This window comes from Tamandua tetradactyla, chromosome 5, assembly GCF_023851605.1.
Source record: "Tamandua tetradactyla isolate mTamTet1 chromosome 5, mTamTet1.pri, whole genome shotgun sequence".
Taxonomy (NCBI): Eukaryota; Metazoa; Chordata; class Mammalia; order Pilosa; family Myrmecophagidae; genus Tamandua; species Tamandua tetradactyla.
Genome location: NC_135331.1, coordinates 58,401,150 through 58,473,238, shown reverse-complemented (window position 1 = coordinate 58,473,238; position 72,089 = coordinate 58,401,150). Strand labels below are relative to the sequence as shown.

Genomic DNA, 72,089 nt, shown 5'->3' with positions numbered 1-72,089 from the left:
TGAAGATGTATCTTTAAATCTAGAATATTGAAATGTGCTCTAATAATGCTTCAAAGGAGTATCACTGTTCTTTCTCGACCAGAAACAAAATCAATTAAAAATGATTTTAGTACTTCTCATTGCTTTAGCCATATAAAAGCAGCAAATCTAGCCATAATGGAGTTAATTACTTTTTCATTAATGTATTGGCAGCAGCAATTTGACTTCTACTTATTTTAGAACCCCTAAGTATGAAAGATTCCTTACCTAAACAGGTAGCTTATGCAAAGCAAACCCCAACCCAATTCTTACATCTATTACTACAAAAAGAACTTCAAATTACTTCCCGTGGTTGAATAGAGACGTTGCCTAAAAAATGCTGACCCCATTTCTTTTTTCCTAATGGTAAAGAAATTGAAACAGATCCAGTAGATTCACACCTGGTAATTTTGTCAAGAAGACAGGAAAGTAAATTTTAACAAAGTATAGTGTAGTGTAGTAGTTAAGAGTACAAACCCTAGAGCCATGTTTCCTGCTTATGAATCCTGGCTCTACCACAATAAAGCTGGATGATGGTGGGGAGTTTTCTAACCTCTCTGTTTGGGGCTTCTCATTTGTAAAATGGGAATAATAATAGTACCTCTTTTAGAGTTGTTGCAGGATTTTAATGGTTTATTATATGCAAAGTGCTTCAAACAGTAATCGGCTCACGATGTGATCAATCAATATTGGTTATTATTTAAATTATTATTATTTATCACTTTCTTATATGGTAGAACAATTGACACCAAAACTGTGTCTTAAGGCTATTTTCTAAAGACACCAGATAAAACCACCTCTCTAAATTCTAATGAACATTTATTAGCCCTTTGAAAATGCTACATTCTGCTGACACAAATCCATTATTTTCTTTAAGAAAGATAGCTAACTTGGGGGAGTGGAAAGGGACCTGAAGTCGACATATTTTAAATTTTGATGCAGAAAAATATTTGAATAATCATGTAGAAAATTAATATAAGATCCTTGTTAATGCCCTTTATAGCAAACTTTTTCATTCACTTTTCCACTTGATCATTTAGTAGGATAAGGTAGGCAGAACAAGAGAACATCCCCGTTTAAAAGATAAGAAGATTACATGGGAATTTCCCATGGGTGCAGAGACGAGAGCTAGGATGTGACCTAGAATTGTCTGTCATTTGAAACCAGATTCTAAATCTAAATCAAAGCACTCTCAACTGGAAAGTGCATGTCACCAAGATTCGGTGGTCAACACACAACTTTGCATGGTTTTAAGTCTATTTCTGTATCACTACCTGTGCAAGAGGCATCGCTTTTCTCCCTAGAGACATTATTCATTCCTAGAGAAACATTTATGGAAAGAAAGAAACCAAAAATTACCTTAAAGAATTATTCAGATACTTCCATACTTCTTAGCCAAATACTCCAACAGTTACAGCAAAACCAAATTTTACTCAAAGCAGATGAGTTTCACTCTCTTAAGTGATTTGACTAGTTGTATCAAAGCAAAGTCAAGGTAGTATAATTTTAAAAGTGTGTCATTTATCAGGACTCCCATGACAAATACCACAAAATGTTTGCCTTAAACAATAGCAATTTATTGTCTTACAGTGTTGGAGATTTTTTAAGTCCAGCATCAAGATACTGGCAGGGCTTGGTTTATCCTGGTTTATTCCCCAATCCTCTGGCAATCCCTTCTCCTTGTGTCAACTCCCCTGGTTTCCACTGACTTATAGCTTCTACTGACTTGTGGCTTTCACTGAGCATGTATGAATTTCCTCTGCTTATAAAGACTCCAGTCATATGGATTAAGGCCCACCTTGACTCAATTTAGCCTCATCTGAGCAGAATCTTTGAAGACCTAATTCACAAATGGATCCTCTCCTGAACTAACAAAAGCATCTCAAAAGTCCTGTTTACAAACTGATCCATCCCCCACAGTATCTGGCTGGGGTCAGTGCTTGAACATGTCCTTGTAGGGGAGCATCATTCAATCCCCAACAAAATGTTATATATATTGTTAGACTGATCTGCTTTAAATTACACTGTGTGTATGTAATTAATCTGATGAGCATCTGACTAGTTTAAAAATAAAGCCAGAATGAGGGTGTGTTTTATTGGTTTTCTTTCTCTTGAGAACATTGAAATTATCTAAAATTGAGAGTGTTGATGGCCTGTGGACTTAGGGCACCATACATGATCCTTGATGAATGGAGGTGGCTGAAGGACCAACTGACTGAGAAGTCGATTGGCAAACGATGGTGTATATTTATGAGCGAAGGTTGTGCTGCAATGGAAAGGATGAAGTCATGTGGGACATTTGGTGAGGCAAAATGAACTGGAAACAAAAGAACAACAATGGTATGGTCTCCTTTAGAAAATGCTTATAAGAAAACAGGTCTCTGTTTTAAGACCTGTTTTCTTGTAAGACTATAAGCTTCATAGCAGATACATTAAGTGTGGAGTGGTAATTATTATTACTGGATTTCAAGAGGCTGTTTATATATATATATATACATATATATATATATATATATATATATATATATATATATATATATATATATATATATATAACCTGACATTTAGAGATAAGAACAAAGCTGACCAGGTTGGGGTTAAAGTAATTCAGAACACAGGGGCAAGTCCTGAAACCTAGAGGGCTCAGCCTCTCCAGAACATCAGCTTGTTCCATCTCCCTACCCCATATTAGTGACAGACACTTCCACACTTCCAACATGAAAAAATTAGAATGGTCATGGCACAAACATCCCTAAAGAGAAGGATAGAAAGATCAAAGATGATGGTGGAGTTATACAGAGAAGATAGGATTAACAAGTGAATATGAATGCTGAATCATTAAATTGATATCTCTTTTAGTCTCCAGTATCTTAAAGCAACTAGAACTAAAAACCTAAAATTGTGGAATTGTAACCCATGTCAAACTCTGAAATATGTTCTACAACTAATTGTGATGCTGTGCTTTGAAATTCATTGCTGTTTTGAATATGTTATTTTTCATTGAAAAAAGAAAGAAAAAAGTCTATTGTGATGATAAAAATTTAAGCTTTCTAGCTTCCTATATACTGGAGCAGCTAAAAGGAAAAATGTTGAGAGAATCGTATGGTAGCCCATGATAAACTCTCAGATCTGTCCTGTAACTACTTGTTGAAGAGTGCTTTGAAAATTATTGCTTTTTTATTTCTTTGCTTCATATATATGTTAAACTATACAACAAAAAAATTAAAAAATAATAAATAATAAATAAATAAAGCCAGTAAAAGTGGGCTGTTCCTTTTGTACATAAAGAAAACTGCAATAACCTAAGTTTCCTAGAGGGCATCAACATTGATCCATGATACTGATGGAAACAGCCATTTAAAATTCAATATCAGAAATGCTTTCCCAGAACAACAAAACCTGAATAGGATTTTCAGAGAGAATGAAAATAATGCTTTAATATTCATAGTAACGTGACAAGATTTCCCTGGTAGAAATGTTGCCATTGCTTTTTTTAAAAAAACTAAGAATGATCCTGAAGATAATGAGTCTCTTTTTTATATCAAATTTTTTGAAAAGACAGGGAACCAAGAAATCTTAAAGAAATAGATAAGCATATTTAATTATATAAAAATTAAAATAGTTTTATAAGGGTAGAGCACCAAAAAATACTTTAAAAGAAGAGAAATAAATGGAGAAAAATACTTGCAACACATATAGCAGGTTAAGGGCTTTCTATAACATGTAAAGAGTTCCAACCAACTTAAAAGAAAAAGCCATTTAGGAAAAAAAAAATGGCAAAGTATTTAACAGTCAAGTAGAGGAAATTAAAATGACCAATAGACACAGAAAAAGATACTCAGTTTCACTAGCCATCAGGGAAATGCAAATTAAAGCTAAATTGAAATGCTATTTTTACCTGTCAGATCAGCAAAGATTAAGAAAATAGTAGTATTTGATATGAATTGCTATACTTATTTTGGAAAGTGATTTTTGGAAATATTAATTAAAATTCTAAATACATATCTTCTTTATTCCAGAAATCTCACCCCTATAGAAATAAAAAATTAATACATCCATATATATGTGTATATATATATACACACACCACAAACATGTATTTTTATATATACACACATATATTTTATATATACACACGTATTTTTATTTATACACACACATAAAATATATATGTATATATACACACACATCAAAACTGATGTAGAGGTAATCAGCGCTCCATAAAAAGAAATTAAACTTAGATCCTTATCATATACCACAATCATATGCATATATTGTATATAGTATATATACTATACTATACTTACACTGTTCAGGTCTCCTATTGCTGCTGTAACAAATTACCAAAAACTCAGTGGCTTAGAACAATGTAAATTTACTATCTTACAATTCTATAGGTCAGAAGTCCTAAAATCAAGGTGTCAGCAGAGCTGCTCCTTCTGGAGGCTGTACGGGAGAATCCCTTTCCTTAGCTCTCCCATCTTCCAGTGGTCACCTGCATTCTTTGCTTCATAGCCTCTTTTCTGCATCCCTCTGAACTTTGCTTTTGTTGTCGTGTCTACTTTCCTAACTCTCACCCCACTGCCCCCTCTCATAAGAACCCCGGTGACTACATTGGGCCCACACAGATAATCCAGATAATCTTCCCACTTTATGATCTTCGACTTCATCTCATCTTCCTGGTCTTATTGGCCATGTAAGGTAACATATTCACAGGTTCTGGGGACCACAATTAGTATGTGTAAATATTTGCGACACTATTGTTCTACCTAATTGCACATATGTGTGTGTGTGTGTGTGTGTGTGTGTGTGTACTATTCAAAATTGATGTAGAGGCAGTCAGCTCTATATGAAAAGAAATAAAGTTAGGTGTCTACCGTAAGCCATAACCAAAAATAAATTGTTAAGAGATGAATACTAGAATGCAGAAAATAAAACTCTAAAAGTTTTAGGAAAAAATAAAGAGATACCCTAACGAAATTTTGTTCCGAGAAATATTGCTTAAAATAGACACACAATGACCTAGCATTTGCACTACAAAGAATATATCTTAGAGAAACTCTGGCAAATGTATACAAGCAGACATTTCCCATTATTTTTATTACAGCAAGCTGCATAGTAGACAAAAAATGATAACCTAAAAATCCATTAAGAGAGTGATGGATGAATTAAATGTGGCATATCATATGATGAAATATTCTATAGCAGTTAAATAGGGAAAAACCTGTATAACTAGTCCCCCAAAACAATGCTGAATGGGAAAAATCATTTAACTCTTCTGCTCCAAACCTTAAATAATTCCCCATTTCATTCAAAAACAACTGAAAAGTATGCAAGTGTCTAGAGGCCCTACATGGCTCTAGTACTCATTACTTCAGTGACCTCATTTACTATTCAGTCCACTTCAGCCACACTGGCTTCCTGGCTGCCCCAATACACCAGGCACATTTCCACCTTAGGATATTTGCACTATTTCCTCGGCCTGAAATACTCTTTCCCCCTCATTCCCTCATCTTCTTCAAATCTTTGCTCAAAAGCCTCTTAATCAATGAGGCATCTCATAATCACTAAAATTAAAGCTACCACTCTGCTCGCCCTAAACCTTGATATTGCTTTCCCTAATCGACTTTTGCTTTTTTTCCATAACACTATTACTTTCTAACATATCCTATAATATACCTTTTATTATGTTCACTGCTTATTGTCTGTCTCCCCTGGTTCTAATTTAAGGTCCATGAGAACTGAGAACTTTGTTTCTACATATGTATCCCAAGAGCTAGAACATTGCCTGACTCATAGAAGGTATTCAGCAAATGCCTGCTGGTTGAATGAATGCAGAGGTACTTATGGTAGCATTGTGGTTGTAAGAAAAAGAAAAGAAAAACCCTGCATAGCTACAATAGGGAAGTAGTAGAATAAATTCCTTTTCATGGAATTTCATGCAGTTCTTTTTAAAAACATGAGCTAGTTCTATGTCTGCTGACTGCCAAGAAGTTCATGATGAAGTGATATGTACCAATCAGCTTCCATTCATTACCTCATGAAGAAGAGAAAAATAAACAGAAAAGAAAGATTAATAAAATAGAAAAAAAAAACTTACGGTACAATTTTAACTAAAAATATCCACTACAAAGTTTTATTTCTATTATTACTGTATATGTAAACATTTAAAATGCATGTGACCGATGACTGGAAAGTAAGTTGAACACAAACAAATATCTTAAGGTTTCTATTGCCAATTTTTGCCTCAGATTTCTTGTTGTTTTAATAGTTTTTGTTATGCAGTAATATTTTTAAAAGAAAGAACACAGATAAATCTTGACCTGTTATACTTTTACAAAAGGGTTCTAAAAAGAAGAATTTTCATTGAGTTTTGAAATAAAAAAGACTTCCTGGTTAATGAATCTTTTTCTACATACCAACACATTCAGCCCTAGAACATATCTCATTCAGTCTTTCCTTAGCATTATTAAAGAAATGAATATTTTCCAAAATAAATATCTAGTATGCAGTGCAAATCTGCCAAGTGGATGTGTTACCAATGTGTATTGGTAACAATAAATATGTTTGCCCTGTTTTTCTCTCAACAATATTATTATACTATTTTACACAAGCAGGATGCTTTATAATTACTTTTTTTATATAATTACTTTTTAAATCGCCGTCCTATAATTCTTTCTTATTATCCTTTAAAAAGAAAGTCTTATGATATTGATGAAGCAGACATTCTGTCATTTTATAAATGAAAAGGGGAGCTTAAATTTGAATAACTTCCCAAGGTCACTCAACTAGTTAAGTAGGAATAATGCCCAGTTACCCTGATTTCTACTTCACTGTTTTTCCATTTTTGTCTATGAAAATCTGGCAATTACATTCTTACAGCAGCTTCAGAAAGTCTTAATGAAATATTTTATCAAGGCTTTCCTGTCTTCAGCTGAGGTCACTCGCCAATTGCTTCTCCTTTGGGATAGAAGAAAATTCAATTTTACAACCACCAGATCAGTCATCTCCCAAGAGCTACTGTGAGCAATAAAGATCAGGTGATTTTAAATGGTACCTCCATCACTGTTGCTGATTCATAAACCCTAACAGAAAGAAAGTTGATGGCAAACTAAATTAAGCCTAAAATGATAGGCTGATAATACAATAACTGTTGTCAATAAGTGGGTCACAGTTAGTTCTTGTGATACTAAGTAAAAATATTCACCAATGTATTAAAGATGTCCAACTGCTTTCTCATTTATTTTTTCATTTGAAAGGAACATATAAAGTTGCAAGTTTCTCCTATATTTTTCAGAGGAAACTTACAAAGAGAAGAGGTCATTAAGAAAGGCTAGCATAAAGGAGAGGAAAACAAACAAAAAAGGAATAAATAAGTGTGATTGGAAAAGCTTTACACATAGCATGTCTTTGTGGATTAAAAGCTAATCCACCTACCCCAGTGCTTTTAGTTACTTTTGCCTTTAAACACAATTGACTCATGCTAATTCTTTAATACTGTCTTTCATTATCCACTGGTAAAGAGTATCATGCATTTGTGAGATGGGTGACTTGTCATAGTGTCACTGTCTGAGGCCACATAAAGAATTAAGAAGCCTCCTGTCATATAAAAACTTCATTGTCAATTGACTTCATTGCCACTACACTCTCTACCCTCTTGCACCCACAAAGTAAGAAGAAGGAGAGCTGCAATAGAGAAACTAGGGGTTGATGAGAAGAAAGCCTTGGAACCCAGAAGGATGGGTACCAATGGATGTCCATGTTTCCTTCATGCTTAGATAAAGAAGTTCCACAATCTTCTACTGAGATAAATACTATGGTCGCACATTTCCCTGTACTCATGGCTGATTTATTAAACTTTTGACAGTTCTATCACATTTCCATGAGTTACCTACAGCACCCCACTCACAGCATTTCTAAAAAATAGTTTTCCTTCTGGGAAGTTAGGCTAGGAGAGTTTGTGCTAAATCTATGGAAGAAAAAGGTGTGGGAGCAAGAGGACTGGGGGCTCCAACCAACGAAGAATGATGAAGTGTCAGATTCTAGCCCTAAGAAAATTTCATAAAGGAACTCCAACCAAACTTGGACTTTTCAAAAAGACTGTAAAATTATGCGTTGCTTACTTATCCACTCATCTCCTTGCTACACACACATGTAAAGAGTTGTTTCAGTGGAGTTGGTTTGTTCTGCTTTTGCTTTCATTTTATATCAAGACCTGGAAATTCAGGAAACATTAAAGTCGCCTTTTGCCTTTCTATGGATAAGATATTTAGACAGATGTATTATAAATATAACACAACATATTTAGTGGCCATGAAAAATAAAATCTTTGGATTCTTGTGGTATATTCTGGCAGTGATAAATGTTTTCACATCATATAACTTTTAAATAAATAAAAAAAATTCTCCGAAGAACAATTAACTGAATAAGATAGGACATCCTATAATATCATAATTTGTTTGGCAGTTACTATGAATCATAGTAGTCAATCAATTTATAGTAATCAATCATAGTAATCAATCAATTTATGATAGGAGTTACCTCCTATCATAAATTGTTTGGGCAGTTACTATGAATAAAAAATAGAAATTTAAAAAGATCAAGAAGATAAGGGTAGTTCTCTGGAAAATGGCACAAAAGAAAATGCATTTCTTGAGGCTGGAGAATTCCAGAAAACTCAGCCCAACCCCCAGTGACTTCTGCCTGGTCATCCTCACAACAAGATACTTTTCTCACCCAAATGTTGGTTTCTTCATTTTCACAATGAGGGTATAACCTGATATAACTCTGAGACTGCTGTGAGGTAAAATTAAAATCAAGTTTGACAAAGAGTGTTCACAAATTTATAAATCATTGTGCAATGTTAGTTATTAATAAAATTCTCAAAAACAAAAGCCATTCTTAAGATATGCAGGTTATTATTTGTTGGATAAGAAAATGAAATTAAAGAAGCAGGGACTGTTATTAGAAGCTGTTACCTTCTATAAAAAAAATTAAGACAAAGCATTCTGTTCAGTAAGCTTGAGCATTTCAGAGAACACAGTAACAACAACAATAATAATGTGCCTTGTATCTACATGCGGACCTACATTTAAAAACTCAATCTTCCCAACATGGATATTATTATTCCAGTTTTATAATTTTAAAAAATGAAGTGATCTACACAAACTAGCATAGCTCTAATTTGCAGTCCCAAGACTGAAATCCAATGTCCTGACTCCTGTTCATATGATCTTTTCAAGAAGTGCCATTTAGCAAGCAGATTTGCCAATGAATACAGATGCTTCTATCATTTTATATGAAAAAAAGTGCAGCCACTTGAAGACAATTAACTTAAAATCTTAGAGAAAAAATAAAGTCTTTAAAAATGTTCAACATAATTAGCAGTAGAGAAATATAAATTGTATAAATACAATGAGTATTACTACATGCCTATCCAAATAGCTAAAATGAAAAAATAGTGAAAACATCAAATGCTGGCAAGGATGAGGAGAAATTGGCTCACTTATACATTGCTGGTGGGAAAGTTAAATGTAAAACTCTGAAAAATAGTTTAGCAGTTTTTTTCAAAACTGAAGTATAATTTACTACATGATTTAGCAATTTCATTTTTGGGCATTTATCCCAGAAAAAAATGAATAAATATTTTCACATAGGAGCTTGTACATGAAAGTTCATAGCACCTTTTTCCAAAATAGTCAAAACCTAAAAACTACCCAAATATCCTTCAGAAGGTAAATGATTCAAAAAACTGTGGTATATCCATACCATGGAATCTATTCAGCAATAAAAAGGAGTAGTACATTATTGAAACCCACAACTTGGATAAACCTAAAAAAAAAAAATTAGAGTGAGTGAAGAAAGCCAATCTCAAAGGATACATACTGGAAGATTCCATTTATATAAGAATTAGAAAACAGCATAATTACAGAGATGGAGAACAGAATTAGTGGTTGCCAGGTATAAGGGGTAGGTGTGACTATAAAGGTGGGACACAAGAGATTTGTGTGTTGATAGTACAGTTGAATATCTTGACTGTGGTACTGGTTACACAAAGTTACACGTGACAAAAATTGCATAGAATTACACATATACACACACACACGTAAATCATGTATGTGCAATTGGTGAAATCTGAATAAGCTTTATGAATTGTGGCAAATATCAAATTCTTGGTTTTGACATTTTACTTTGGTACTATGGAGTGTTGGCAATGAGGCTTGGAAAAGGCTTATATGGGTCTGCCCTGTACGTGTCTTTATAACCTCCTGTGAATCTATAATTATTTCAATTTAAAAGTTTTTTGAAAGTATCTTCTTTTTTTAAAATTTGAATACAAATTTATCCCTGTGGGAAAGTAGACCTTAGCTGAATAAATTTTTCATTCTAAAATTTCTTTAATAAATATGAATTTTTCCTGATCTACTTTAAGACCAATATTTTGTCCATTTCATTTGCCAACAAAGTATTTCCCAAATGATAAATGTCTGTGTAATGGAATAAAATTATCAGGAGGAAAACTTACATCTATAAAGACTGTTTACAGGTTTGTGAAATGTAGCTACACAAAAGAAATCAAGACTAATGAACACAATTTTCATTCTACTTATACAGATAATGTGATTATATTATTTTAACAGTTTATGGCCCCCTTTAAGTGAAATAAGCTTTGAGATTAGATATGTCACAGGCCATTCCACAACCAGACATTTTTATCGACTGGGTTGGTGCCCTTTCGATACCAAATTGATGGGCAATCATGGCAGACAATCTTATTAAGCTAGTTTGCATATTTATGAAGACCCTGTAGCTTAATAAACTGTAATAGGGCAATGAAAGTTTATGAAGATAGCTAGAAATGTCAGAATAGTACTCTGAAGACACAATAAAAATTAGTAATTCTCATTTATATCCCAACCAATCTAAAATAAAAATCTGCAGTTGTTTTATTAGCCCTATCTCACTCATAACAAATTCCAATTTTCTTATATAGGGTTCTGTTTACCTAATATCTACTTGAGCATATTGAAGTCATGCCATGGACTCAGCTGTATGTAATAAATTTAAGGGATTTGGGTTTAATTTCATGCAAGTTGACCAATTCTTTTCAGAAAGTCGATGGGTAGTTAGAGAAAGGGGAATGGTAGCTAAGATTATAAGTAATACTCCACACCAATAAAACTGCAGCAAGTCTACAACTAAAGCCAAAAAATTATACTATCCCACTGCAGTTTGAAACTAAAAGATGAATCCAATTCTCTTGTTTTTAAGAGGAGTATTTATCAGCTTAGAGTTTCTATCTATAGTGGTGATTATTACTGCCCTAACTAGAATTGTAGCTAAGATTTTATATGATATTTCAACTAAAAGTAGTTGATAAGTTTACAATGATAATAGTAGCCCTAAAAAAAGGCAGATTCTATAAATTACTTGTTGGGATCCAGTTATAGTCCATTTTCTCTCAGCGTTTGCATTCACCAACATTCCCTTATTGCCAAGTCTGTTAGTCTTCTCTCGAGGAGCACGGAATATGGAACAACTTGGGCCAATTTTCATGTCTAGCTAAGACAAGATTAAAATGAATTCTGTGAAAATCAAAGACAAAATGTTTCTAAAAAGGTATTTGCTGTCCTTTTATGTGACTCACAAACATAGAGGTTGCCTTTGGGAAAATCACAGTGCGTTAAAATTTCCTCTGACTAACCAACAAGTTTAAATGGACACAGTTTAGGATGTCTTTTACTTAGCTACTAAATATTTTCCCTAAGGGAATTCTTTATATACAGCCAGCCAAAACTATTTATTCTTGTAAAAAGACTGCCTCAACCTGTATCTTTTCTACCTATGTATATCTCTAATCAGTGGATGATGTTTGCCATAGCTAAGAGAAGAAAGAAAAATTGAGTCTAAACCAACCTACAAAATAAATAGGCACTATATTTTGTGTGCTTTACTTTAGAACTAAATTAAATATTTTTTAGAAGATTCAGTTTAGAGCTAATACTTAAGTAGAAGCTTTTCCCCTTCATTCAAACTTTCTTCACCAGACCATATGAGCATGCCATATTGGCCTTCCCAATACATCTGCTACAGGTGGATCATAAGTTTTTGACTTTAGTAAATAAATTTTCATGTTCTTCTTTCTCCCTCAATAACCTGGACCAACTTTCATGTTTAGCTAAGACAGGATTAAAACAAAATCTGCAAAAATCAACGACAAAATGTTTCTAAAAATGTATTTGTTGTCCTTTTATGTAGCTCAAAAGCACAGAGGTTGTTCTTCTTTCTTCCTTAAGTATTTTAAATCAATTAAGCAAAATTAACAACTGATAAAATTAAACACGTTCTAAGAATAACAGTTCGCATTTAAATTCTCTTAAACAACTTTGTCCTTTTGACTTCATTAAATCTCTTTAAAATCATTTTTGTAACATCTTATAAGCCACACAAGACCGATAATTATTGTCTCCTCTTTAAAATGAAAAAACTGAGGTTCAAAGAAATTAAGTGATTTCCCCAAATCACACAATTTATTAACAAAAAAATTAAAAATGAATCTTAGTATACAACTTCCTTTCACCTGCATTATCTGTACTCACAGATAGTCAAGGCTTACAAATACATTTTTAAATAAAGTTTGCCCTAATTTGAAAACAAAAATACTTTTTAAATTAAAACACAGAAATCTATAACACACATCATTTATTTCTCTTTTAAACTTCAGTTTGATAATCCTGTACGCTGTTATTACTGCTGGTAACTGCAATATAATCTTAAATTTAACTTCAATTAATTCAAAGTAGGAAATCTTTGAACAGACACCTTTTTAATGACTTTAATTGATTCCTTAGCCAATTATGCCTTATTTTTAGTCTCCCGCAGAGCCTAATTCTTAATAATCTTCCTTTTGTGCAACTTAACCATTTGCATGAATCTTCTCTGGCTTTTTTGAAAGGAGGTTTCTGCATTTGGTAGAGGGAATTTAGATATGTAACTACTGAGGAATCATCACATACAGAAATGTAGAGTTGAATGTTTATCAGGAAATGTTTGAAGAAGAGGGCAGTAAAGTGGCTTACTCCTTCAAAATCATTATGATTTGATCATTTCCTGGCAGATGGAAATAAAATGTCTTGCATAACAAGTGGTTTTTTCAATTTCAAAATAAAAGGTGTCTTATGAGCTAGCAGTGGTACTGCAGAAATCAAATATCAAATATCTTGTACTAATTACAAAAACAAGTAACCATATGAAAAAAGTTTTAAACTTCTCTAAAACGGAAACTTCCAAAACTAAAAGGAAAAGGAGCACAGGCAAGAGATGTGACAGAGTTAGCAACTTTAATCCTTGAACAGCCTTTGAAAATGCATAAGAAAGCCATTCAAAAAAGAAGAATATATAACGATATACCTTTACAATGTGATTATGTGATTGCGAAAATCTTGCATCAATGCTCCTTTTATCCAGGGTATAGACAGATGAGTAACAGGTGTGGCAGATACTGTGGGGTCAATGATTGATTAGCCCAACCCTGACATCTTTCCATCTCCCATCTTCTGGCCAGGCATGGGAACATGCCTTGGGGAGCACAGGTCAAGGAAAGTAAAAGTAGATATTTGGGCTGCACCTTTCATTTTTACTTCTTCCTGCTTTAAATGAGAAGGAGGTCATTGGAGCTGCAGCAGCCATCTTCTGAACATAAGAGAAAGACCAGAAATATTGTAGAGACATCGGCCTTGAAATCATTGAGTCATTGTTGATTTGATACCAACAACCACCACATGACCTTCAAACTTGCTAGACAGGAAAACAGTTTGAGTCATTTAATGATAGAAAAAGGAATAACTCAGTAGGAAAAACGCTCAATATGCTTAAGCCTACTAATACCAGTATTTTTATGTTAGAGTGGAAAAAGGAAACCAACCTATTGCCTACTAATTGGGAGATACTTAAGGAAATTATAATGCAAACAAATCAAATTTGACTGATAAATCTTGAAGGTCATATGCTTGGTGGATTTACTATATTAATGAATCCAATTATCCCTTCCTGCATTCAACAACCTTTGCCATGAGACTTTGCAGTCCTTCTCAACAAAGAAGCAAGCCTATCCCTCTGCCCCTTGACTCCAAGTGCAGTCATGGGGCTTGCCTTGTCCAATGGGATGTGAGCAGACATGACATGAGTCATCTTGACAAATACTTCTAGAGTTGGGACTACCCTTACATTAGCACCTAACCATCACCATGAAAATAATTTCGGTCTACCCTGCTGAAGGCTGAGACATATGAAATGAAGTCAGGTCTTCCCATTTTCCCTGCTGAGGCCATTCTAGATTATCTGACAGCCAGGCAACACCCTCAAACACATAGAGGACCCTAGAGGAGATCACGGCAGATAAGCTGCACTCTATAGACTTATGAGGAAAATAAATGTTTACTGTTGCGTATCAAAAAGATTTCATGGTTGTTTGTTACACAGCGTTATTATGGCAATAAATAATTGATATAATGCTAAACATAAATTTTGTTTAATATTTATCCATCTATTTAATATTTATTGACCACCTACAATATACCAGGTATGGTGGTTTGGAATTGCATGTACTCCAGAATCATGTTCCTAAAGATAATCTATTCTTGTGGGTGTAAACCTATTGTACATAGAACCTTTTGATGTGCTTACTTCAGTTAAGACATGGCCCAGGGTGGGTCTTAATCCTCTTACTGGAGTCCTTTAAGCCACAGAAGCAAGAAGCTGAAAGCAACGAAACCCAGAAGAGAAGTGAGAGCAAGCAGGTGCCCCTGTGTGCCTTGCCTTGTGGCAGAGGAGTCAATTTAATTGTTAATTTATTTAGGAATCAGCAAGGTTCAGTAAGACCTAGAAATTTAAATATCAAGTACAAAAATTAAAATGAAGACCCAAAAAATGCCCAACTGAGAAAAAATGTTCTCCTCATTCACTCAACTCATAATTATAACTTTAATTAGAGCATCTTAACTGCTCCATTGATGTGAGGTTTTTTTCCTATTTCTATCTTTGCTGCCTTAATAGTTTCTGTCCAAAACTACATTAAAAGATTCTATAGTTGCAAATTGTCTAGTAGCACTTTGGGAATAAAATAACTGAAAGAATGTTTCTAAACAGAAATACACATATAAAAGATGATCTTTCTAGCCAAAACCATGATTTTAATCCCCCTTCCCCACTGCCCCGTTGTCTGTGAAACTACAGGAGGAATTTTTTTTTAATTCTTTGACAAAAGCTGATATTAATGATTTAAAAACTGGTTTAAGTTTGATGATCAGGGAATTGAAAATCTTAAGTTTTGAGGAAAGAACGGAATTTCTTTTCCATTAACTGTGTATATTAAATATCCACAGTTTCTTTGACTTGCCAAGGCAAAGCATAACTTGAAGAAAGCAGTGTGGTTACTTTTCTACTCACAAATAGTTGTATTTGTACTTTTAAATGGATAAATCCTGCAACATTTTTTTCCCCAAAGACTCTTAATCTATTTGAGGTTGTTGCCCCCCAAAGTGTCCCTTTGTGCACACACATTGAAAATGTGTACATCATTCCATAAATTTTACAGATTGCATAAAGCCCATCCATGAGCCCTTGTTGAAAACCTCTGCTAGATACTGTTTTTGAAAGTGCAAATGGATTGATGACTTCTGAACCAATCAAAGAGTATTTTGGGTAATTTTTCATGCTGGATAAGCCTTATCTAGAGTGTCAGTTGAGCATTACCACATATTAAAATAGGCATTTCAAATGAGACCCCAAGATACAATAGATTTCAAATCAAAATGCAAACCTTATAGAAGAAATTATGAAAACTGGTCACCTGACTCTTGGGCTGCTCAGCCAGGTTAAGGCATTTTCAAAAGAGATCAAAGAAAGAATTGCTGTGGAGGATATCTTAGAACAAAACCGTAGTCTCAGGCCCAATGCTCCCTGACCACTACTGCATGCACCTCGAGTCTAGTTGCGGGGGGGGGGGGGGGGGGGGGGGGGGGGGGGGGGGTGGGGGGGGGTTGAGAGGCTTCAAGAGAACACTTAGAGAACCTGCTATGTGTAATTTTTTATTAGGAGGCATAGTGCACTGGGAACTAACTCCCAATCTGTGAAATCAAAAGGAACTACTTTTGCAGGTAGTCCAGAAGTCACTGCTTATTGGAACTGACCTGTACACCTGGAGATTTCAGGGGAAAGGATGCAAAAGTTTTTCCCATATACAGGAGTATATGAGTAAGAGCCATTTGAGGATTGGTGTCTCCTCTGTACAGAAGGCAGGGAGAAAAACAGCAACAAAAGGAAGGCTGTGAAAGAATACCAAATAGAGGCAACTCTCAGCACCTGCCCGAGCTAGCTTACAACAGTACCAATTCAAAAAAGAAAGTTGCCATATCCTTTACCCCATCCTGTCTCCTTTTTCTTATCTCTTTTATCCTTGCCAGGAATAGCAAGAATCTATTAGTTGGAGGAGAGATGAATAAGAAAGAAAAGAAGGACCGTGGCATTATTCCCCACTGCAATGGGTCAGCTAAATGAAAAGAGAAGATGGTGGACAAATCAATTTTGAAATTTTGGTTATTATAAAGGACTGAAGATTCTAATTTCTGAACCGAAGCTGTTTGGAATTTAAATTTATTGAAAGGTCATCTTCTACTCAAAAGTGAGCAGAAAAGTCCACTGAATCTGTCCACAATTTCATCCCATGGCAGAGGAAAAAAACTTCCTCTACATTCCACTACAGAATTTTAAATAGGTCAGGGAACACAGAAACAAACTAATTTAATCTCATCTTTCCAATCATTTGTTCAGTCTGTAGGTTTTAATAACATACCTAAGATAGGAGAAGAAATGAAATGGTTGTTTACTAAGGTTTTTATACCCATTAAAAAAATGTCTAATGTCAAGAAAACTTTAAACGAACATGATTCATAGTTATGGTCAGTGTTTACCAGTCCATTATATGACATTTATAAGCCACTGTACTTTAGCCTTACAAGTGCATGAAAGGAACAATAAAAAAAAAATAATTCTGCCTTTGCCAGATGTAATCGATACAGTAACAATTTAAGCTATAATTTATTGTTAAAAGGAGTGCCTCTCAGGAAGTTTCTTTTCCATTTTAACACTTCCCTGTTGAAATGAAATTATCTTAAAGCTATCTGGGGGCCTATTTGATTACTGACAATCGAATGCCCATTTACTTATTAACACTTTGTCTTTTGAAGAAACATTTTTGAGTCTCTTGTTATCTTTCTGACTTTAAAATTTTTTAAATGAATTTTTAGTGTACTCCAAGGGAAAGGAGGAAAATGAGAAGAAATCGGGTTTCTCACCCTTTATCTCATTCCTGTCTTGGTAATGGGATGGATGGGATGTGAAGGAGAATTTATATAAGTAGTTTTGAAATATAATAAAAAGTGAAAGCTGCATTGTTTTCCTCCATTTGAAAAAAATTAATATAATTACCATAAAAAAAAATGTGGCATGACCAATGTGACTATAGAATTTTTTCCTAGTAAGAGATTGCATGTTGCTCATGGGAGCTAAAAGATATTTTGCTATCAGTTTAATTATTTTCCCCTAGAACAGTCTAGCATTTCATGGTATAGATCTAAAAAAAAATTACTTGTATGAACTGTGTAAACTTTTCTGTATTGCTGAAAAATAGAAAGGCAGGAGAAGTTTCTGAGCCATTGCTGGTGCCTTCCTCAAGCCCTCTATGTAAGGCAGGCTGCAACCCCATTGTGTCCCTGGCCCTGCTCTGAGGGAGCAGGGTAGCCCCCATGTGCCTGCTGTGATGCCTGCATATCCATGCAGGTGCCAATCTGTCAGGAGCCTGAAAGACTGAAAGAGGACACTCATCTATGGCTCACCCTCCTAGAACTTGCCCTGCAGGAAAAAGAAACTCTTCAACAGCTAAAGCAGTAAAAGAAAACATTAAACCTCTTAAATCCAGGGCAAATGATTACCTGTTTTAAAACAAACAATAGAGCCCTTGGGAAGGGGAAAATGACTATTTCATAGGGAGTGGAGGGAGCAATCAGATTCCTGTAAACGGGGAAAATAATCAGGCCACAAATGAGCAGAAGCCAAGGACAAGATGCTGGCTCAGAAAATAGGGTAGATACTGCAATTCATTTTCACCTCAGGCTGTTCTTGATTGGAAGGCCAAACTCTGAAGGACACCACCAGCCAACCCAGAGCCAATCTGCAAGGACTGTGAAAAGTGTTTTTGCAATGGCTTTGTTTATTTAGTTCCTGAAACTTTGTTTATTTAGTCCCTGGCTGGATACAAACCTAAGAAACAGAGATCAGGACTCAGTCCCAGAATTAACACATTAAAATATTAATAAATACAGAGAGCAACAAAAGATTACATGATAAACAAAGAAATAGGAAATGATGGCCCATTCAAAGGAATAAAATTAAAAAAAAAAAAAAAACAGAAAACATCAATGAAAAAGACCAGACTTTGGACAAACCACAGAAAGTCTTTATTTTCAAAATGATCCTTAATATGCTCAAGGAGATAAAAGAAAACCTGGGGAAAGAACTAAGGAATATCGGGAAAGCAATGCAATAACAATATGAAAATCACAATAAAGACATGGAAATGTTTTAAAGGAAACCAACAAAAATATTGCAGTTGAAAACCACAACAGAAATAAAAAATTCCTAGAGAGTTCAACAGCAAATTATAGCTAGCAGACGAACAAATCCATAAACTCAAAAACAGCACAACTGAAATGATACAGGCTGAGAAGCAAAAAGAAAAAAGAATGAAAAAAGTGAACACAGCCTAAGAAACCTGTGGGACACTATCAAGCAAACCAATATATAGATTATGGGAGTCCAAAGGGAGAAGAAAGAGTGAAAAGGGCAGAGAGACGATTCAAAGAACCAATAGCAGAAAGCTTCCCAATTTTAATGATAGACACAAATATACATATTCAAGAAGCCAATGAACTTCAGACAGGATAAACTTGAAAAGAACCGTGCCCAGACACATAATAGTCAAACTGTCAAATACCAAGTTCAAGGAGAGAATTCTGAAAGCTGCAAGAGAAAAGAAACATGTTATGTACAAGCGATCTCATCTCCAATTAGATTAGTGCTAAATTCTCATTAGAAACCATGGAGGCAATAACTTGATGTTTTAAAATGCTGAAAGAAAACAATTGCCAACTAAAAATTTTGTAACCAGCCAGACATTCTTTCAAAAATGAGGGAGGGGAGGGGGAGGGAAAAAATGAGGGAGAAATTTAGACATTCACAGGTAAACAAAGGCTGAGGAAGTTCATCATCACTCAGTCAGTCCTGTATGGAATGCTCAAGCAGGTACTTCAGATTGCAAGGAAAGGATGCAAGATTGTGGATCAAGACAGCACAAAGAAATAAAGACATCCAGTAAAAGTAACCATATGGGAATTATAAATGTCAGTACTATTGTATTGCATTCTTTGGTATATCACTTTTTACTTTTGAAAGTTATAAAATACAAATGCATATAAAGCAATGATAAATCAATGGTTTTGGACTTGCAATGCATAAAGATATGATTTATAACAATACAATAAAAAGTGAGGGAATGGAGCATTATCGGCACAGTGTTTGTTTGCACAATTGAAAGTAAACAAATATGATTGCTCTAGATTTAAGATGTTAAACTTAAACCTGATGGTAAGCACAAAGAAAATGTCTAAAAATAGATAGAGAAGGGAATGTGGAGGGACTGAAATGGTACACTACAAAACAGAAGAATTGAGGGGCCAGAAAAATGGTATAGAACATTGTTTTCATTTCTTAGGCTGCTCAAGCAAATATCATGAAATTGCTTGAGCTAAACAATGGGAATTTATTTGCTCGTGGCTTGAGGCTGGGAAAAAAGTCCAAATCGAGGCAACATCAAGGCAAAGCTTTCTCCCCAAAGATCGTGATGTTCAGGGTTTGGCTCCTGGTGATTCTTGGCCCTTTGTTTGTCACATGGCAGCATCTTGATCTCTCCATTCTCTTCTAGATTCCATTGATGTATATTTTCCTGCTTCCTATGGCTTTTTGCCTATATTCTGAATTTCATTATGCTTATAAATGACTCCAGTAATAAGATACAGGCCCATTCTGGTTGAGGTGGGCCACAACTTAACTGAAGTAACGTCATCAAAAGATCCTATTTAAAATGGGTTCACATCCACAGAAATGGGTCAGGTTTAAGATGCAGCTTTCTAAACACCACAGATATACAAAGTGGCAGAAGAGAGTCTTACATTATCAGAAATTACTTTAAATTGTAAAAAGATTAAAGTCTCCAGTCAAAAAGCAGAGATTGGCAGAATGGATTAAAAAAATATATGTTATTTATAAGATACCTTACATTAAAGACATAAGTAGGCTGAAAGAAAAGATTGTAAAAATGTATACCATACAAATAGTAACTAAAAGAGAGCAGGATACCTATATTAATAATAGATAAAATAGGCTTTGTGTCAAAACTGTTAGAAACAAAGAAATTCAAGAAGAAGAAAAAACTATATGCTCCAATATATGAAGCAAATATAGACAAACTTGAAGGGGGAAATAGACAGTTATACATTAATAGTAGGAGACTCCAATATACCATTTCAATAGCAGACAGAACATCTAGACAGAAGATCAAGTAAATAGAGGGCTCAAATGACACAATAACCCAATTAGACCCAAGAAACATATATAGGCCACTTCGCCCAACAGCAGCAGAACACACAATCTTCTCTAATGTACATGGTTCATTCTCCAGGATAGACCAAATATTAGATCACAAAACAAGTCTCAATACATTTGAATTATAGAAATCATTCATGTGATGTCTTTTCTCTGGCCACAATGGAACGAAGCTATTAATCCACAACAGAGGAAGACTGGAAAATCACAAATATATGAAATTAAAGAGCATATTCTTAAACAACCAATGGGTAAATTAAGAAATCACCAGGTAATTTAGGAAATATCTTGAAGCAAATGAAAAAGAAAACACAGTGTGCCAAAACTTAGTGGGTGCAGCAATGCAGAGTTGAGAGGGAAATTTATAGCTCTAAATGCTTACATTAAAAAAGAAGAAAGCTCTCATATCAGAGACCTAACCCCACAGTCAGAGGGTCTAAAAAAAAGAAAAGCAAACTAAGGCCAAAGAGAACAGAAGGAAGGAAATAACAAAGATTAGAGCAGAGATAAATGAAATAAAGAATGAAAAAATAACAGTAGAGGGACTCGACAAAATCAAAAATTGTTTCTTTGAAATGAATAATAAAATTGACACAACTCTAGTTGACTGACAAAGGAAAAAATAGAGAGATGCAAATAACTAAAATTAGGAACAACAGGGGACATTACTAGCAACCCTACAGAAATAAAATATATTACAAGAGATACTGTGAAAAACACTATGCCAACCAGTTAAATCACCTGGATGACATGGACAAATTTCTAGAAGCACGCAAACTACGTACACTGACTCAAGAATATACAGAAGAATCAACAGACCAACAATAAGTAAAAGAATTGAATCAGAAATTAAAACCCTCCTAACAAAGAAAGGCATGGGAACAGATAGCTGCACTGTTTAATTTTACCTAACATTCCAAGAAGAACTAACACTAATCCTGCTCATACTTTTCCAAAAATTTGATGAAGCCAACCTCAGCCTTTCACCAACACCAGGTAAACATACCACAAAGACAGAAAACAAGACCAATATGCATGATGGATATAGATGCAAAAATCCACACCAAAATACTAGAAAATAGAATGCCACAGTGCATTAAAAGAATTATATGCCATGATAGGTGCAATTTATCCTGAGTATTCAAGGGTGATTCAACATAAGAATATCAACTATTATAATGCTCCACATTAATAAAACAAAGGAAAAGAGCACAAATCTTTATCGATGCATAGAATGTATTTGACAAAATATAGTACCCATTCATGATAAAAACACTTAGAAAAATAGGAATAGAAGGAAACATTCCTCAGCTTGATAAAAGCCATATATAATAAATTCACACAAATAACATACTCAGTGGTGGAAAACTGAAAACTTTTCCTCTGAGATCAGCAACAAGGCAGGGATGCCCACTGTCACCACCTCTATTCAACATTGTACTGGAAGTTCTAGCCAGAGCAATAAGGTAAGAAAATGCAATGAAAGACATCCAAAATTGTAAAGGAAGAAGTAAAACTTTCCCTATTTTCCAATGACATGATCCTATACATAGAAATTCCTGAAAAACTCACATAAAGCCACTAGAGCAAGTAAACAAATTCAGCAAATAGTACGGTACAAGCTCAACATACAAAAATCTGTAGTGTTTCCATGCACTCATAATGAACAATCTGAAGATGAAATCAAGGAAAAAATTCCATTTACAATAACAACTAGGAATAAATTTAACCTAGGCTGTAAAGGACTTATACATAGAAAAATACAATGCATTTCTGAAAGAAATAAAAAACCTAAATAAATGGAAGGACATTTCATGTTCATGGATTGAAAGAGTAACTATTATAAAGATGACAATTCTACCCAAAACAACCTAGAAAGTTAACGTGATCCCAATCAAAATTCCCACAACTTTCTTGAAGAAATGGAAGGGTTAACCATCAAATTTATTTGAGAGAGCAAAGGGCCCTAAATAGCCAAAAACATATGGAAAAAGAAGAAGAGAGTGAGACCATTCACACTTCCTGATTTTAAAACTTATTACAAAGCCATGGTAATCAAAGCAAGGACAGACACATAGACAAATGGAAGTGAATTGAGAGCTCAGAAATAAATTCTCGCAACCATGGCCAATTGATTTTTTTTTAATCATTAATAATCCATCCAATGGGTTTATTGAAAGAGAAACTGCTCAAGCAGGGAAATCTCAAACTGAAGTAGGAGTCTCAAAATAGTTAGCAAGTTGCCTTGGCTTAAAAAGGCAATTAAGGGATTTCCAAAGGGAACAGTATAATAATCGGTTGACCTTTAAGTTCCTTGTTATAAAGGAGAGTTTTACAAAGTGGAGATTGATTGTAGATTGGGTATTAGATTATATTTGTCTATTTCTGAGAGGTTATTTCTATTGGACCCAAACCAGGTTATCTCCAATTGTTCTTACAACTTTTATAGAGTACGTTCCATTTTTTTTTTTTGGAAGTTTCCTAATTTTATCTTATTTTATTTATTTTTTCATTTTTTTATTAATTAAATAAAAAAAGAAATTAACACAACATTTAGAAATCATTCCATTCTACATATGCAATCAGTAATTCTTAACATCATCACATAGATGCATGATCATCATTACTTAGTACATTTGCATCGATTTAGGAAAAGAACTAGCAAAACAACAGAAAAAGATATAGAATGTTAATATAGAGAAAAAAATAAAAATAATAATAGTGAAAAAAAAAAAGAAAAGGAAAAAGAAAAAAAAGACAAACAAACAGACAGACAAAAAAGAAACCTATAGCTCAGATGCAGCTTCATTCAGTGTTTTAACATGATTACTTTACAATTAGGTATTATTGTGCTGTCCGTTTTTGAGTTTTTGTATCTAGTCCTGTTGCACAGTCTGTATCCCTTCAGCTCCAATTACCCATTATCTTATCCTGTTTCTAACTCCTGCTGGACTCTGTTACCAATGACATATTCCAAGTTTATTCTTGAATGTCGGTTCACATCAGTGGGACCATACAGTATTTGTCCTTTAGTTTTTGGGTAGACTCACTCAGCATAATGTTCTCTAGGTCCATCCATGTTATTACATGCTTCATAAATTTATCCTGTCTTAAAGCTGCATAATATTCCATCGTATGTATATACCACAGTTTGTTTAGCCACTTGTCTGTTGATGGACATTTTGGCTGTTTCCATCTCTTTGCAATTGTAAATAACGCTGCTATAAACATTGGTGTGCAAATGTCCGTTTGTGTCTTTGCCCTTAAATCCTTTGAGTAGATACCTAGCAATGGTATTGCTGGGTCATATGGTAATTCTATATTCAGCTTTTTGAGGAACCGCCAAACTGCCTTCCACAGTGGTTGCACCATTTGACATTCCCACCAACAGTGGATAAGTGTGCCTCTTTCTCCGCATCCTCTCCAGCACTTGTCATTTTCTGTTTTGTTGATAATGGCCATTCTGGTGGGTGTGAGATGATATCTCATTGTGGTTTTGATTTGCATTTCTCTAATGGCCAGGGACATTGAGCATCTCTTCATGTGCCTTTTGGCCATTTGTATTTCCTCTTCTGAGAGGTGTCTGTTCAAGTCTTTTTCCCATTTTGTAATTGGGTTGGCTGTCTTTTTGTTGTTGAGTTGGACAATCTCTTTATAAATTCTGGATACTAGACCTTTATCTGATATGTCATTTCCAAATATTGTCTCCCATTGTGTAGGCTGTCTTTCTACTTTCTTGATGAAGTTCTTTGATGCACAAAAGTGTTTAATTTTGAGGAGTTCCCATTTATTTATTTCCTTCTTCAGTGCTCTTGCTTTAGGTTTAAGGTCCATAAAACCGCCTCCAATTGTAAGTTTCATAAGATATCTCCCTACATTTTCCTCTAACTGTTTTATGGTCTTAGACCTAATGTTTAGATCTTTGATCCATTTTGAGTTAACTTTTGTATAGGGTGTGAGATACGGGTCTTCTTTCATTCTTTTGCATATGGATATCCAGTTCTCTAGGAACCATTTATTGAAGAGACTGTTCTGTCCCAGGTGAGTTGGCTTGACTGCCTTATCAAAGATCAAATGTCCATAGATGAGAGGGTCTATATCTGAGCACTCTATTCGAATCCATTGGTCGATATATCTATCTTTATGCCAATACCATGCTGTTTTTACCACTGTGGCTTCATAATATGCCTTAAAGTCAGGCAGCGCGAGACCTCCAGCTTCGTTTTTTTTCCTCAAGATGTTTTTAGCAATTCGGGGCACCCTGCCCTTCCATATAAATTTGCTTATTGGTTTTTCTATTTCTGAAAAATAAGTTGTTGGGATTTTGATTGGTATTGCATTGAATCTGTAAATCAATTTAGGTAGGATTGACATCTTAACTATATTTAGTCTTCCAATCCATGAACACGGTATGCCCTTCCATCTATTTAGGTCTTCTGTGATTTCTTTTAACAGTTTTTTATAGTTTTCTTTATATAGGTTTTTTGTCTCTTTAGTTATGGTCAATTGATTTTTGACAATGGTGCCAATTCCATTCAATGGAGAAAGAAATCTCTCTTCAACAAATGGTACTGGGAAAGCTGTACATACATATGCAAAGGAATGAAAGTGGACTGCTACCTCATACCGTATACAAAAATTGACTCAAAACAAATCAAAGACATTGATTTGTTTTGAGTCAATTAAATCAAAGACATAAATATAAGAACCAAAACTATAAAACTCCTAGAAGAAAACACAGGGAAATATCTTCAGTACCTCATGTTAAGCAATGGTTTTTTAACTTTACACCAAAAGTATGAAGAACAAAATAAAAATAGGTAAATGGGACCTCTTCAAACTTTAAAAATTTTGAACATCAAAGGATTTCATCATGAAAGTGAGAAGACAACCTAAAGAATGGGAGAAAATATTTGGAAACCACATATCCAATCAAGGTTGAACAACTCAACCACAAAAACACAAATTAAAAAATGTGGAAAAGACTTGAATAAAAATTTCTTCAAAGAAGATATACCAATGGCTAATAAGTACATGAAAACGTGTTCAACATCATTAGCCATTTGAGAAATGCAGATCCAAATCACAATAAGATACCTTTTCACACTGACTAGAATTGCTACAATTTAAAATTTGGAAAATTGCAAGTGTTGGAGAGGTATGGAGTAATAGGAATACTCATTCATTGCTGTTGGGAATGTAAAATTATGTAGTCACTGTGAAAAACAGTTTAGCAGTTCCTCAGAGAGTTCAGTATAGAATTATTATATGACCTGGAAATCCCACTTCTAGGCATATACCTAAGAGAATTGAAAGCAGGGACTCAAACAGATATTTACTCACCAATGTTCATAGTGGCATGGTTCATAGTTGTCAAAAGATGGAAGCTACCCATGTGTCCATGAAACAAAGAAAAGATAAACAAAATGTGATATTACATGACAACGACATATTATTCACCATAGAAAGGAATGAAATGCTGAAACAAACAACAACATGGTTGAACTTGAAAATATTACACTGAGTAAAATAAGTCTGACACAAATGGAAAATATTGTATGATCTCACTGATATGAAATTTTTGCAATAAGCAAATCCATCGAGTGAAAAACTAGAATACAGGTTGCCATGGACCAGGATGCTTAATGGGTACAAGTTCCTGTTTGGGGTCATGGAGAAGATCCCTTAACGGGTGGTGGTAATGGTAGTCCAACATTGTGAATGAAGTTAACACTGAATTTTACATTTGAATGTGGTTGAAAGGGGAAATTTGGGGTTGTATATATGTTGCTAGAATAAAAACTTTTAAGAGCCATGAGACTGCACAATACAAACAGTGATCCCTAAAATAACTATGGACAATGTTAAGAGCATAATTATAATAACAATGGTCCATCAATTATAACAAAGGTACCACACAAATGCCAAGTGTTAATTATAGGGGAAACTGTCTGTGAGTGGGGTCATATGGGACTCTGTACTTTCTTCATGATTTTTTTTTTGTAAATCTTAAACACCTCTTATAAAACTAAATTTAAAAATGAAATTTTAATACCTCTAGGCAAAATATGCACCCTTCATTTTAGCCACCTCTTGGTTTATATCCCCTCACACCTACCTTCAGTCATTTATTTCATCCCTGCTTAGTTAATGCAGGCATTTCAGTTTTTTAGTTCACCTTGTGAAATAGCAGAGATGGATGCTGCTTGGATTCAAGCACCACTATGCCAGAATCTTGGCTCCAACTACACTGGTTTAGTGACCACTGACAAGATATTTAATGTTGGTAAACCACAGTAAGTTTTTAATCTATAGAATACATAAATGCATAACACACTAGGTTATTTAGAAGTTAAATAAGATACTGTGTGCAAGTCACCTTCACAGAATGATGCCCAAGAATATGGGCTCCCTTCTTCACCTTTATTTTTATTACTCAGTTCATTAGATGAGAAAATAGGTTTGTATAAATAATCATTCGTTGCATATACTGCTAGCTTTTCTTTTAGCTGTTTTGAAGGGTTTAGCAAAATTACATTAAGGGAAATTCCACCTAATTATAAATAATAAGCAAAAATTGAGTTGGCCTCAATTAAAATAATTTCATCCAAGATTCTTCAAATCATTAAAGTTAAAATATGTGGCAACAGTTATAATTAAAAAGCCAGAAGTCTTGTAATTGCCTTGTTTTGCAGTAAGTAAAGGTAAATGCATAAGTTTTTAAATTTCCACGAAGTGTGTTTACCTTTTAGTTTGCCTCATCAGTTTTCTTTCTTTTTTTTTTTTTTTTTTGCCATATTAAAGCCCTTTTCAATGACTACTTCATGTAACTGTATCTTTAGGGTGGTTAGGCTATGTCTTTGAGTGAGTAGTTTTAACTGCTGGTTTTTCCAAGGAATTACACATTCTGACTGCCATTGACAACTCCCCAAGTGGAGAGTTGCAATGGTCTGTCAACAGATCACATTCTAAATGAAGGCCATGTTTATGTTGCAAGACTAGAAATTAAATACGTAGTCAAAGCACCTCGCAATCCAAGCAACTACCTATTCCAACAATGCATTCTGTATGTGAATCTCTCGATCATATCCTGATAAATAATTGTACACCCTCTGCTTGGAAATAAAACTCAGTGCCACTGGGAGGATCTGCTTAAATTTTCAGACAGATATAGTTTTTTAGGAGTATTTCCTTATATTGAACTGAAATCAGTTAGCTCATTAGCAGGTCTCCCTCTATTCTCTGCCAAATAACCCCGGCATTTAGAGCCATTGAACTTTTGTCTGCTCAGAGACCTCAGTTAAAACATCATCTAAGATGAATATTGCTCAGCTACTGGTAGGCTGCAGTTAAACTAGTTGATAATTGTTTCTAATGGCCTCAAAACTGATCCCTTTTAAGTGTGTGTGTGTGTGTGTGTAAATAGAATCTGGGATAAAGAAATCTCCAATTAGGGTTGTTGATGGGCTGATGCCATGGTATCTAGTAAAACTGGGGTCCCAGTTTTATAATAAAAAATATAATCTCTTTTTGTATGTCACCTCAATGTTCTTCAAAGTGAATAAATTGTTGGAAAAGGAGCTGGAGGGGAAGGTCCAACAGGTTTTCCTATGTAACTGGCTCTTTGGCAAATATCTTATTCTCGTCTAAACCCCCACTAACCCACAAAATAGGTACTATCATCATCACCTTTCTATCAGTGAGGAAGCTGAGATTTAGAGAGAGAAAGTAATGGCCCACATTAAAACTAGTCAGTGGAAGAGGCAGAATTCTAACACCATCCTTTGGATCCCAGAGACCAAACTCTTCACTTCTGTGCTATTAGTGGATTTCTCAGCATGCATTTAACCAAACAATTTAATGCACATCCCTTGTCCTATTTTCTGTATTTTCTTCTTGAGAGACCATCAATGCAGTCAATAATCTACTTACATTCTTCAGTCCCATCTTTCACAATTTATACAAATTTTAAGGACTTGGTTAGGGGGCATATCCCAGCAGAGTAGCTCAGAAGGGTTTTTGGGGACAGCATATGGAACCAATGATTGATAAAATTATGAAGTGCAGCCCTTCTTCTTTCCATCCAGGTAACACCATCCCCCACCTTACCCTCATATAGAAGGAGCAAGTAGAGTATTAGGTGGTAGTTGGGTATCTGTTAGGCTTTGGAACTATTTAGGCTGTTATTGGACTGGTTGACTATTGGAGACAATTAATTTCATATTCTTACAGCCTGGTGGAGACAATTCCAACTAAACCTCAGTTAGCAAACCAAACAAGCCATTTTCAGGTAACAATATCTAAAGGAAGGAGAACTTTGCCTACTCACAGCATCATGGATCAAGCTCTCAGTACACAAATGCAAGCACACATACATGTGTCAGTAAAGAAGTGAATAAATGAAAATAAATATGCTAAACCTTAAATTCCACCCTTATTTAGGTTATAGTCTACTGCTTTGCAATCTGAATAGAAGAATGGCCCAGTACTGTATCATAAGAATGGACTGAACTAATCTACTTTTATTTTCTCAGCCTCACAGTCTGCTAGACATGCCAATGAGAAGAGACATGGTTCTAATGAACACTGTTGAACCAACTATTTCTCATCTTTTACTAATAGAATGTCAACATGACCCCATTCCCTGCTGACCCCAATGAATCCATGATCCAGGAGTTGGCCTGGTTAGTCTTAACCAACCTATTTAATCTTGACCAACAATTGCAATCTCATTCTTCTGGCCAGTGATTGATTTGTTGATTTGGGAACCTGGATTTAACCCAAATGACACACTCCATGGTTACCCTGGAGACCATTTCTATCCCAGAGATGAGCACATGATTTAAAGTAATACAGAAAGCCTGGAGAGTTAATTTTATTCCTCTTCTAATAGTGGGGATATCAGTTCAGAAACGTAACTCACAAAAACTTAAAGTTAAAACAATAGTTTATTACTCTCTCATATAAAAGTCAAGCTGATAACGTCACTCTATTTCATGAAGCTGTGAGATGTCTCCACTTCTTTTTCTTTATTTCTCTGGTTTTTTCCATACCCAACTCCCATCTCATGGTCTGCTATAGGTTAGATTACATTCTCTGAGGATGGGAGAAGGGATATATTCTCAATCTTAATTCATTCCTGTAGGTGTGAATTCATTGTAAATAAGACCTTTAGAAGATGTCATTTTTAGTTAAGTTGTGGCCAACTGAGTCTGGTTGGACTTTAATCGAGAATACTGGAGGCTTTTATAAGCAGAATGAAACTCAGACAGAGAGATAGAGAGAAAGCCATGGGCAGAAACCAGATGTCAATAGAATCAAGAAGAGTAAGGAGAAGATGCTCCATGTACATTGCCATGAGACAGAAAAACCATAGATCTTAGGATCACCAGCAGAAAGACCCAGAATTCAGTCTTCAGAGAGTAAACATTGCTTTTCTGAAGACTTTGTTTTAGACTTCTCCTAACGTCAAAACTGTGAGCCAATAAATTTTGATGGTTTAAGCCAACCCATTGTAGAGTATTTGTTTTAGTAGCCAGAAAACTAAGGTATGGTCTAAACCCTCCTAAAATCCCTCATTCGATCCAGTGCTGATGGAAAAGGGGGAAACATCTTCTTCCCTTTGGGGGAGAACCAGAAGTTATACACATGTGTTTCCATTATGTTCTACTACAAAGAACTTGAGTCACCTTGCTACATCAGATACATCGGCCATTGGAAAATGTCATCTCCAGTTGGAAAACCATATTTCTAGCTTAAATCTTTTTTCATATATAAGAAGGAAGAATGGATATTGGTAACAATTAAAGTCTCTGATACGTTGAAGAAGAATTATTTTCTTCTGCATATAATCAAGGAAGCACGTTTTCTTGGATGTTGCAGCAGTCATCTTAATTCCATAAAAGTAGCCAATTTTGTTGTATTTTAATACAATAAAGGTAACCAACCTGAGAATGAATGCTGAGAAGAGGGAAGAGCCAAGAGAATAGCAGAGGGATTCTAGTTCTAGAGAACTAGAACCCCCAACCCCTCATCACTGAGGCCCATTCCACCTGTTATGTGAAATACTAACTTTCCTTATCGATCTAATTAGGTTTCCTCTTAATTGCAGTTGAAAGGACCATAAACACTACCACAGCAAAGAACAAACAAACAATGAAAAAAGGAGGAAAGGACAGACAAAGTAGACCCCAATGACCTCCTAAAATTTTTTGAGTGCTTGAATTTCTCATATTAGCTATAAAATCAAACTTCTTTACTAGTTTTTATTCTTTCCCATCAACAAATCTTAGTGGCTCCAAGAATTTTGGCAAGTAGTTTTCCACGAAATGTTTTACATCGTCAGTGTTTAAAAACAGTTAAACTAATCTGAAGCATATAACAGGGTGGGCAGGCTTGTGCTGAACTGTGTGTCTTTTTAAGTGGTTCATTTTGATCTCTAAGTCAATGGCTCAATGACTCACTTTTAAATAGTGTTCAATGAAGCTGCAGAAGCGTGAATAATTATCTAAAACATTCATCACTGCACACTAAGTACCACACCTAATGTCAGCATAAAGCATAAAAATACAAGAAGGAACAGAACATGTGATAATTTTTCATTTTGCTATGTAATATCCTACAGGCTCTTAAAACGGCCACACAAAATATGTTGCATTTAAGATATTTTAAATTTAATCCATAATTCTATAATCAAGTTTAACTTGCAAGTTCATACCTCAGACAGAGCCATATTTATAACCCCATTGCAAGGGCGAGATTTACACTCCTCTCACACACAGGGAAAATGACTACTTCTGTCACTTGTTAGAACAGAAATCACAATATTGCCACCTGGATTTGCAGGAGAAAATAAGCAGTAAGGAGCACACATTTTTCAACCAAACAAAACATATGGATTGTTTAAGTAGCATAGCAATTATATATAGCTTTATCTACTAGTGAAAACATATGATTTCCCTCATCCCACTCCATCCAAAAAAAAAAAATGTGTTGCCATGTTTAAAGACACAAGGGTTTCTCTAATCCTGCCTGGGTTAGTAGTACTGTCATATCAGTCCTAAATTAATAAAAACTGCACAGATATTTCTCACAAATGGATACCTCCAAATTATTATATCATGAATTTGAATTTTTATTCCCATAGCAATCTCACCCCAAGTCAATTATTACAGATCATTACTATGAATCCATTTCCAATATCAACTCTTCTAGTACAGCATGAGAGAAAATCTTGGTAAGAACATTTCCTTTGAAATGTAGTGTTTTTCTGATAGTTTCAGATCACAACACCTCTAAGAGATTTCAGTTTATCTGTAGAAGTTTTTTACAAATAAATACATTAATACATATGTTGTGGTAATTATATAATTCATTGGCAAACACTCATACACTCTATTTTGCCCTTGCTCCCATGGAAAGAGTATACTCCTAAACCTAGTTACAGAATGAATCACATGATTTTCTTGGGAAATGGAACACAAGAAAATGGGACTTATACCATGGGCAAGAAGAAACCTTTAGGAACATTGCAAGTTTCTGCCAAATGCTTGAGATTTTGCCCCCCACCATGATGAAAATGTTTCCTAGATAATAGCTGCTCCTTCAGCCTAAGTCACAAAATGAAGAGACACATGAGACTGATCTAATCCAATTGTGTGTAGCCCAACCCCGCAAAGCCAAGCAGAGCTCAGCAGAGGAGCAACCAATCTATAAACACATGAATGAGAAATAAATGCTTCTCATTGTAAGCTTCTGAAATTTTGAGGTTGTTTGTGACTGCAGAAAAAGCTGAGTAATGAACATGCAATTTCATTTTCTGAAAGGCATTTAAGAGGGTATAATAAATGTAACCCTAAACTGACCCTTTGAGACTGAACACATAAAAGTTATATGAACTCTGGAAATCCAAAGAGAAATTTTCTTCTTGCACCCTATGATTTATCTTTGTCTGCCCTGACAGTTCTGGGTAGAGCTCAAGTAGCTCAAAACTGCAATAAAATCTTTGAACATTTTGGGACAAAGGATGGAAAATCCCTATAACAAATTTTATAGTTCTATCTTTGTGATGTTATAGAGCCAAACGTAAACCTGAGCTTACCTGCTTCCATTTTAATCTGATTTTCAGCTTCTTCCAACATAACACCATTTGTATATATCATAGCTATGATCTATTATAAGTACCATAGAGGACAGAGACCCTGTCATATTCATCTCTGTATGATTCCCCCAGTGTTTAATCTACCATACACAGACTAGGCCTCACATAGATAAGTTGAGAGAGAGAGAGAGAGAGAGAAGAGGGAGGGAAGGAGGGAGGGGGGGGAGGGAGGGAGAGAGAGAGACTAGATAGATAGATAGACAGACAGACAGACAGACAGACAGACAGACAGACAGACAGATAGATAGATAGATAGATAGATAGATAGATAGATAGATAGATAGATAGATAGATACCTAGACACACAGCTACCTAAATACCTAGATAGGTGGATAGAAAATAGATGACAGATGGATGGATGGATGGATGGATCAATGGACAGGTACATAGATAGGTAGATCTAGCTACAAAGCCAGTTGTAGAAGTTTTAGCTGCAACATTTTTTGAAGAATCTATTTCACTGGATTCTTATCAAATGCATCCCAGATGATTCCAGCCACATCCCACTATTTGCAGTTCTCAAAGCTCACCAACCTCTTTAATTCTACTTACATGGACCTCTGCCAGGAATGATTGTCCTTACTTTTCCATCAGACAAACACTGAAGTATTTTTCAAGATACAGTTTAATGTTATCTCTTTTGTCTTCCCCACTAAACTTCCAGCTCCATGAAGGCAAAGGTGTGTCTTTCTTGTTCAAAGCTGTACTCTCAGTATGTAGCATGATGGCTGGAATGAGGTAGATGCTCAATAAATATTTATTGAGTAGTTAAATAAATTAATGCTCAAACTCCTTAATCCTCCCAGATTGTTTCCAACTCCTTCTTTGCTCTCCTATGACAATTAATAAATACTTCAATTAAAGAATTTGCAAAATTGTTTGATGGTGAACCCGTCGTGGTACTTGACAGATAATCAGTGATCAATACACATTTGAGGAGTGAAATATTTATGGTAGACACAGACTGAGATTCTAAAATTTGTGCCCACATTCTGTTTTTAGTATAAGAAACTAGAAGTTCGTTTTATAGTCAGAGATTAAATACTTCAGTTTGCTTAGTTTAAATATCTCAGAACCATAGTTTCTTTTCAATCAAAGTCTTGGCTTAGGGATGAGCTGACCTATTTGTGTCTCACCAGTCACATCCACTTTTCCCCCACTATTTTGGTTCCTCTTTCTCATCATGTAAATTGCCTTCGCTGATATTTCTTCGCATTTGTGTGTATGTGTGTGTGTGAAAATGTGTGTTTCCAGCATTTTCAAGGTCATCCCAAATCATCTTCCTTGTTATAATGTGTCAGACTCCACTTTCCATTTTAGTGTCACTCACTAATTTCATAATCATGCTCTGTAATTTCCAGGCAAATCATTATTGCAATATGACACTGGCTACTAAGACTACAATCTCAGGAACATTGCTCCATAAGTTTCCCAGGCTGGTAGTAAGCCACTGATGGCCAATCTTTGAAAACAGTCCTGAAACCAATTATCTGGATATAACCCTATGCCCCTTAAGCTTTTTTTTTTAATGGGGCAATCATTTTTCGATGAATAAGCTTTTTTCCTTTTTCCAACATCTTTTTAAGCTAATTAGTCTAAATTCAAGGAAAACTTGAAGAAACAAAAGCATAGTTGCATTTCAGCTTTAAAAGACAGTGCCTCACACTGGTTATTCTTTACCCTCAATCTCCCTCAAAAAAATTCCCCATCAGTTTTCTAATTCCTGAAATTCTATCATCAGATATTCTGTCTGGCTTTATTTCCTTTTACAAGATAGATACAATAAAGTAACAAAGGCATGTCAGTCACTTACACTCGATCCTCATTATTCAAGGATTCCATAGTTGCAATTTGCCTGCTGTCTAAAATGTATTTGTAGCCTCACAACCAACACTCACAGTGCTTTTGTTGTCACTAGTGGACATGTGCAGAGCACCAAAAACTGTGAGTTGCCCAGAGTGCACATTCCTAGCCAAGGCCAAACAGGGTGACACTCTGCCTTCTTGTTTCAGCTCTCACACTGTAAACAAATATCCTTTTGTAGCATGTTTGGTGACACGTTTTTTTGCATTTTTGATTATTTCACTGCTTAAAATGGCCCCAAGCTTAGTGCTGATGTGTTGTCTAATGTTCTTAAAGGCAAGAAGGCTGTGGCATGCCCACTTCAGAACAAATAAGTGTGCTAGATAAATTTCGTTCAGACATGAGTGTATTAGCCATGAGTCAATGTTAATGAATCACAATATGTTTAAAATAAGATACCTTCAAAAAGAATGTCACACATAAAACAAGATTATGTATTGATCGGTTGACAAAAATGTTGCAACATGGGGCTTGAAGGAAACTAACTCTGTGTTTCTCCTGGGAGCAATGGTTTAGTTTTTCTTCATTTGGGATTCATGGTGACTTTACAGAACATGACTACAACAAGTAATGAGAATAGACTATACATCTAAATACTAATTTGTTTTTCTGGAAAGAAATTTTAGTCATGCAAAGAGAGTCAGCAGGGGAGGCACATTTTGGAAACCTAAGGGGAATGAGGGAAAGGCAGAAAGGGACTTGGAAAACAAAATTGACCTGCTTGTAGAAAAAAGGGAAGTGGATTAAAATTTAGGAGTCTTGTATGCAGACAATCTAACAAATTCCTGTAAATCAATAAGAAAAAGACAGGCAATCCAATGAAGCTGGGCAAAAAATTGAACAGTCACTTCACAAAAGAGGATATACAAATGGCCAATCAGCATATGAAAAGATGTTCAGCATCTTAAGTGGTGCCGATACACACAACTTGGATGATCTCCCAGACAGAATGTCGAAGAAAGAATCCAGATGTGAAAGAGTACAAACTACATGATTCCATTTAGATGACGTTCAGGAGCATGCAAAATTAATTTATGAGAATAGAAATCATACTAACATAGATTATGTTTGGGGGGTGGAGGATTTAACTAGGAGAGGGGCACAAAGAAGCCTTCCAGGTACTGGAAAATATCAACATCGCAATGATATGACATTTGTGTAAATGCAACATTTGTGTACTTTTCTGCAGGTATATCATATCCCTCTATTTTTTTTTCTTTTTTAAATCAGGAGTTATATTAGTTCCCTAAATACCATAAACCTGGTAGCTTAAAACAGCTGATATTTATTCTCTCCCAGTTCTGGAGGCTAGAAGTCCAAAATTTAGGTGTGAGCAGGACCATGCTCTCTCTTATTAGAGCATAATACTTCTAGGGAAGAATCCTTCCTTGATTCTTCCTAGCTTCTGGGGTGCTTGGCAATCCTTGGTGTTCAATGGCCTGTAGATAATTCCAGTCTCTGTGTCTGTCTTCACACAGACTTCTCCCCTGTCTCTGGGTCTCTTCTCCTCTTCTTATGAGGACACCAGTCACATTGGATAAGGACCTAGCCTGTTCTAGCATGACTTAACTAATTACATCTGAGCCCCATTTCCAAATAAATTCACATTGCGAGATACTGAGGATTAGGATTTCAACATCCCTTTTGGAGGGACACAATATAACCCATAATTCATAATAGAAATCTTAAGTCTTTAGTTAGAATCTGAACACTATGATCTCTGGGTCATTGCACCACGTATATTGAGTTACAGAATCCAGGTTATGAATTCTCTTCTTCAACAGAAGCTGGTGAGATGATTACTAAGATCCTTTGCAGGTCTTGGCCCAGGTGAAACCATGTTAACTCTTCAACCTCCTATAACCCTTGGCACTTGGCTGGTCCACTATGAAGATCAACTTCTAATTCCGCATATAGGAGTTCTTCCATCCTCACTCTACTTGTCAATCTAAAGTCTTTGAAACAAGATTTCGTGTTACATTGTAACACCCAATTGTGAAAATGTTGTTTTCAGATTTTTTGTTTAAAGTTTCTCTCATGCTGAAGTTGAACCTTTTGAAATAAATTGCTTATCTAGTACTACTTGGGTTAGTTGAATCAGAACATCAATCAACCAGCTTGCTGAATTAAGTGTTTTCTCAATTTCTTCTGTAATAGCCATGGAATTTAGGTCCTTGGTCATGAGACAAAAAAGGATGGAACAACCATTGCCTTTACTTACTTGCCTCTTCCATTCAACTGTGACTTCCTTTAAGACAAGAAATTATCTCATTCATCTTTGTATCCTGGGCATTGAGCCCAGTGCCTGGTACATAGTAGGTGGTCATTAATTTTTCTTAAATTAAAATGAATGAATAAGACCTTCACAAAACCTTTTGCCAGAGGCAATTTTAGCTTGCATTCAACATCCAAGGAGAGTGGGCGTGCTGCTCTGGCAATACCTCTGACATTGAATAATCTGGATGTTCCAAATTTCTTGTTGCTCATTTATTCTCAGGGGGAAAAAAGGGAAGCAGAGAAGGATTGTGTTTGTGAGCCTGGAAGACACATCTCAGACTCATCACCCTGAGAGATGGATCAGATGAAGCAGCAACAAGACCAAGGCCACCTGCCCTGCTGCCATCTTCTGACTGCTGATGTGGCCTTAATCAGTGAGCCAATGCAATTCCTGCTACTAACCCTCGCCGTGGTCCACTGGGAGTTCTCATTTGTCACTGCCATGACCTTTCAGATCAGCAAAATATCCATCCTTACAGGGGCAATTTTTTGGTGCCTCGTCCAGGTGTATAGGAAGCATATGTTCAGTGTGGCAATCTAAAGCACTAGTCCTGGATGCCTAAGTACAAAGATGAATCCATGTACTTTTGTATATTAACTCTATTAATAGTGATTTAGAGGAAAGGGTGAGTTTCAATTTCATATCAAAAGAACAAAACTTTCATTTTGTGTGTCCTCTATAAAACATACTACTTTATGCCTCTGTAACTCAGCCGTTCTATGGGAAGGCTTTGATTAATTCTGATTTGATTAAATGGATTGCTTCAATTCAGCCAACATTACCACCTCTGCTCCTACGCTGAGCTCAAACCAGCTCTGATTTCTTCTCTTCGTCCACTCACGATTCCATCAGCTGAAAAACTAGTATGAAAAACTAATATATACCTGACCATGAGAAAGACCATACACAAAATGCAGCCTCCTTCACTTTTGACTTAAATATAGCTGACTTTCATATTTACTTAACAAGCATCTATCTGGCACTTACGATGTGCCAGACACAATTCTAAGAGTTTTGCAAATGTAAACTCAATTTAAATTAAATCCCATTTTATCAGTGAGAAACCTGAAGCACATATAGGTAAGGGTCTTGCCCAAGGCCACATCACTAGTAAGTAGAATTCTAACCCAGTATGTCTGGCTCCTGAGTCCATGTTCTTAATCACTATAGTTGGACAGCAGAGGTTCTTTGGAACTAAATGCCAGGCCAAAAGCTCCCAATAGTGTTCCAACAACATTCATTCATTTGTTCTTTCAGCTGTAGCCCAGAACAAAGGAGAGAGGTGTGCTGAGTGTATGTGTGTGTTTGTGTATTTATGTGTGTGTGCACACATTCACATGTTCAGGGCACAACGAACAAGTGGTTCACGAAAGTGTATCCTCTACTACTTTTTCCTCTCATGCCTTATATCTCATTATCCCTTACCAGGACTCCAGAAGCAGTGATGAAACAGTGTAGGGTGTAAGATGTTTGTTAAGAATTACCACCTGTGGAAGGGAAGGGAAAAGAGCAGAAGTGGGCGGGGGAGGGAACTGAACCAAGAGGAAGACCAAGCCAAGATTCAGGCAATCCAACAGAGAGCTCTGGAGTGAATATTGCCCATCAAAATGGTCCGTGAAGGACTGAAAATGTTGGGACTTTATACCTCTGACCTTGCTCAGTCACCAGATTTGTTTACTAAGGGCATAACCTTGAGTGACATGGCTCTGCAGGGGAGCAGACGCCGTTGGAGCTGACTTTGGAGCCTGTCTGCTACACACAGATGGTTCAGCCCTTCTCACAAGGAGCTTGGTATTCAGACAACAGTGCCTCGTCCCCCTTCCATAGTTGTAAGTTTCTCGCTTCAAACTCTCAGAGTGACCCTGAATTCCTATGACCCAACAGGAGAAGAAAAAGTGTAGCTGTCTGAAAAGTTATAAAACATTAAACATGGTGTTTCACATAAGCAGCTCCTTAATTGTGACACCTAAGTCACTATTTTACTTACTTTGAACAGGCTGGTTTGCTTTTTTTCTTACTTAAGATGGAAACCAAAAATACATATACATAAAGTATGAGCACCACCTTGTGGAGGGATCTACAACTACCACATCATTTTGTACCTAAAAATATTAATCCAGTCAACACAAAGTCCTATGCTGGAACTGGGGAGAGAGCAACGAACAAGAGACAATAATCTCTGTTCCATGGCACTTACTTTCTAGTGAGAAGACAGGAAATGAACAGGATCATTACGTGAAATGCAAAGCATACTAGATGGAGTTGAGTGCTAGGGAGAAGAATGAAGCAGGGAAGATAGCCAAAGCATGGAGAACCACAACTTAAAATTGAGTGGTCAAAAGGGCCTCAGGGAAAAGGTGATACTTGAATGAAAGGCTTGGAAAAGAAGAAAGGGCCAGCCATGCAGTTAGTCGGGCAACCACCACCTAGACAGAGAGAAGGGCACATGCAAACACCCTGAAGCAGAAGCCTGCCTGGACAACTTGAGGAACAGCTTTAAGGGCAATGCGCCAAGTGAGGGGGGAAGAGTTGTGGTGAAGGAAGGTGTCAGAGCAGAATTATGAGTCCAGATCAAGTGGGTCCTCTCTGGTCATGGTAGCGATTTGGACTGGAAAGGATCTGACTCCACCTGAGAAAGATGCGGGAAATCGGAGGCTTTCAGCAGAGACACAAGATAACCCCACTTCTTTTTTAAAAAGATTGTTCTGAGAGTAGATTGAAGGGAGTCAAGAGCAAACATAGGCAATACTGCTTTTAGACCCAAGCAAGAGGGTCCTTAGACCCATGCTTCAGAGGGTCCTGTACAAAATAAGCACACAACATGTAAATTTATTTTAGTATCCAGGGCATTTTTATGCGAGATTGAGACTTAAATCTGGCCCAGTAGAACCTGCACGTTTAACCATGTGCTCTTGTGACTAATATCAGTCAGTTCCTGAGGATGACGGTGGTACTGCTGCAAACATGGAAGATGGACATAGCTTCAGGGAGTGGACAGGGTTGGAGCAATGGATGTGCTCAGTTAAAACTTATTCATCAAGCCCTTCTTTGGCATAGAATACAAAGCATTATTTCTCAACTGTGCTGGGCATCCATTTTCTTGCTTCTCTTTGTGTTCCCATTCATTGTTCTGGAAATAATCATGGATTGCCCGTGTTACAGATTGAATCACATCCACTGCAAAAACATGTTCAAGTTCTTACTCCAAGTCTTGTGGATATGAGCTTATTTGTAAATAGGATTTTTGAAGATCCTATTAAGATGAGACCAACCTGAAACTGTTGAGTTGTGTTCCAGTAGCCTTGATTCTTGAAGACGATTGTATAACAATATAGCTTTTGCAGTGTGACCATGCGATCGTGAAAACCTTGTGTCTGATGCTCCTTTTATCCAGCATCATTATCCAGACTTGGACAGATGAGTAAAAAATACGGATAAAAATAAATAATAGGGGGGGATAAAGGGTAAAAAATTAGGTAGATTGAAATACCATGGTCAATGAGAGGGAGGGGTAAGTGGTATGGGATGTATGAGTTTTTTCTTTTTTCTTTTTATTTCTTTTTCTGGAGTGATGCAAATGTTCTAAAAATAATCCAGGTGGTGAATACACAACTATGTGATGATATTACGAGCTATTGATTGTATACCATGTATGAACTGTATGTGTATGACGATTTCTCATTAAAAACATTTTTTAAAAAAGAAGAGGAGTTATAATAGAGAAAATAGGATTTATGAAATGAATATGACAGCCGAATCACTATATTGATATTTCTTTTAGCCTCCAGTGTTTTGGAGCAGCAAGAAGGAAAAATCTGAAATAGTGGAACAATAACCCATAACAAGCTCTGAAATCTGTTCTGTAACTACTTGTTGAAGTTTGCTTTGAAAATTATTGCTTTGTCTTTCTTTTCTTTGTATATATGTTATATTTCACACTAAAAAACATAAAAAAAGAAAAAGATGAGACCAAAGTGAATCAGGCTGGATGCTATTCCAATATGACTGGAATCTTTATAAAGCAGAGGAACTTTGAACATAAGAAGAATAGCAGGAGAGACAAGGGGAGAGATGGCCATGTGTCAGAAGTTATAGGTTATAAGCAAATCACCACCAGAATGCTTCAGACTTTGGAGAGAACATGGCCTATCAGCACCTTGATTTTGGACTTCTAGCCTCCCAAAATGTGATACAATAAATTCTTCTTTTTTAGCCAAACAGTCTGGGGTATTTGTTATAGCAGATCTGGCAAGCTAAGACAGCAGTGCATATATAATGGTTAAAGGAGATTATTCAGTATTGAAAAAACAGTTCACATCTCTTAAATGTTTGTTTATACAGATCCAGATGGAAAAATCATGATGGATCTAAAATCACCTTCCCTTTAAAAGAACACACAGACATACACAAAAAGGAATTCAGTCATATTTGATATTTGATTTATTATCAGTCATATAACAGCCATAGCTTTATTTTTTCAATATAAAAACATATATTTCAAGGTAGAAAGATAGAGTGTATTTTAGTAATGGTTTGTTGTTTTGATTACTGTCTTCAAAAAATGTAAACGTATGGTATGTGGAACCCCATTTATATTTCAGCTGTGAACCCCTCATTTGTTAGAGGAATCCAGGTAGGAGATTATTGCAATAATGATAAGAAATGATGGTGACTTGATCGGGGTGGTGGCAGTAGAACAGTGAGAAGTCTTCAAATTCTGGATACATCCTGAAGGAAAACACCAAAAGGATTTCCTGACAGACTGGATTTGGATACGAAAGTGATAAATCAAATGACCCAAGATTTTTGGACAGAAGTTGCCATAACATAAGTCAGGGAAGAGTGTTGGGGTAGGAGTAGGTTAGGGTAGATTTCAGAAGCATGGTTTTATGCTAAGTTGAGGAACTCAGGTCGGCAGTTTAACACAGATCTAGCATACAGGGGAGAGAGCTGTACAGCCCACAGTCATTGGGGTAGGGGTGGTATTCAGATCCTCAAGATGGAAAAGACCCACTCTTAATTCTTCTGCTTTTAATGCAATGGGAGACATGGTATGGTTGAAAGAAGGGATACTCTGTTGTGTTACTTCCCTACCCTCCTAGCAGAGAGTGTCATAAAGAACCTAGAATGCCTCCCCAAATCATTCTCTGAGGCTTACAACTTCTTGGTTTGGGTGCTCTGGAAAAAGTGAATAATTAACCACCAATTTCAGGTCCTAACCCCAACCTCTTATCTCCAGTCACCACACAAAATGTCTAACCAGAACCCGCATGTAAGACACTGCCAGATATCATAAGTCCTACATGTGAGTGGTTGTCACCTTACTGGTCCTCTGACCAACTAACTTTCTGTACATGGCATCCTCTCTCTCATTTTCTCTCCCATCTTCCTAAATTAGTCAACTCTTAGCCTCTGCAAATCCCTCCAATCCAATGATGGAGAAGGCATAAAGAAAAGAGAAACTTACAAACAGAGAAATAAAAGTCCAATTTCTTGAATCTCGTCACTAAGAGATTTTCAATCCTCAAAGTTAAAAAGAAAGAAAATTCTAAGGGTAAACATCATTCGTAATCCCTTTACAAGTTATCTTACTCTCCCTTTGACAACTACAAGCACAGTCATAACCAAAGCAATACTATAATCTGAACAATTAAGAACTGTTGAAGGAAGGGGGAAATGTCAGGAGCATTACAGTATAATTAACTTTACTTCAGCTAATAAGTCACCCTTGTTTGGAGAAACTAATGCAACATTCCAAAATTGGTGGCCTTCAGACCCTTAGTCTATAGGATGTTATTTGATGGGGCTTTTTTTTTGCCCAAGATAAGCCTGGTGTCAATGGATAAAACAAAATTAAACAATTCCTTTTCTACGGGAACATTAGACTATGCTAATGTACTTTATGAATCTTCAAAGAGGAGATATGAAATATATATTTCCCACATTTGTTTAACCACAGAGCCCACTCTTTTTCCAGTCACTCACAATTACAACTTACAGAGATAATTCTCCTCTGAATATATTTGGGAAATGCTATTCTAATATATACTGGTGAGAATCATTGAGATGATGCTTGTCAAAGCTGTCTGAGCAAGACCAGAAAGTTCACCTATTACCCCATTACCCACTCCCTGGCTGGACTCACCAAGATTTGCAAATGTGTAAATCTGCAGGTCTATATGCCTTCACTGAACAAATTCAATTGGGATTCAAAAAATTCCCTTTGCAAAAAAATGAAGCCACCAAATTATTAAATATTCACAGAGCTATTAAACATTCACACTGCAAGTGAATTCCTAAACCCCCACCTGCTCTAGCTGTTTTATCACTGAATAACTGAAAAATAATTTCTATAGAGATGATGATAATGAAGCCAAAGAATTTATTCTAATTAAATATTCTACTGTGAAGAAAAGGCCAAATTTGATATCAAAGAGGATTTGAATTTATTCTTGACTCTTTCAAGGACATTCAGTCCTTCTAAGCACAATAATTTGATGAATGGCTGGATGTTTGCTGTGATTGAACACTATCTTTATCAACTTTCATATTTTACTCAACACACAAGCCCATATAATGGAGGCTTTATGAGCAAACCTTCGCACACCCATTAAAGACTGATACACTTTAAAGATGTTTTGGCTAATCTTTACCACTCTTTTTGTGTATTCTCCCTGAATTAATCTTACATGAGGACTGTCCCATTCTGTTGGAAAATAAGCCTCCCAACAAAATCAGAAACTTTAAGAAAGACCTGTCCATCGTGGTATCTCAGTTCTTAGGTTCACACTCGCACAGAAAGAAATTACATCCATTTACAGGAGATATAGAAGATACATAGCAAGTCTATTCACTAACAAACTGCATTCGTATTTTCATGCAAACATTATTGATTATTTAAAAGGCAGGAGAAAGTGCTCTCAACATAACGCTAATTGAAAAAGTAGCTACAAAACTATATATTCCTGTGCTGTCAAATACATATGAATATTTTTAAAAAAAACAGAGATGCCTTGAAATATCGATAGTAATTAACTCTGGGTTATAGAATATTTTTCTCGCCTTTTTTTCTGTATTACTTTTATTATCATGGAAAAAATGATGAAAATTGCTTTTTTTTAAATAGCACTGCCCTATGTTACCTGACTTATTCCACTAAACCCAAACTGCACACAAGACACAAGTTTATGGTAACATTCCAGCAGTTTCCTCTGGATACAGAAGGAACCCAGTAAAAATGCTGTCATCCTCAGCACTGACATACACCCCATTCCAATCTTTTGAAACTTCCAGCCAGACCTGGTCCCCTGCACTTAATTTCAGGATGATGAGGAGAGAAGCCTGGTCTATTTCCTGACCATAGAGGGTTTCTCTGGACTTGAATTGCTTCTTATTCCGGGCCACCAGACTGATCCTAGCAGGTCGGCTCCTCACTGTGACATGGTAGGAAAAAGCATATGCCCCAGGAAAACTGCAGGTAAACTTCCCGGTGACCGGGCTGTAATGTCCCTGGTCGTTATAGAGAACCTTATCAAACCTGATAGGGACGCTGGGAGGTGGAAAAGGCTTTGATAAAGCAGCGCTGAAAGCGGACCGCGGGGCCCTGGCCATCTCTCCCTTGGAGCCTTTAAGGCCCCGGGATCCCTTCTTCCCGATAGAGCCTCGGACCCCTTTGCTCCCAGGCTCGCCCTTTGGCCCAGAAGGTCCCACAAGCCCGGGAGCACCTAACTCCCCTTTTTCTCCTTTCACCCCTGGCTCGCCCTTGACCCCAGGCAGGCCGGCTGAGCCGCTTCTGCCTTCGGTTCCAATATCTCCCTTGGTCCCCTTCTCGCCTTTCATTCCTTCCTCGCCCTTTTGCCCTTTGCCTCCCCTCTCCCCTGAGTCGCCACAGTAGCCTTTATCCCCAAGGTCCCCCTTTTCTCCCTTGGCCCCAGGCTCCCCGTGTAGGCCTGGTGAGCCCACAGCCCCTGGCTCTCCTTTATGTCCTTTGGTGCCATTCGCACACGCGTCCCCCTTGGAGCCTTTTTGTCCTTTCATTCCTGTCAGTCCAATGTTTCCTTTATCCCCCTTCGGTCCAAGTCCACCTGAAATGGAAAATTAAAATGCTTTTTTAAGGATCATATAGGCAGTAAACAATACGCTATTGCCACAGAGCTAAAAAAAAAAAAAAAAAAAAAGATACGAAACCTCCTGGGGGTGGGAGAAGACGTGGATCTTGCCTCAGCCTTGGCTGTGCCTAGGAGATTCTTATATTGAGCGATTTTACATTTCTGTCACATAGGAGGAAAAGGTAATTCTACCAAGAAGCAATAACTTATATTTAGGCCTCGTATATCTAGCTCTTTTTTTTTTAACTTTTAAGATAATAAACAATATGAGAACTGTAGTTGCCTATTGTAGTTCTTTCTTTCCCCCTTTGCAATTTGGCCCAATCAACATGTTCTCCTAAATCTCCAAACTGTCCAGTCAAACCCAAAATCTTATAGGCAAAGAAAGTAAGACCTAGAAAAATTCTGGGATGTTTTTCCCAAGGACAGTTAGAGGAGAACAATGCTCAGGACCCATTGTGTAGTCTCCAAACTCCTAAACCAGTGTCTAGTCAGCACACTGAGCTATTAGAAGAATAATTGTAATTTATATTTCTATCTTACCTTCCTGATAACTTTAAATACAAAAAGAAAATAAATAAGCGCTATACTGAACACATAGACTATGCAAAACAGATACAGTTTTTACTCTACCTTGTTCTGCAGGTTTCCCTGGATATCCTGGAATTCCATTTGTTCCTGGCTCCCCTCGTTCTCCTTTAAGTCCTACAATGACATCAACATCAACTTATTTTGCCACCTACAGTGTTTATGATATATCTAATAACACTTTTATAGCCGTGCCACATGACAATGTTTCCTTTACCAAAATGGTTTAATAGTAAAATAGTGTAGAAAAAGAATTCATTGACAGCCATTAAGAATATTTTATTCTAATTGATTCTAAGATTTTATTCTAAAAAGTTTTGGAGGCAAAGTCAATCCCCTCAAACAGAATTCTTCCTTTTTCTGGCTATTCCCATAGTTTTTTTTGTTTGGTTTTTTGTTTGTTTTTTGTATGGGCAGTGTGCTGGTTTGAAAGGAAGTATGCCCCCTAGAAAAGCCATGTTTTAATCAAAACTCCATTTCATAAAGGTAGAATAATCCCTATTCAATACTGTTTGTTTGAAACTGTAATCAGATCATCCCCCTGGAGATGTGATTTAGTCAAGAGTGGTTGTTAAACTGGATTAGGTGATGACATGTCTCCACCCATTTGGGTGGGTCTTGATTGGTTTATTGGAGTCCTATAAAAGAGGAAATGTTTTGGAGAATGAGAGATTCAGAGAGAGCAGAGCAGAACGACATAGCCATGAGAAGCAGAGTCCACAAGCCAGTGGCCTTTGGAGATGAAGAAGGAACATGCCTCCTGGGGAGCTTCATGAAACAGGAAGCCAGGAGAAGAAGCTAGCAGATGATGCCGTGCTCGCCATGTGCCCTTCCAGATGAGAGAGGAACCCTGACCATGTTCACCATGTACCTTTCCAGATGAGAGAGAAACTTTGACTGTGTTTACCATGTGCTTTCTCAAATGAGAGAGAAACTCTGAACTTCATTGGCCTTCTTGAACCAAGGTATCTTTCCCTGGATGCCTTAGATTGGACATTTCTATAGACTCATTTTAACTGGGACATTTTCTCGACCTTAGAACTGTAAACTAGCAAATCATTAATTCCCCCTTTTGAAAGCCATTCTGTTTCTGGTATATTGCCAGCAGCTAGCAAACTAGAACAGGCAGACTCTAGGAATCGAACCTGAGTCTCTGGCATGGCAGGCAAGAATTTTGCCACTGAGCTACCATTGTACTGCCCTGTTTCCATAACTTTTTAAACTTCTCATAGAACTCATGACATCTTGCCTTCTGTTATACATGTGTTTATATTTTTCCTATTATGAGTGTTGAATGACAGTTAAAATGTTTTCTTTATATGTCCTACAGTGACTGAGGAATAGTGTCATGCACCAAAGTTTAAACACAGAGCACAGTTGGCTAAACTAATCATAACAAAAATCTATCCCAAACAAAAATTGTCCTTGAAATAAAGCACCAAGGAAAAGTTCATTTTAATTTTGTATCAGAATATTCTTCATATACTAGGGCTAATTATACAATTGTGAAAAATCGTGACTGAAAAAAACTGAAAAACAAATCTTTCAGATACTTGCCATTTAACCATGAAATAATTTTTATATACGGCTTGGTCAAAAGTTCATCTTGTTACAGTGCAAGCACATCAGATATATTTTAATTATAAATGATAATAGTAATAATAATATTGATAATAACAGCTCTTATTGAGCATTTACTTTGCACCAGGCATTGTCCCAAGCTCTTAACATGATGAGTTATATTTAATCCAGCCATTTTTTATCTAATATTAGTACAATCTTTCATATCATAGAGAGGCTCATATAACAGAGTATGTTCCATCTATTGGAACATTTTTAATTTACCAAAGTTTATAGCACCTCGCTTCAAGAAAAGCACAGCAGATATTTTGCCACCACTTTTATCACAGAAGAAACTGAGGTATAAAAAATTTAAAACTTTGTACAGAGTCAAACACGACTGCACATAACTTGGATAGACATCAATTTGTCAGCTATATTATTTATGATAGATGTAACATCTTTGTTTCAGATTTACCAGGGAAAAAGAAATCCTGACTCAAACTGGAAGACATGAGACTAGACCCCCCCAAATTTCACAAGACCAATTAGGAAAATGCTACCTTGGACCACTCAGCTGAGTTTTCTAAGGAGCGAGTTCCTCCATTCCTGCTTCACACAAAATGAAATCTTAAAAAATTGAAAATTGACCCACAGGTCCTAAGGAAAATGTCTGAATGCCTTTTGAGAGAACCCAGATCTGAATGGAAGTGAGGGACAAATCCTATTTCTTCTTTATCAATCATTTAATGCTGACTTTCGCCTCACAGAATTATTCTGGTTCTCCAGTTATTTAACTGCTTACTTTCAATTGACTCATAGTAAATTGAATGATTAACCAGAATACAGTCATTCAACTTATATATTTTTTAATGCTCAATCTTAACCAATAGTCTACACTAAGTCTGGAAGAAAAAGGAAAGTAGAGTTCCCACTTTATAAAGAGAGACTGGCTGAATGAATTTCTGCTTTTGATCCTTCATCAAAGAATGTTCTTAAGAACTTTATCTTATGGTACTTTCCTGTATTTCTTCTACTTCCAGAAGTCTAGCTTCCAAAATTCATGAATCACTGGGGAGGTTCATCACTCATCTTTTATTTCACAGGGTTTTCTGCTAACATAATGCAGCCACAAAAGGATTAAATGTTTCCAAGAATGAAAATCGCATAACTGACATGTGTGAGTACCTCTCTCTTACCTTAGCATCTTTTTTTTGAGTAATTACTTCACTGAATGTTCTACCAGAAATGAGTGAGGCAGTTTCTGAATCATGTGGAGGATGATGAATAGATGTTATTAAGTCTTTTTGACATGTGACACTGCAGCTAAAACATTTAACTTAATGGATAGATGGTATTTCTACAAGCAGGCGATATTCACTGAGGAATTTCTAGATGTCCCAGCGAATCTGTAACCTTCCTTCCATACCTTTAAGCACTTGCAGAACCAGGGATTTCCCAATGCAGAAAGTTCTCTTTACTGGTATACCTATAGAATTACAGAATTTCTAAGCTGGAAAAAAGATCTAAGAAAGTATAACTATAAGTCTTCTTTGATAGTAAACAAGGTATAAATACACATCTAGCCTAGTCCCTTTATTTTCCAGGTGAGGTAAAGTTGTTGGTGCAAAGTCACTTGTTGTAAGCTTGATTTCCTCAATGTTCATTCAGGATTTTTTTCCAGCATTGGCACTGTCTCTGGTTTCAAGCAGACTCCCTCTCTAAAATGATTATTCTGGAGGGTTGCCTGTGCTAGTTAGGTCTATCTGGGACAAAATTAATTTACATGATGAGGAAATGCTCATGGATGAGGGTGGGGTTTATATGGGAAAGGAACCTTCTCCACACACTGTGGAGGGTCCTGTGGCTTCCAGTAACTGATCTGTAGAGTAGTTGATGACAGATGGAAAAGCTGTAGGACACCCTCTGTGTGTGTGTGTGTGTGTGTGTGTGTATCTGAGTGTATATATCTGTATGTGTGTGCGTATATGTGTGTGTGTGTGTGCGTGATATTGCCAGAGAAGTTTAAAATTTCCAGGTTGACTATTTATAAAGGTAACATTTTCATATGAAATACATCTGCTTTACCAAGTTTTTATAATTTTTTAGAATTCACCCACCTGAAAGCATTCAGTATTTACTTAGCAAGCTGGTTTCCTGAAAAATGATGCGGAACGCCCCTTGAGTTTTGACATGAAGTGACTACAATTACATACCTTTCTCTCCTTTCTGACCTTTTGGGCCTTGGGGCCCAGCGACTCCCGGTGCCCCTGGAATCCCCATGCCACCAGCCTCTCCCTTAGGGCCTGGAAATGGGATTTTAAGAAGCATCAGCATGGAAAAGTGCTCTTTTGAAATATGTTATTCAGGAGGAAAAGGCAACAGTCATTTTATTGCTCTCATTTTATTGACAGTAACTGTCAATGTCCTAATGATAAAATCTGCATGAGAATAAACTATTACCTAGTTCTCAGGACAATATCTTTGTCTAATTTGCAATTTTGTACTACCAGAATAGATAAATTGAGTTCATTAGTACTTGTCACTGGATTCATGGCAGTGATCAAACGATTCAGGGAAGCCGCACTGTATTAAATAACAAGAACAAAATGATTATCTGACTCTTAACCTCATGTGGCCCACACTTTCCAATTGGAAGTAAAAACACAATACCTAGCACTTTTGGATTGCCCATTGATTCAAGAACTACTTCTGAGACCTTCTGTGCACCAAGTTCCCTGCTAAGTGTTAGAAATGCAGCCATCAGCAATTCTGGCAGTCCCTACCCTCTCATGGAACTGAGAGTCCATAAAACATAAACACTGAGCCAAAAACCATACAAATAGAAATTGCTAAGTGTAGTTAGTGATATAAAGAAGAGTGGGAACATCCCATAGTAGACCTGACATAACCTAATTTATATTTATGGGATGAGAAAAGAACTCCCTGAGGCAATGTCATTACATTAAGCTAAGACCCAATGAATCAACTAGGAGTTATCTAGGCAAAAAGTAAGGAGACAGGGAAAGCAAGGGTAGAAAAGATCATCCATCTTCAAGGAACTAGAAGAAGAGCTCTGTGGATGGGGCTACTGATCAAAAATGAAAAGAGACAGAGAGGCAGTCAAGAGTCAGGTCACACAGGTCTCAGACTTCATTCAGTGTCCTTGATTCTGCAGAAAATCACATCCTTTGCACTTACTTACCTGGGCCACACAGGGACCCCAAACCTAGGATATTTGTCCTTCCTACAACTGCAGCTCCATCCAAGGCATAGGCATTGTTTCCCAGTTCCTGCAGCAATCCTTGATTGGAGGAATTTATGCCCAGATTCTTGGAAAATTAACCAAGTAGATGAGTGCCCTCAATGAAATTAAAATAATTCATCATAATTTCAGTTCAATTATTATACTTGAGATGGACAGAATGGAAAAAATACATTCAACAGAACTCCTCTGCAGTAGGACATCATATTTGTTTTAAAGAAACACTTAAATAAATCACTCACAATGGAGATTAAAGTCAAATGTAGGCTCAAATAATGAAAGGTGATTTTTAAATTCTCTCTAAAAAGGAATTCAGGGAGGAGAGAAATAGAGAAAGAACTGATTGAGGGGGAGGGGGGCAGCATGCCAAGCAAGATGTTAACTATATTTCTCTGTGCAATGGCTCTCCTTCCTTATAACCCCCCAAAGTTTCATGTTGATATACTTTTGAGAGAAAAAATGAAGGAACTATGCCCAGATTGGCACAGGATATAATCAGCAGCTGCATTCAAGCTCCCATGGGATAAGGATGCAGTCCCTCATATCTAGGAAAGATGTTCATCTAGGTTAGATTGCATAAGGCAGAATATAATGGGAAAAACAATGGCATGAAAACACAGAGTTTAGGATTTTTTTATTGTAATAACTTGTATATAACATAAAATTTTCCATTTTAACCATTTTTAAGTGTACCATTCTGTGGTGATAACCTTTGCAGTATTGTTCTACCACCACCACCATATATTGTCAAGCTTTTCATCACTCCAAACAAAGATCTATAACCATTAAGTACAAACTCCCATTCCTCCCTACCCCCCGCTCCTGCTAACCTGTGATCCTTATGTTGTCTCTGTGAATGTGCTTATTCTAGATATTTCATTAAAGTGGAAGCTTTTGTGTCTGGCTTATTTCATTTAGCATAATGTTTTCAAGGTTCATTCATGGTGTAGCATGTATCAGAATTTCATTTCATTTTATGTCTGAATAATATTGAACTGTACAAATATAACACATTTCTAAATCAATTCAGTGTGAGTTGCTTTCTTTTTGGCTATTGTTGATAATACTGCTATGAACATTGGTGTACAATAATCTGAGTCCCTGCTTTCAATTCTTTGGGGTATAAACCTAGGAGTGAAATTTCTAGGTCAAATGGAATTCTATATTTTAAGTTTGAAGAACCACCAAATGGTTTTCCATGGTGGCTACAACATTTTACATACCCACCAACAATGTAAGGGGGTTCTTACTTCTTATTTTTCAATTTTTTAAATAATAGCCATTCTAAGCATGCGCAGGTGGTTCAGTAGTAGGATGCTCGCCTTTCATGCAGGAGACCTGGGTTTGATTCCTGTATGTGCACCCGAAATAATAATAATAATAATAATAATAATAATAATAATAATAGCCATTCTAGTCGGTGTGAGGGAATATCTCATTGTGGTTTTGATTTGCATTTCCTAATGGGGAATGATGTTGAGTATCTTTTCATGGGCTTATTGGCCATTTGTATGTCTTTTTTGAAGTAATGTCTATTCACGTCTTCAGCCTAGTTTTGCACTGAGTCATTCAGAAGCCTTTCTCATTTTTTTCTGTGCATTTTCTCCAATATTTTCTTTGTGGTTACCGTGGGGCTTAAGTTTAATATCCTAAATCTGTAATAATCTCATGTAGTTTGATACCAAGTTAATTTCAACAGCATGCACACGTTATTTTCCTATACTCCCAATCCATGCATCTTTATGTAGTTCTTGTCGTAAAACTACATATTTATACATTATAAGAAAAGAGTCATTGATTAATCACTACTTTTATACATTTATACAAAGGTGGTGCTTCAAACCAAAAATACAATAGTTCTGGCTTCTATATTTACCATTATTGCTACCTTTACCAGATATCTTCATTTCTTCATGCTACTTGCATATATTCTACAGCGTCCTTTCCTTTCAACCCATTGAACAACTTAAAGCATTTCTTGTAGTGCCAGTCTACTGGTGACAAACTCCCTCAGCTTTTATTTGTCTGGAAATGTCTTCATCTCAACTTTATTTTTAAAAAATATTTTTTGCCAGATATAGATCCTTGGTTTGCAATTTTTTGTTTTCAGCACTTTAAATGTGTCATCCCACTGCATTCTTGCTTCCATGGTTTCCCATGAGAAATAGGCACTTAATCTAATTGAAGCTCCCTTGTATGTGATGCATTGCTTCTCCCTTGCAGCTTTCAGAATTCTCTCTTTTTCTTTGAACATTTTGATTATCATATTTCTTGGTGTGTGATTATTTGGGTTTATCCTATTTGGAATTCAATGAGTATCTTGGACATGTACATTCATGTCTTTCGTTAAATTGGGGAAGTCTTCAGCAATTTTTACTTAGAATATTCTTTCTGCTCTTTTCTTTCTTCTTCTGGGATTCCCACAATGCATATATTGGTATACTTGAGGGTGTCTCACAGTTCTCTCAGGCTCTGTTCACTTTCTTCTTTCTTTTTTTCTTTCTGCCTCTGAGAGTGAGTAATTTCAATTGTTTTATCTTCAGTTTCAGTGATCATTTCTTTTCCAGAGTCAATCTGCTATTGAAGTCTTTTAGAGAATTTTTTTTTTCTGTTACTGTGATCTTCAGTTCAGCTTGGATCCTTTTTATGATTTCTAGTTCTTTATTGATCCACTCCTTGTGTTATCTATCATTTTCCTGATTTTCTTTAATTCTTTGTCCATGTTTTCCTCTAGCTCTATGAGAACATTTTTTTAAGTCTTTTTCTGGTATTCCAAGCTCTGGTCCTCCTCATTGATAGTTTCTAATTATTTATTCTGCTCCTTTGCAAAAGCCATCATTTCCTATTTGTTTGTATGTTTTGTGATCTATTGTTGCAACCTGGACCTTTTGATATTTTAATGTGCTATCTCTGAAATTTAGTTGTCCATCTTTCCCTTAAATATGTATCCAGCTCATGTTATGACAGAGATTTTCTTGACTGCCAAGTTCAGCAGTTGCCGTTACTGGAACACTTAACCTGTTTTCTGGAGTTTAAATAAAAATAGTTCTGCCAGTTCTTGTTTGTTGTGTACAGCTTTTCTGGGAGAATGCAGCCCTGGAGTGGCTCAGTCTACCACTTACACTTAATGACTCTAAGCACTCTCTATTGTTTTCCTATTCTCTATTTTCCTTATCTCTGCTCTAATCTTTACTATTTCCTTCCTTCTGCTAACTTCTGGTTCAGTTTGTTCTTTTTTATCCACTTCCTCTAGTGTGACTTATCTCTGCTCTAATCTTTACTATTTCCTTCCTTCTGCTAACTTCTGGTTCAGTTTGTTCTTTTTTATCCACTTCCTCTAGTGTGACTTATCTCTGCTCTAATCTTTACTATTTCCTTCCTTCTGCTAACTTCTGGTTCAGTTTGTTCTTTTTTATCCACTTCCTCTAGTGTGAAGTCAGATTTTTGATTTGTGATCTTCTTTTTTAATGTTGGCATTTATGGCTATAAATTTTCCTCTCAGCACTGCCTTTGCTGCATCCCATAAGTTACAGGATGTTGTTTTTCCTTTTCACTCATCTCTAAGTAATTCTTAAATTCCCCTGTGATTTCTTCTTTGACCCATTGTCATGGTTAGGGACAGGTGTCAACTTGGCCAAGTTGTGGTACCTGATTGGGCAAGTGCTGGCCTGCCTGTTGCAATGAGGACATTTCATAGGATTAGGTCATGATCACGTCAGCTACATCCACAGCTGATTCCATTTGTAGTCAGCCAAAGGGGAGTGTCTTCTGCAATTTGTGATGCTAAATGCAATCATGGGAAGCCTTTTAAGGAGGACTCAGAGGAAACAGGTTCCATTCCTGCTTTTGCTGGTGTGCCTCTCCTGTGGAGTTCATCCAGGCCATCCATCGGAGTCATCGGCTTCGCAGACTGCCCTGTGGATTTTGGACTCTGCGTTCCTACGGTCACGTGAGACACTTTCATAAATTTTCTATTTACAAGTGTTCCCTGTTGATTCTGTTTCTCTAGAGAACCTTAACTAATACACCCATTTGTTGTTTAATAATGTATTGCTTAATTTCTACATATTTGTGAATTTTCTAGTTTTTCCTCTATCATTAATTTCCATTTCATTCCAGTGCGATTTCAATCTTTTTTTAATTTTTTAAGATTTGATTTGTAGCCTAACATATAGTCTATCCTGAAAAATGATACATGTGCACTTAAGAAGAATATATATTGTTGGGTGAAATATTCTATAAACGTCTGTTAGGTATAATTGGCTTATACTGTTGCTCAAGTTCTCTGTTTCCTTATTGATCTTCTGTCTAAATATTTCAATTATTGGAAGAGGGTTATTAAAGTCTCCAGCTATTATTGTAGAACTATCTATTTATCCATTAAAGTCTGTCAATTTTTGCTTCATTTATCTTGGGTCTCTGTTTTTAGGTATGTACATTTATAATTTTTATATCTTCTTTTTGGGTTGGATTTTTGATCATTACATAATGTCCTTTGTCATATAGCTTGTGCATAATGTCCTTTTCTGTTTAAAGTCCATTTCATTTGATAATAATAAAGCCACTCTATCTCTTTTAGTTATTTCTATTTATGTGGAATATCTTTTCCCATCCTTTTACATTCAACTTCTTCGTAACTAAAGTTAGTCTCTCATAGGCAGCATATAGAGGTATCATTTTTTCCTTAAATCTTCTAATCTGCCTTTTAATAAGAGGGTTTGAACAATTTACATTCAGGATGATAACTGATAAGGGAGGATTTACTTCTGTCATTTATCTGTTTGTTTTCTGCATGTCATATATTTTTGTGCCTCAATCGCTCAACTATGACCTTTTTAATTTAGTTAATTTTTTTTATTTGAACCACTTGATTTCCTTCTACTTTCTTTTTCTCTATATATTTTACTTATTTCCCTAATTGTTACCTTTACAATTACAATTAACATCTTAAGCTAATGACAATCTAGTTTGAATAATACCAACTCAATTTCAGTAGAATACAAATCATCTATTCTTATATATCTCCATCTTTCTCCCTTTATAATGTTATCATCTCAGGTTACACCTTGTAAATTATATGCCCATTAATATAGATTTTAATTTGTGTTTTACAATGTAACCTTTTTTTTTAATTTTTTTATTAATCAAAAAAAAGAAAAGAAATTAACACAACATTTAGAAATCATTCCATTCTACAAATGCACTCAGTAATTCTTAGTATCATCACCTAGATGTATGATCATCATTTCTTAGTACATTTGCATCGATTTAGGAAAAGAACTAGCAAAACAGCAGAAAAAAATATAGAATGTTAATATAGAGAAGAGAATTAAAATAATAATACTAATAATATATATATATATAAAAAGGAAAAAGAAAAAAAACAAAAACAAAAGATACAAACACACAAACAAACAAACAAAAAACCATATTTCAGGTGCAGCTTCATTCAGTGTTCCAACATAGTTACATTACACTTAGGTATTATTGTGCTGTCCATTTTTGAGTTTTTGTATCTAGTCCTGTTGCACAGTCTGTATCCCTTCAGCTCCAATTACCCATTATCTTACCCTGTTTCTAACTCCTGCTGGTCTCTGTTACCAATGATATATTCCAAGCTGATTCTCAAATGTCGGTTCACATCAGTGGGAGCTTACAGTATTTGTCCTTTAGTTTTGGGCTAGACTCACTCAGCATAATGTTCTCTAGGTCCATCCATGTTATTACATGCTTCATAAGTTTAGTCTGTCTTAAAGCTGCATAATATTCCATCGTAGGTATACGCCACAGTTTGTTTAGCCACTCGTCTGTTGATGAACATTTTGGCTGTTTCCATCTCTTTGCAATTGTAGATAATGCTGCTATAAACACTGGTGTGCAAATGTCCGTCTGTGTCTTTGCCCTTAAGTCCCTTGAGTAGATACCTAGCAGTGGTATTGCTGGGTCGTAATCCATTCTGCCATTCTATGTCTTTTGATTGGGAAATTCAGTTCATTAACTTTTAGTATTATTACTGTTTGGATAATATTTTCCTCTACCATTTTGGCTTTTGTATTATATATATCATATCTGATTTTCCTTCTTTCTACACTTTACTCCATACCTCTCTCTTCTGTCTTTTCGTATCTGATTCTAGTGCTCCCTTTAGTATTTCTTGCAGAGCTGGTCTCTTGGTCACAAATTCTCTCAGTGACTTTTTGTCTATAAATGTTTTAATTTCTCCTTCATTTTTGAAGGACAATTTTGCTGGATATAGGAGTCTTGGTTGGCAGTTTTTCTCTTTTAGTAATTTAAATATATCATCCCACTGTCTTCTAGCTTCCATGGTTTCTGCTGAGAAATCTACACATAGTCTTATTGGGTTTCCCTTGTATGTGACAGATTGTTTTTCTCTTGCTGCTTTCAAGATCCTCTCTTTCTCTTTGACCTCTGACATTCTAACTAGTAAGTGTCTTGGAGAACACCTATTTGGGTCTATTCTCTTTGGGGTGCGCTGCACTTCTTGGATCTGCAAATTTAGGTCTTTCATAAGAGTTGGGAAATTTTCAGTGATAATTTCTTCCATTAGTTTTTCTCCTCCTTTTCCCTTCTCTTCTCCTTCTGGGACACCCACAACACGTATATTTGTGCGCTTCATATTGTCATTCAGTTCCCTGATCCCCTGCTCAAGTTTTTCCATTCTTTTCCCTATAGTTTCTGTTTCTTTTTGGGATTCAGATGTTCCATCCTCCAGTTCACTAATTGTAGCTTCTGTCTCTTTAGATCTACCATTGTAGGTATCCATTGTTTTTTCCATTTTTTCTTCTTTGTCCTTCACTCCCATAAGTTCTGTGATTTGTTTTTTCAGATTTTCTATTTCTTCTTTTTGTTCAGCCCATGTCTTCTTCATGTCCTCCCTCAATTTATTGATTTGGTTTTTGAAGAATTTTTCCATTTCTGTTCGTATATTCAGCATTAGTTGTCTCAGCTCCTGTATCTCATTTGAACTATTGATTTGTTCCTTTGACTGGGCCATATCTTCAATTTTCCGAGCGTCATCCATTATTTTCTGCTGGTGTCTGGGCATTTGATCAGATTTCCCTGGGTGTGTTACCCAGCTGGTTGAAAGCTTTTTCTGTGAAATCTCTGGGCTCTGTTTTTCTTTTCCTGCCCAGTAGGTGGCGCTCGTGGCACTCGTCTGTCTGCACCGCAGTCGGCCCGGGAAACCGCGCGTGGAGGTGGGGGTCGCTGGCCGCCGCGGCTTGGGAGAGTGACGGTCCTAATTGCCCAGCTGGCCGGAAACGCCAAGCGTGACGGGAGGGCCCCGCTATCCAACGTTCCCAGTCAGACTGGGGAGCCACGTGCGTGGAGGGGACCCCAGTCGCCAGCCGCCCGGCCAGGAAAATGCACGCCTCTCGGGTATCTCACCGCAGCAGATTCTCCCTGCCCGTTCAGCTGTTCCAGAATGGGGTACGCTGTGTTTTTGGTCTCTGTCGTGACTCCGGGAGCTGTTTCGTATTGTTTCTGTTTCTTTAGTTGCTTTTCTGGAGGAGGAACTAAGACCCGCGCATCTTACTAAGCCGCCATCTTCTCCGGAAGTCCTCTACAATGTAACCTTTTAATTCCTATTGGGTAGGGAGAGCAGTTACAAATCAAGAGTACAAATTAAAGGATTTTATATTGACTTATGTAGTTACTTTACCAATGCTCTTTTTTTAACTACTTATTTTTATTGATATATATCATATATCCACATACCAAGCAGTCATCCAAAGTGTACGATCAGTCATTTACAATATTGTCATATAGTTGTGCATTTATCATCACAATCAACTTTTTTTTTCTTTTATACCAATGCTCTTTAATTCTTTCTATGGTTTTGAGATATTATCTAGCACCCTTTTATTTCAACCTGAAGGACTATCTTTGGCATTTTTGGTAAGACAGGTCTTCTAGAAATGAATTTCTTCAGCTTTTTTCTTATCTATAGGTGTCTTAATTTCTCTTTCATTCTTGAAGGATAATTTTGCCAGGTATAGAATTATTCTTTGACATTTTTTCTTGAAGAAATTTAAATATGCCATCACATTTTCTTCTGGCCTACCTGATTTTGGATGAGAAATCAGCTATTAATTATTGAGAATGGCTTGTGCATGATATGTCACTCCTCTTTTGCCATTTTCAAAATTCTTTCTTGTCTTTGGATTTCCACAATTTTCTTATAATATATCTGTGTATGTCTCTTTGAGTCTATCCTGTTTGGAGGTCACTGAGCTTTTTGGGTATGTATATTGCTGTCTTTCCTCAGATTTGAGAAGTTTGGGGTCACTGTTTCCACAAATACTTCTTCTGCCTCTTTCTTTTTCTCTTCCCTTCTGGAACTCTTGTGATGCATATGTTGGTTTACTTGGTGGTACATCCAGAAGTCCTTCAGGAGCTGTTCATCTTCCTTCATTCTTTTTTCTTTCAACTCCTCAACTGGATAACTTCAGTTATCTTGTATTCAGGTTCTCAGACCCTTTCTTGTTCCTGCCAAAATGTGCTATCAAATTTCATTTGTTTTTCATTTCAATTATTGTAATTTTAAGCTCCAGAATTTCTGTACAGTTCCTTTTTATAATTTCTCTTTATTTTGTTCATTAAATGTTTTCCTCTTTCTCTTTAGTTCCTTATCTATGGCTTTCTTTAGCTCTTTGAATGTATTTAAAACAGTTTATTTAATATCTTTGACTAATAGCTCCAATGTATCAGCTTCCTCTTGGATGGTTTCTATCAAATTCTTTTTTTCCAGAGAATGGTCTGTACTTTCCTGTTTTGTAACTTTTACTGAGAACTGGACATTCTAAGTATTATGTTGTTGCAATTTTGTAATCTAATTATCTCACTCCTCTGGGATTGTTGGGGTTTTTCTTGTTGAGGGCTGGAACCATCCATTTATGATTTTTCCAAGGCTTTTTTGCTCCTAAACAGGAAAAAAAAAAGGAGAGAAAACATTGCCTCTTTAAGGGTCCTCTGCTGCTTCTGACTGTGAAACTGCGGGAAGTGGCCACCCTCCATTCTGGCCTTCCAGCAGTCAAAAGAAGTAATCAGCCATCACTCCAAAAGCTCTTCGGTTTTAGGGGACCAGGCCCTTATTGCCCACCCTGGCACCAGCAAGCTGTATCAGGGACTTGGACTACAGTCCTCACAGCTGCCTTACACATGGTTGGTTGATGGAGATGGTAACCACTACATAGATAGGAAAGTTCATGGAAATTTTCCAGCCTCTTCATCCATCTCTTCCTTGGATCCTGCAAGTTTTCACTACACTTCAGAGTTCAAGTAGTTGGTTCAGATAGTTCCTCCCCATTCTATAGCCGTTTTGGTGACTGGATTGATTTCTGGAGCTTTGTACTCTGCTATCTTCCCATAATCCCAAAAAGCAGTGTTTTTCAAAACGCTGGCAAATCAGAACAAATATCTCTCGATGGATCTCAAAAACAGGATCTTGTCATATTAGGCTCATAATATTCCACAAGATAGGACCAGAAACTTATTACAGGTAGTTGCAAAAGTAAATATAATTTTGGGGCATGTACTCCATGCCTGGCACCCAATCCCTTATATGTATTATTTCATTCAATTCTCCTGACAACTCCATGAAGTTGATATCATTTTTAATTCATTTTATATTTTGGAAACTGAGACTTAAAGAAGTAGCAATGCTTCAGTAAGGTAGGATCATGAGAGACTCAAAACTTTGAGTGTTTAAGCTCTATGCTATATGGCACAGCATAGGCTAATAACTTGGCACTCTTTCGATACATCTGTCTCATGTATTTAGAGAAGAGGCTGAGCCCTGAAAACAGCACAATTGAATCCACCACTGGGTAATCCCACAATCCTTAGAAAGTAGTTTAGCAAGCAACTGTGTTTACTTGGCCATGCCCTTTGAAGTTTACATCTCCCACCCCAAGCAATCTGCCAGCGAGATATGGCACACTCTTAAGAGAAGGTTTGGTAAATTTAATTACCTCAATCTTATTACACTTCCAATTTTTATTTGAGGGGCTTCCGCATGGAAGGTGAGCATTCCAACTAAATTTTGGTACCCCTGAAATCTTGGTGCCCCAGGCCACTGTATCACTCTTCTACTCTGCATAAATATTCAGCTCATTTCCCAACAGGTCCCTATAACAAGATGGAATAAGTGAAAAGTTTAATGAGCATTTATAGTTACTGATTTTATAAATTTAAATTCTTCAAGTGAGACACAACAAAATTTTTTTCAAGGAATAGTAAATTTGAAATTGACATTCTGATCTTAACTTTATCTTGAATTCTCAAAAGCATGTTAAAGCTAAAATTTATTGCAAAAAAAAATGAGAGTACAAACATTATGCCTATATTAAAGATATTTGAAATTTTGAATTATGTAATTATGGCTTTTAATGGAGACTATTACTGGGCAAGGATTCAATGTTGCCTCAGAATTTTAATTTAAGTAACAAACAGAATCACACGCTTTATTCTCCACCTTCCACGTGTTCCATTTCTAATCACAATTCAAACAGCATTCCAAAAATCCATCAGTCAGCACACATTCTTACCAGACAACAGAAATTTCATTTATTCTTTAAGATTAGTCATTCATGAAAAAAAGTGTAAGGGTCGTAAATATGTACAGCTTTAAGAACTACAGCACCAGTGCCAGGGCTGGTTAGCTTTGGTCTTTGCTCTAATTCTCTATAATGATGCAAACACTTTCTATCTGCCTGCCCAATACAGTAGTCACAGAACACATGTGGCTATTAAGCACTTGAAATGTTGCAAGTGTGATTTATAAACTGAATTTTAATGTTATTTAGTGTTAATTTTAATACTAATGTTTACTCATTTGGCTGTATCCTGGTTGGAAAGGATTATGTACCTTAGAAAAGCCATGTTTTAATCCTGAGTCAATCTTTCTTTTAATCCCTATTCAATAATGTAGGTTGGCATCTGCTGATTAGATTATCTCCATGGAGGTGTGATGCCCAATTGTGGGTATTAACCTTGATTAGATGGCCATGTGGCTTCACCCATTCCAGGTGGATTGTGATAAGTTTTACTGGAATCCTTTAAAAGAGGAAGCATTTTGGGGAAAACCATAACAGAGTTGCAAGATCCAACAGAGCGACAAGAACCAGGAGAGCCCAAGCAGCCAGAAACCTTTGGAGATGAAGAAGGAAAACGTCCCCAGAGGTGCTTCAGGAAGCAAGAAGCCTGGAGAGAAAGTTAGCAGGTAACTTAATAAATTTCCCTTATAAAAGCCGTTCCATTTCTGGTGTATCACATTCCAGCAGCTTGCAAATTTGAACAGCTAGTGACTCCTATACTGGATAACACAGCGTCATTTGCATCTGTTAGCACAACGTTACAGCTAGGTCTGTCATCATTTGAATGACAATGCAGAAACCCTTTCCCCTCTCAACCCACACCTCAGCCCTAGAGAGGTACAAGTGAAAAATATAGTTTTCTATTTTTTCAAATACCTGATTTTCCAGTCTCTCCAGGTGCTCCTTTCTGCCCTGGTAGAAGTGAACAACAATCACAGCAGTTCAAAAAAAAATCAGCTGAATCAAGGGTAAGATTTTCAAAGGGGAAAAGAGTAGCAGTACCAAAGGCAGAATTCAAGCCAGAGGGTTCCAAGGTTGGTTCTGCCATTTCAGCCATTTCACCGAAGGGGATCTCTTCTTCCAGAAGTGGGCCACTGGATGGCTTTAGTTCCTTTGGAATCTCTTTTCCTTCAGATTTCTTTGTAAACTTAACATACGGTGTGGTCTTCGCTATTGCATCCATACCAGCAATAGCCAAAATAATTAAAATGACACAAAGACAAGAAAGCATCCACATATTTGAGTCTGGGAGAAAGATAAAATGGGAATACATATATATACATATACATATTACACGAGGCCCAAATGAAAAGTCTAAGTGATATAAATGTGTACATATATGGGGCAAATATGCATCTACATACATGAACCACAAGGAATGAACAGTATGCATCATAAAAATGTCTGTGATATAAATATATACATATATGAAGCATATATTCATATACATATATGAACCATAAAAAATGAACATGCATAATTTTTTAAATGACATATTTTATGTGTAAATGTATTCTTGAATATTTTAAGTATTTATTATAAGGAATATCTTGCTTCAATTTCCCTTTCTGGTTGTTTTCCCAGTGTTACATGTTCTAAATTAGTGTTCTCAGTCATTCAAATTATCTTGCCAAATAACAAATATGATTTATAGTAAATGCAACATGCCTTAATAGCTCATATGCCCTGGGGAAACAAATATGTATAATTTCCTGACTGATTCCTCAGATTTATAGGAATCAAATACATTTATATTAGAAGGAGATGGAAAATATTGAGCTAAATAATTTATCCTAGGAAACTCAATTATTTCATGAAAAAATACTGGTGAAATAGTCCTTAAATCTACTAGGGATAATGGCCCTGTTGTGAGAGCAATATTTTAAAACCTACGGTAATAAATGGGAAGAGAAACAATTTTTAAAATCATAAAGTAAAATACATGCTATGTTCTTATTCTTCACATGTCATTTAACTCTCTAATTCTTTGAACTACAATTTGAAGTGCTTTTTTGAAAACTCACATATATCCTTGTATTATTTTAATGAGGCAAATAGTGGTTACTCTGAACAATAAGATTTTTATCAATGTCCTAAGTGCTATGATACAAGGTTTCCATTGAAGTGAAATGTTGGTAGTTCAGAATATTTCATTGCCCATCAACTTCTAACCATCCAGTGGCTGCTAACAAATAGTCAGAATTAGAAATGCATGTTTTCTGAGATAACTAGGAAAAGAGTAAAGAGAGTGGAAATGATCATGGGGAAAACATCTTCTCTTTATAGACCCCTTGCTGTGAGTAAGTAAGTGCCTTACATTCATCAATCCAATCGGTTTCCAGGTAAGTGACACACTATCTTTCATCTTCACAGATGAGGTAACAGCCACTGAGAAGTTACATATCTTGATCAAGGTCATACAGCCAGTAAGTTATGGATTCAGGACTTGAATGCAGGTCTGTTTAATTTCAAAACCTAAACCCCTTTGCATAAATCATGCCACATTTATCAGGATGAGATTAAAGAACAATAAACCCAATGGCAGACTCAATGGATCAGTGCTAAGAAAGAGGTAGATATAAATCAAAACTGATGAGAAGGGACAAAAATCAGATAAAAATCCAAAAATGTTAACATTCCTTCAAGTTGTCTTTGCCATCATTCATCCAGGCAACCAATATTTACCGAATATGGCAACGTCACAAGCCCTGAGAAATTGTATGTGGTGACACCAAACGTGAGCCATGGTCTCTGACCTCTGTGAGTTTACAATCTAGTCGGAGAGATGAGAGAAGACAAAAGCAAAGAAAGAAATGTGTGAAGGACAGGTGATCACAACTGAATCTCTGCAAATTCAGGGACCTCACTTCCCCTAGAAAGCGTGAGCATATAAAACATGTTTATTGCCCATCAGTCATCTAGACCCAGCTGCAGCAAAAGCTAGACAACAGGAATATTCTGTTTGGATATAAAATAATCGAACTTCCAGTAGTTCACACAATTGTGTTCAATAAAACGTTCCTTTGTTCAAAAACATGCATTTGAGCATCTAAGAATTACCAGGCTCTATGCTAAATCTTAAAATAGAAGTAGAAATAAAACCGAGTCTCTGTCCCTAAGGAGCTTATCTACAGTAAATAATCCAATATAACTGGACCCACATCCCTAGAGATATGGCATCAGGCCCTAAATGAAATAACGGTGCTTTTAATTCTCTTGCTAATTAGTGTTTGCTAGTTGCTGAGTATTAATGCTCTAGGACATTGCTTGTTTAAACATATGATATCATGTGAGAGAATAATCCTCCTTTCTCCTTACTAAAACTTATCTGTGATATTCTTCTACAAGTACAAAGTATTTCTGACTGCAAACATGTTCTGATAGGGTCTTTGGAAACCAGTGTTGAGTTGGCAACCAAGAGATGGCTGGCGGGACAAGGGCAGGGAAGGGAGCAAACATTGAAACTATAACATGCACGTCCAAGGCATTTTACAATTGTTAAAACAATTCCACCACACAAGAACAATGCAACGTAAAATTTACTATGTCATCAAAAAGAAGGAGGAGAAATGTTGTAAGTTTATTTGTTGAAGGAAATTCCAGAGTGATTGTAATCAACTCTGATAAGCTTTGCTCATCCCTCTGAGGGTGTTGAAACATGTAGCAAAAGCATAATAACATATTACCCAGTGGAAGGTTATTTCTTCCATAAGTGAACTCATTGCAATTTTATTAAGCACATTGAAAATAACATTGCATATGCCAAGTTAAATGCTGCTTGTATTTAACAAGCACACAGTAGAACAAAACAGATATTCTTAACATTTTTCTGTTAGATGTAAAGGGATTGGCTTTGGTTCATAATCTAACATCATAAGAAGAGTTCAGCGGCAAATGTAGATACTTTTTTCCTCTGCATATCGTCGCTTTTTCAGTTCCTCCTTTTCTCCTCCAGCATAAAATCAAAGCAGTAAGACTAGGTGCAAAGCCTGAGCAGTTGCAGTTTGAAATGCATGGCATGGGCTTGGGTGTGGAAAGAAACTGCTCTAGGAGACCTGGGAGCTATCAAGCTAGGGCAAGACAAAAAATAATTATGCTGACTGCATGGTAGAAAAGTGAATTCGTATGCATGGATGAGTAGACATATAAAAATGTAAATTTAGCTATGAAAATAATCCTAGCTTCACATTTCCAGAACCTAAAAAAAAACCTTCAAGGATGAAATTAGACAAAGGCAAGAAGAAAATTATTACTACTCTGTTTCATCTTTTTGATTTCCCTCACAATGCTTCTGAGTATGTCTGCTGTACCATTTTTCTTATTTTAGGGATAGGAATCACTGGAACAGGTGGGGGAAAGGGACATCATGAATGTGTGGTGTGCTGCTAGATGATGAGGTTGTAGTTATTTCACAAATTGATTATTTTCCACCAACTGTAAAAAAAATAAAAAAGCAATGGAGTCCAAACCTGTTGACTGATTAGTTCATTTATTTGCTTTATTAGTTGATCTTGGTAGCAGTTAACAATAGAGCAAATTTGCCTACTTTGTTGATAAATGTTGTTTATGCACCCAGTAAAATGAGTACAACCAAACTTTAGCAAACCTAAAGCCTTCATGGAGACCAAGCAGAATACCAGTTGTGGTGGTATTCAGTGGGATTATGGAGAAGGAGTGAAAGGAAGCTCACTCCTGCTCCAATTGGTCTATGAGAGAATTAACATATCTGAGAACAACCCTAAAGGGAAGATTTCGGGGGAGGTCTCAGGACTGACTGGTAGGCCAAAGATACGTTTTCAGATAATATGATAGACACAGAATTATTCATTCCTAGTAGCTTTTCTTCTATTGATAGCCCTGGTCTCAGTGTTGAAACACTTGCATTGTTCTTTTTATCAGATTACTCCTACGTTCATATGTAAAGCGAAACTCAAATATAAAACAAAACTATTAAAGACATTTCATGCAAGGAATATTTTATTATGAAAATATTTCCAAGTACGTTTGTCTTTCATTTCTGCAATGTCTAAGATTTTGCGACCCCCTTTTTTTGAATCCAGAGAGCTCCAAACCTATTCCAGTGCAATGAAATATTTTATAAACAAATATCAGGAAAGTCAGGAGTTTGACAATGTCTGTTGACATTGCACATATCCGAGTCCCCTAAACCTTAGCCCATTAGACTCTGAATTAGCTCCGCTAAGCAGCACGGATCAAGGTTAGAGCAGATCCCGTAGACATATTTTAATGAGCAGTTGCCAAGAGAAAATCAATCTCGGCCTCTCTATAGGTATCAGAGTTGGTTCTTCCCCTATCTCTAGTTCTCAAAATGCTCCTGAAACAGTTTTAATTATGTCTCACCATTAGTTGGGCCATTGTCACTGACCCACACCATCAAGAACAGGCAGGGAACACGGAAGGAGAGAGACCACACAGAGGTTTTCTGGGTTGTGCTGCTATGCTGATCCTAGCACTTTCCTACTTTAATCTAACTCCATAAATTGGCATCAGGCTCCAAGACTTCATGATGGAATTGGGCTCTGTTAACTCCATAAGAGGAAACCTGAACATGGGTCACTAACATGAATGAAACCAGAGTAAGGCAAATCACTACTGGCTTGGTGTCCTTAAATCCAACACTAAATCCCTTTTTAGTTCTAAAGCATTATCTTCTCCCAGCTAATTCTAGCTAATCATAGCATCCCAGAGTTAAATATTGTTTCACCTTGTCCAGACCTATTCTAGAATTTAGAATCTAGAGCCATCATGGAATGCCCTGACTGTAACAGTGGCTCTGAAAGACACTTTAGAGGTCAAGGACTCTCCAAGAGAGAGTCAAAAATCACAGAATAAGAGCAATAGATACATCTGATAAACATCAGGTTTGGTATGAACCAAGAGAAGAACAGAAGAGAATCTGTCTATAAAACAGCTACCAAGATGTTAAAGCTTCACATGAAAAAATGGCAGTCACTTCTCTCAGCCTAGCCTTGCTATTTAATACTCCAAAAAACCAAGGACAAAGAATGATTGTATAAACACTGTAACTCAAGCAATTAGCCAGGTAATGGTCTGTGGGGTTCCTTATAGCAGAAAGTCAATTAAACACTTGCAAGGAGATTTTGCAAAGTCCTTGGATTTAAAATTTTATAAGCTACTCAGGAAGACTAAATTATAGTAAATGTTGTATCACTACAGTAGGTATCACATAAATGAGAATAAAGTTTCTTTTCTACTATGGACTCTTGCTTGAATATCTCATAAATCCCAGAAATAAGAAAGAGCAGCCAAGTGTCTATTCTTCATTCAACAATAAAGAAAACGGATTAAGGGACGTCATGTTTGAACTATCTTCTTTCCTACCTTGTACCTAATCCTTGTATATTTCTAGTTAAGTGTTTGTTTTTTCAAAAATATAGTTACTAGTGTCATTTTGGGTTTCTGCCAATGGACTTAAGGAAGAAGAAGAGAAGAGGAATGGAGAAATGTGAATTTCAAAAATAAAATTATTCCTTAGAGAGATCTTTAGACGAGACTTCTATTTAATGACCTGCCTGACTTCTTTCTCAAAGTAGTATAGCATTTCCATTTTTTTTTTTGGTGTTCATATATTAGTTTTTAAATTGGCTACTTCAAAAAAAGAAAAAAATAAGGTCCTTTATGAAATTTTGAAAATGCAAATAGCATTTAACATCAAAATAGAGGGCCATAATGATTTCTCCCGAACATTGGTAAAAAGAATATAATACATAAAAATTAGTTTCTGTCTTAAAAACCCTCAAGTCAGGTCTAAGCCAGAAGTTAATTGTATTCATGAATTATAAATCTTTTACAAAAAGGAATGAAAATAAAATGACCAATAGATTTAGAAATGTAATGTTTCACTAATTCTATCATAAGAAACTAATGCATATTAAATTTTTATTATTATTCATAATTGTTCTGTAAAATACCACAGGCATAACTTATTTTTAAAAAGAAAATATCTTTTCCCTTTATGAGATAATTTTTGTGATAGAAACCATATTTTTTATATAACAATCTATATCACCTTATACCACATTATAAGAAGCGAAACAAAACTGGATTTTTAAGACCTTCATTGCATGTCATTTCCGAAAGGTTATTAAATCTTGCATGGGACCAAAAAGTGCAGTTTTTCTCCAATAATGCCAATATGTTATATTCTCACTTTAGAATTTATTTCTTTTTGTCTTACAAATATTCAGATATTTAATGACTTGAAAATACCACAACCTTCCACGTTTCAAAAATCAATACAAAATATAGATTTAATGCCAAGAGAAAAGACTGCCTTCTATCAGTTGCATACGTCTATCATTTTATTCATATTCTTACTTCCTTGAGGCAAATTGTATCAATAGAACCTTTTTAACCTAGGATCTTACTGTAAAAAGCTTGATGGAAGATAAAGTAAATCACTGTTTGCAATTATCTCCTACCTTATAGAAGTTTCCTTATCAGCACTCCCTCTGCTTGAATAGCACCCTGGAAAATTCAATCTCATTTGCCATTAGAGAAGGGTCTGTTTTATTTCTTTCAAGGTTTGCCACTAACCAGTGAAGGGGAGTGCCTGTGTGGAGGGGTGTGGTGACTGTTTTTTTCTGATTCTGAAGAAAGACTCTGAAATCTGATGAAATGCAAACGTCTTGGGAATATTGAAGTCTTAGTTCCTCACTGACTTTAGTTTGTCTGCTAATGCCATTGGTGTACATGATTATATTTCATCCTAACACTTCAAGATCATAGCACTATAATGTTAAACAACTTCCCTGTTCGATAAATAATATGGTTTTCTAAAGGATCCCCACTATAATCTGCTATTTGGGCAGCATTTGGTTATCAAAGGCATCAACTTCCACTATTGAACAAGCCTTCACTGCCCAACAACCACTTAGGTGGCATTTCTGAACACACATGTGCACCCTCTCTCCCCTTGACAGTATGTGCCTGCCCCTCATTGAGATTTGATTGAGGCTTATAGATTCTTGGCCAAGTTCATGTCTAAGAAGTATCTTTGCCATTATTTGGGAACTACAATGAGATGTTCCCCAGAACTTATAAATTACAAATATGTTACTGGCCCCTTTACAGTTAATTCATTCATTCTCCAAGCATTCATTCACCAATTCCAAATGCTAGGCATAGAGCAGTAGCAAGATTGATAAGATCCCTACTTTCATGCGGCTTATATTATAATGGGAGAGACAACAACAAATTAAAACAATGATGTATAAATAGTAAATATCAGATACTTAAAAGTATTATGCACAAACTAAGATAAGGTGAAGCAATGGAAAATGCGAGAGGCTGATATTTAACCTGCTGAGATCTGAATGACAGAGGAATCAGCTATGTGGAGGAAATCAGACGATGAGGAAGAACATTCCAAGGGCAGAGAGGGCAACAAGCTTTGGACTGCAAGGCCAACACAAAACGGATCAGAACAGAGATACAGAGAGCACCAAAATTAAATTCCAGACCAGCAAAATGGTAATATGATTGAATTATTAGTATAGCTAAGACAGAACCTTTAGAAGAGGGCTGACAAGCCATCAAAAACAGAAAACAGAGTTATCAGGAGACACAAACAGGGTTAGTGTCCACCCAGGGAGGACAGAGGAGCCTGAGCCAATAGGACTTAAATATTCCAGTCCCATTAGCAAGGTGGTCTTCATTAGGATCTGGCTGCAGTTGATTAGTTTAACTGGACACATGAAATATTTCATTAATGTAAATCATCTTATTCTAATTCCACATTTACCAAGTACTTCCTGATTCTGGCCTCAGACAAAATGTGCTGATCATAAGATTTCAAATATTGCAATATAGTGCTTGCTTATGGTAAGTTACAAAATCGTCTCTGATGATCACTTGGCTTCCCCTGTAGCTTGTTGACATGGAGAGAACACTGTGGTTATACAAATAAAAGTATAAAGTCCTTGTGGTTATTGTGTTTCTCATTGTAATTTAAAAGGCATTCTGAAAGCTGTCAATCGCCTCTTGATATTAGTGTGTGTGACTTAGTTTCTAGGGTCCTGATCATAGCTGGACACTGTCTAGTCAAGTTTCATGAAGCCTGTCCCTCCAGTAGCCCTACCCAGTGCAAGCTTAGCAGCTGCAGCCTCCTGATATTGACGATTACCTACGGCTACTGCATTGTTGTCTAAAATGCCTGATGAGCCCAAAGGGCACAGTGAAGAAAATCAGTTTAATTCTCTATTTCATTTATCTCCACTCTAGACATTATAATTCCCTTCCTTCTGTTCACTTTGGAATTCCCTTCCTATTCTTTTTCTAGATCCACAGATTGTGAAGTTAGGCCTTTGATTTGAGATCTTTCGTCTTTTTTAATGTAAGCATTAAATTTCCCTCTCCGTACTACCCTTGCTACATCCCGTTAGTTTGGTTCATTGGGTTTCAATTTCAAATGCCTCAAGGTATTTCCTAATTTCCCTTGTGATTACTTCTTTAAACCGCTGTTTTTTAAATAGAATGTTCTTTAATGCTCATTTCTCCCTATGTTACTGATTACTGGTTTCATTCCATTGTGGTCAGAGAATAAGCAATACATGACTTCCATATTTTTTAATTTAATGAGGTTTGTTTTGTGATCAAATATATGGTGTATCTTAGAGAATGACCCATATGCACTAGAGAAGAATTTGTATTCTGCTCCTGTTGGGTGAAGTTGTTCTTTGTATGTCTATTAGTTCTGGTTGGTTTATAGTATAGTATAGTATAATATAGTATAGTATAGTATAGTATTTATTGTATTGCTCAAGTCTTCTCTTCAGCTTTGATATTCTGATCAGATGTTCTAACCATTACTGAAAGTGATGTATTGAAGTTTCTTGCTATTAATGAAGAGCCATCTATTTCTCCTTCAAGTCCATCAATATTTGCTTCATATATTTTGGGCTTTGCCATTAGATGCATATATATATTTATAATTTCTATGTCTTCTAATTGATCTGATCCTAATTGATCTGATCAGTATACAGTGACCCTCTTTATCCCTGGCAATAGTTTTAATTTAAAACTCATATGAGAGCTGCCACAGTTCTCTTTTAGTTACTATTTGCATAGTATATTTTTTCCTTCCTTTCACTTCCAACATACTTTGTCTCTGAATTTAAGGTGTGTCTCTCGTAAGCAGTATATAGTAAGGTCACGTTTTTTTTAATCCAATCTGCCAATCTCACCTTTTTACTGAAGAGTTTACCCATCTACAATTAAAGAAACTACTGCAGGACTCTCCTCTCTCATTTTGCTATTTTAACTTTATAAATCTTATACCTTTTTTGCTCCTCAGCTCTTCTGTTAATGCCTACACTTATATTTAATTGATGTTTAGTTGTGTACCATTTTGATTCCCTACTCATTTCCTACTGTAAATATTGTTTCAGATATTTTCTTTGTGGTTACTGTGGAACTTAAATTTAACATCCTAAATCTAGAACAGTCACTTTTTTATACCAACTTAACTTCAATAGTGTACACACTTTTCCTATACCCCTCTATCCCACCACCTTCTTATTGTATTTGTTAAAAAATTTATTGTTATACATTGCATCCCAAAACCATTAATCTACCATCACTTTTTATGCATTTGAAGTTTAGAAACTATAAGAAGTAAAAAGTTGAGTTGCATACCAAAAAACGCAATATAAGTACAGGAACTTATAATTATCCTTATGGCTACCTTTGTTAGAGGTCTTTATTTCTTTATGCCACTTTGATCCACTGCCTAGTGTCCTTTCCTTTCAGTCTGAAGACTACTCCCTTTAGCATTGCTTGCAGGGCAGGTCTAATGGTGAGAAATCCCCTCAGTTTTTGTTCATCTGAGGCTGTTTTAATCTTACCCACATTTTTAGAGCTGCAGCTCAGCAGA

General features: G+C 36.1%; 1 protein-coding gene across 1 annotated transcript; it reads right to left on the bottom strand.

Moving 5' to 3' along the window:
* Positions 1 to 44,222: 44,222 nt before the first annotated feature.
* OTOL1 (otolin 1) lies at positions 44,223 to 62,411 on the bottom strand. The gene is made up of 4 exons (XM_077159151.1): positions 62,051 to 62,411; positions 49,510 to 49,599; positions 45,779 to 45,850; positions 44,223 to 45,121 (listed from the first exon to the last, which is right to left on the bottom strand). Exons 1-4 carry the CDS (start codon positions 62,409 to 62,411, stop codon positions 44,223 to 44,225), a joined length of 1,422 nt encoding a protein of 473 aa, XP_077015266.1.
* Between the last annotated feature and the right edge of the window lie 9,678 nt (positions 62,412 to 72,089).

Coding starts and splice junctions, on each gene's coding strand:
- OTOL1 (XM_077159151.1), bottom strand. CDS start 62,411: ATGTGGATGCTTTCTTGTCTTTGTGTCATTTTAATTATTTTGGCTATT. Junction 49,600..62,050: donor TGGAGAGACTGGAAAATCAG/GTATTTGAAAAA, acceptor TCCCATTTCCAG/GCCCTAAGGGAGAGGCTGGT. Junction 45,122..45,778: donor AGGGAAACCTGCAGAACAAG/GTAGAGTAAAAA, acceptor TTTCCATTTCAG/GTGGACTTGGACCGAAGGGG.